The sequence below is a fragment of the Henckelia pumila genome, chromosome 3, assembly GCF_033568475.1.
Source record: "Henckelia pumila isolate YLH828 chromosome 3, ASM3356847v2, whole genome shotgun sequence".
NCBI lineage: Eukaryota > Viridiplantae > Streptophyta > Magnoliopsida > Lamiales > Gesneriaceae > Henckelia > Henckelia pumila.
In genome coordinates, this window is record NC_133122.1 from 20,026,375 (window position 1) to 20,098,463 (window position 72,089).

The 72,089-nt window shown below is 35.0% G+C and overlaps 7 protein-coding genes across 15 annotated transcripts; 4 read left to right on the top strand and 3 right to left on the bottom strand.

The window, feature by feature from the left end:
- Nucleotides 1-14,507: 14,507 nt before the first annotated feature.
- Nucleotides 14,508-18,480, top strand: LOC140887781 (glutathione S-transferase L3-like). The gene is made up of 10 exons (XM_073295253.1): nt 14,508-14,701; nt 14,927-15,001; nt 15,120-15,180; nt 15,494-15,580; nt 16,348-16,446; nt 16,543-16,645; nt 16,739-16,815; nt 17,234-17,341; nt 18,128-18,208; nt 18,298-18,480. The coding sequence occupies exons 1-10, from the start codon at nt 14,691-14,693 to the stop codon at nt 18,307-18,309; spliced, it is 714 nt and encodes a 237-aa protein (XP_073151354.1). The 5' UTR covers nt 14,508-14,690; the 3' UTR covers nt 18,310-18,480.
- Nucleotides 18,481-19,965: 1,485 nt separating this feature from the next.
- Nucleotides 19,966-20,400, top strand: LOC140888205 (uncharacterized). Its single transcript, XM_073295896.1, has one exon. It carries the CDS (start codon nt 19,966-19,968, stop codon nt 20,398-20,400), a length of 435 nt encoding a protein of 144 aa, XP_073151997.1.
- A 3,887-nt stretch (nt 20,401-24,287) lies between these two features.
- LOC140890974 (protein CANDIDATE G-PROTEIN COUPLED RECEPTOR 7-like) lies at nt 24,288-25,957 on the bottom strand. The gene has a single exon (XM_073299169.1). It carries the CDS (start codon nt 25,831-25,833, stop codon nt 24,520-24,522), a length of 1,314 nt encoding a protein of 437 aa, XP_073155270.1. The 5' UTR covers nt 25,834-25,957; the 3' UTR covers nt 24,288-24,519.
- A 2,598-nt stretch (nt 25,958-28,555) lies between these two features.
- On the top strand, nt 28,556-35,931 carry LOC140890406 (uncharacterized). 6 transcript variants are annotated; one of them, XR_012152186.1, is made up of 18 exons: nt 28,556-28,712; nt 29,252-29,455; nt 29,967-30,062; nt 30,395-30,447; nt 30,548-30,644; nt 30,754-30,827; nt 31,280-31,382; nt 31,798-31,917; nt 32,203-32,279; nt 32,504-32,570; nt 33,129-33,194; nt 33,864-33,971; nt 34,045-34,175; nt 34,332-34,398; nt 34,510-34,583; nt 34,655-34,825; nt 34,912-34,960; nt 35,195-35,244. XR_012152186.1 is itself a non-coding variant. In XM_073298170.1 (18 exons), the coding sequence occupies exons 1-18, from the start codon at nt 28,563-28,565 to the stop codon at nt 35,553-35,555; spliced, it is 2,010 nt and encodes a 669-aa protein (XP_073154271.1). In that variant the 5' UTR covers nt 28,556-28,562; the 3' UTR covers nt 35,556-35,931. The 6 variants fall into 6 exon arrangements, 2 of the variants coding, with proteins under 2 accessions (XP_073154271.1, XP_073154272.1); XR_012152185.1 differs by having other exon boundaries at nt 34,890-34,960; nt 35,195-35,209; XM_073298170.1 differs by having other exon boundaries at nt 34,655-34,745; nt 34,890-34,960; nt 35,195-35,931.
- Nucleotides 35,932-41,540: 5,609 nt separating this feature from the next.
- Nucleotides 41,541-42,642, top strand: LOC140893449 (probable membrane-associated kinase regulator 4). The gene has a single exon (XM_073302519.1). The coding sequence runs from the start codon at nt 41,647-41,649 to the stop codon at nt 42,559-42,561; it is 915 nt and encodes a 304-aa protein (XP_073158620.1). The 5' UTR covers nt 41,541-41,646; the 3' UTR covers nt 42,562-42,642.
- An 8,302-nt stretch (nt 42,643-50,944) lies between these two features.
- On the bottom strand, nt 50,945-56,042 carry LOC140890834 (ankyrin repeat-containing protein At5g02620-like). 4 transcript variants are annotated; one of them, XM_073298946.1, is made up of 5 exons: nt 55,827-56,042; nt 54,967-55,415; nt 53,892-54,301; nt 52,157-53,055; nt 50,945-51,630 (listed from the first exon to the last, which is right to left on the bottom strand). In XM_073298946.1, the coding sequence occupies exons 2-4, from the start codon at nt 55,298-55,300 to the stop codon at nt 52,171-52,173; spliced, it is 1,629 nt and encodes a 542-aa protein (XP_073155047.1). In that variant the 5' UTR covers nt 55,301-55,415; nt 55,827-56,042; the 3' UTR covers nt 50,945-51,630; nt 52,157-52,170. The 4 variants fall into 4 exon arrangements, with proteins under 4 accessions (XP_073155047.1, XP_073155046.1, XP_073155044.1 ...); XM_073298945.1 differs by having other exon boundaries at nt 50,945-51,627; nt 55,827-56,041; XM_073298943.1 differs by lacking the exon at nt 50,945-51,630 and having other exon boundaries at nt 51,922-53,055; nt 55,827-56,038.
- An 8,769-nt stretch (nt 56,043-64,811) lies between these two features.
- Nucleotides 64,812-67,472, bottom strand: LOC140890989 (exocyst complex component EXO70H1-like). Its single transcript, XM_073299186.1, has one exon. It carries the CDS (start codon nt 67,147-67,149, stop codon nt 65,209-65,211), a length of 1,941 nt encoding a protein of 646 aa, XP_073155287.1. The 5' UTR covers nt 67,150-67,472; the 3' UTR covers nt 64,812-65,208.
- Between the last annotated feature and the right edge of the window lie 4,617 nt (nt 67,473-72,089).

Genomic DNA, 72,089 nt, shown 5'->3' on the forward strand with positions numbered 1-72,089 from the left:
AATGGAGTGTCCCTGCAGCTCTAACTCCAGTCCTCGAATAACCTTCGAGGTAGACATAATCTGCCCTGACGGCATAGTAACATCATACCCGCTGTCACTACTCTCAGGTGTGATGCCTACCCGTCTGATAAACTCCAGGGAGATAAACGAATGCGTAGCCCCTGAATCTAGCAACGCAAACGTGGAGTTGCCCCCAACTAGAATTCTCCCTGCACGCAGAAAATTCCCAACAGTTTCATACCACTTCTAATTTTTTCCCAAACGAGTCACTACAAGTTCTTAATTCTAATCACAAGTAAAACATGCTTCCTATTCTAACATGCAGTTAAATGACCCAAATAACAAGAATTTCAAATTAAATACTAAATCTTTAACCAAAGGAGAATTTATGAAAAATACTAGGGATAGGATGTACCGGTGATCAAGGAGGTGTCAGGATCGACCTCCTCAGCCTGCATCACGAACACCCTACCAGCGGTGTTCTTCTTCCTGGGGCAGTTAGCAATCTGATGCCCCGGCTCTCTGCAGTGGAAGCAAACTCCTGCTCCCAATAGGCAAGGTCCCGAATGCATCTTCTGGCACTTCGGGCAAGTGGGATGAGCTATGGCATTAGGGGCCCCGCCCCTCTGCTGCTGCTGCGGCCTCTGCTGCTGTGGCCTCTGCTGCTGATTCGGGCCCTTAGCCGGCCCTGTATACTGCTTCTTCGCAGGTGGCTGCGAAGATGGTCGCTGATATCCTGTCTGTACAAACTGCCTCTTGCCCTGCTGCTCTCTCTGGATCGCTCTCCGACCCTCCTCAGAACGCAAGGCCCTGCTGACTGCAGACTCATATGTAAACACGTCTGCCATGCGCACGTCATGCCTGATCTCAGCCTTCAGGCCCTCAACAAACTGTCGCAGCTTCTCCTGCGGACTATCGGCAATCATGGGCACAAAACGACAGCCCCTCTCAAACTGGCTTATGTACTCCACCACAGATCTGTCCCCCTGACGGAGACTCATGAACTCCCGGATCATGCGACTGCGCACATCCTCAGTGAAATATTTGGCGTAGAAGATACGCCTAAACTCAGCCCATGTCAGAGTAGGTAGATGGACTCCTCGTACTGCACCCTCCCACCATGAGGCTGCATCGCCTCGCATCATGTATGTAGCACAACTCACCCTGTCGGCGTCTGTGATCCCCATATAGTCAAAGATGGACTCAAGTGAGCGAATCCATCCCTCAGCCACCAACGGATCGGTGGTCCCCAAGAACTCCTTAGGCCCCTTCTTCTGGAACCTCTCGGCGACGTCCTCCTCGTGGGACAGTCTGGGACGGGCTGCCTGCTGCTCCAGCAAGGCAGTAATACCCGCCATCATCGTGGCACTGGCCTGCTCCAGTGCCGTCATGGGGTGCTGCTGAGGTGGCGGTGGAGGTGGATGTGGAGGTCTCCCACGTCGATTCACCTGTCTGGGAGGCATTCTGCACCACCACATATTTATTTACGTAAATCGCCATGCATAACTAAGTGTTTTGAAATTAATACTAACTTAAATTCTAGAAATTAAATCATGCTATAAACATTTAAAACTTACAGACCGGTAGCGTGGATTTCTGAGCTCGCATAGCAGTGAGGACCCCTCCGAGGACCGTGCTTTGATACCAACTGAAACGACCCTAACTCTATAATAAATAAATATGCGGAATTTTTTTTTTTTTTTTATTTACTTACTAAATAAAATATGTACATATATGCCCATACATATATGCACAGAATAAAAATATTTAAAATGAATAAACAATTAAATACTTAAATAAAAATGCATTCTTAAAAATATAATAAATATCTGAGTCAAACATTAATTAAAAATATACTGCATAAGTAAATAAAAGTTTGCATGCACTGAAAAAATTAAATAAATATTCTAGACCCCCAATCACTGAAAATAATAAAAATGTATCATGCTGACAAGAACAATCACATGCATAGCGACTCAGAATATTTCACGGTCACGGGGCCACTGCATGCATGCTCATACGTCCTCGCCTCCGGTGGGTACAATGTCATCCTCAACGTACTCACCTGCACCATACCAGTGTAGTGAGCCTAGAGGCCCAACATGCTAACATAACAAGGGTTTAAAATAATTTAAACCAATTTAATACTAATACATACATATACATGAATGAGCATGCTTAAAAATTACATAACATAACTTAATTAAATAAACATAATACATAACATAATACATAACATTATTGAGCAATTTATTTTCTAACATAGCATGGTTGTATCCGTAGTGTAACCTTAAATCATACATTAAATACTGATCAGCGTGGAAACCTACGTACGTGGCCGGTGACGAATCACCTCTTAAATTGGCAGTAAACTGCCCTTCAATCATATGGGGACGAATCCCCCTTAAATTGTCACACTACTTCAACTTCCAACATAAAATATTTTTATTGCTCAACTTAAACATTAAATCATGCATAAAATATTATTTCATGAATGCATGTACTTGAATAAAATGTGTGTCCATCATATATATTTAATTTAATTTCTTACTAACATATAAATATTAAAATAACTTAAATGCATATAAATAATTAAATATATATTCAGGACACATGCAAATTTTCTCATGGATGGTCCTGGACTGCTGGCCCTAACACTCAAGCCCATTAACTTAAAACTGGCCCATTAACATACTTAAGCCCATTATTTCAAACTTTAAGCCCAAATAATTATTCTAAGCCCAATTAAATTAATAAAGCCCATTAAAATTACACTAAGCCCAATAACACTTAAACTGGCCCATTGGGCCCAAAAACCCAAAGACTGGCCCATTAACTTTTATGGGCCCAAAAGTCCATAAAATAAATGGACTAACTTAATTAAAATTTTAAAAGTCCAAATAAAATTATTTGGGAGTCCAAATAATTTTATTTCAATTTATTTGACCCAAAAACACATAAATTCGTAAAATACTTTAAAAATAAAAAAACTCGAGCCCGGCCCACCAAACTCGGACCCGAACTCACTAACCCGACCCACTACCTAACCGCCCCGACCCGGACCCAATACCCGACCCGGAACCACTCCCAAAGCCCCAACTCAATCACCCTCTTCCCTGCACTGCTGCGGCCACGAGCAGTTGCAAAGAACGCCGGCGGCCGCCATGCTCCGGCCACCCACCGGCCGGAGCACCACCCCTAGGACTTAGCTCACATCCAGACCTTTCCAACAAGCCAAGAACCAGCCCAAACCGTCGACTATGGAGTGAGAACGAAGCCCTGCAACCCGGCCCTTCTGCACTGTCGCGCAGACCCGAGCAGCTGCGGGAAAACCCTTCGTCCTCGAAGCTCCGACCACGAAAGCCCATGCAACCTTCTGCAAAAACTTAGAAAACTCAAATGGGGTTCTAACCCAACCGGCCTTACCCTAAACCGTGGTCTGAGGAAGGAGAACGAAGCTCCCTTCCTTGAAACCCTGTTCTGCGCACTTGGAGAGGCAGAAACGAACCAGCTCAATTTCTGGGCTCTTTTGGCTCGAACCGTCCGAGCCAATCGAGCCTAGACTCTCCCTAGACATCCTAGGGACCCTGTCCAGCAGCCTAGACACACCCATGGCTAAGAAACATGAGCATGACAATCAAACTCACACTACAAGCCATAAATTTCATGATGGCCGAAACCTTTCTGAAAATTTTTGAAAGTTTTTTGATGCATACACAATACCCACATATTATACTGATATGGCACGAAATTAAGAGAAGGAATCATGCCTTTCACCGAAGATGACGAGAAAACACGAGCGTGGGGCGGTTCCGGGACGACGGGACGATGACTCGGCTTGAAAACCACACGAATTGAGGCTATGGAGTCCTTGGAGAATGCTATCTGATGAAGAATATGGAGAATGGAGGGGAGGTAGGCGGCTGATGCTAGGAGAATGGCGTAGGGTTTGGGGATTATTTTAGGTAGATAATGGTTTAATAATTAAAATAGGAAGATAATAACATAATTAAAATAATCCCAACTTTAAAAATAATAATACTAACATAAATATTATAAAATCTCGAAATAATAATTTTAGGGAATTTTAAAGATAATAAAAAGTCAATATTTTGGCTTAATTTGAATAAAAATGGACTCCTAAAATTAAATAAAATTAAATACTTAAAATTTTGAGATAATAAAACTCAAAATAATATTTTAAGGCTCTAAAAAGGCTCATAAAATAATTTGGGTGGAAAGTTGTCATCTCGTCCGTCCACGGTCCCGTCTACGCGATCAAATAATTAAAATACTAAAAATCATAAAAATTACTAATTATGGGTTAAATGCTTAAAAAAATAAATTAAATCATGCACAAATAATTCACATAATTATTTAACCCATAAATCATAAATTTAAATAATTAAATATCTTAATTATGCAGGCGGATTTATGTAATTAAAAATACCGGGTGTTACAGAGTGCCTGTGAGCATTGTCAGCGATCGGGACCCCAGGTTCACTTCTAGATTCTGGGGGAGTGTTCAGCGTGCGATGAGTACTACTCTCAGTTTGAGTACTGCCTATCATCCGGAGACTGATGGTCAGTCAGAGCGCACTATCCGTACTTTGAAGGATATGCTTAGAGCGTGCGTCATGGATTTTGGTTCAGCCTGACAGGATCATTTGCCGTTGATCGAGTTCGCGTACAATAACAGCTATCATACTAGTATTGGGATGGCACCTTTTGAGGCGTTGTACGCGCGACGTTGTCGTACTCCACTCTTCTGGGAAGAAGTGGGGGAGAGATAGGCTGAGGGACCGGAGTTTATCCAGCAGGCGATAGACATTGTTGATCAGATCAAGAAACGGATTAAGACTGCATAGGATCGTCAGGCCAGCTATGCTAATATCAAGCGTAGGCCTTTGCAGTTCGATGTCGGGGAGAAAGTGTTTCTGAGAGTGTCACCTTTCCGCAAGATTCTCAGATTTGGCCTTAAGGGCAAGTTGTTTCCCAGGTTTATCGGTCTGTTTGAGATCTTGGAGAGCATTGGCGATTTGGCTTATCGACTAGCTTTGCCACCGCATCTATCCAGTATTCACGACGTGTTCCACGTATCTCTGTTGCGACGGTATGTGGCGGATGAATCTCATATTCTGCAGCGGTCTGAGGTTCAGGTGAACAAGGATTTGACTTATGTTGAGAAACCTATTCGTATCCTGGATTTTAAGGATAAGGTTTTGCGGAACAAAGTCATTCCTCTGGTTTTAGTTCAGTGGCAGCACCGAGACACTGAGGAAGCTACTTGGGAGCTTGAGGACAGGATGCGTGAAGACCATCCTGAGTTGTTTTGATTTCATTCTTAAATTGTATTCAGTTGCAAACTCTGTAAACGTTTGATTTGAATAAAGAATGTTTCTGATTTCTGTATTACATTCAGTACTTAAGATCTGATTTCGAGGACGAAATATCTTAAGTGGGGGAGAATGTAGTAGCCCGTAACCAAAATCAGTAATTAAGGAATTAATCATAATTACTTGAATAGGTTCGGAAGTTCCGAACAGGATCGGAAGCTCCGATGCAGGATCGGAAGCTCCGATCATATTACGTCAGGCATGACGATTGGCTAGATCGGAAGCTCCGATCAGGATCGGAAGCTCCGATCACCCCTATCCGAAGTCAACCAGTGATATTTTGACACGTGGCAGATCAGGATCTTCGGAAGCTCCGATGGCAGGATCGGACGTTCCGATCGAGGATCGGAAGTTCCGATCGTTGTCTATAAATAGAGGGCCGGGGCTTCATTTCCAATTGCCAATTCCGAGTATTTCCCTCTCCTTTCTAGTCTATTCGAGTTGTTCTAGCCTTCCTAGGCTTGACCCGGCGGTCGGCGAGGCGTTCGGAAGTCGTAGCAGAGTTGTGCCCAAGTTCTGGAGGCATCGATATCAAAGGGCTAACGACGGACGAAGGTATAGCTTTTGCTTCCTATAAATATTTAGGAGTATGCAAAAGCTTAGTTAAGGCTTTTAGAGCACTTTAATGATAGTAGTATCATTTGGCAGTGTAGAGCAGACTATAGGCGTGGACCTAGAGTTGGTAGAGCTTACACTGTTTTGAGGTACGGAAGTACTGTTCGAGATATCCTGACTGAGTATGCATGTATTATGTGACTGCATGGTTTATATGTCATTGATTTATGCTGCATTCATTTGCATACTGAGCTATCTCCTTCGAGATGTCTGCTAGTAGGGTTTTTCCCTATCCTGTTAGTGGTTGGACTTCCATCGATTTGGGTCCGACATATCCACTTGTATTATGGTATGGAAGCCACCTCCTGAAGCAACGGCACAGCGTGCTACATACCAGGGCCCGGTCTGTCTCTGTTATCTGATCCTTGACCTCGAGTTTATAGGGAGTTTCACTTTGCATGCATGTATACTCATACTCTCGTACTGAGCGTTTTATGCTCACGTCTCGTACTCTGTGTTTCTGGACACCCTATTCCATGGGGCAGGTTTGCGATTAGACGAGGCGGGTGGATCCAAGAGGGGCTAGTCAGTGGTTGACCAGCTGGAGCTTCGTCTAGGTTTTATTTCTGTTGTTTTGAGGTTGATACAGCTATTCGATTTGGTTGTATATTATTTGGATAAATTACAGATTCCTTTACTTGAGATTGTATAACGTTTATGGTTTTCGCAGTTTTATTCTGATATCTGTTTAATTAAGTTAATTGCATGCCTAAGTTCTGTTAGTAGGTGATCCGGGTAAGGGTCACTACATGTCTTCAGCTTCCTTGAACGCTTGCATTTATAGCTGAGGTTCCACTCGTTTCACCGAGAAACTTCAGGAAATCTTACAGTTGTCTTGTATTTTTTTATGCCATTATTGATGACATCTTTTACTAGTGGAGGAATCACATGTCTGCCACTTTTTTTTGACTTTATTCTCCTCACATGTTTGCTTTATTGTTGTCGGGGAATCTTTTGCTTTTGAAGTAGGCCCCTGTGAAAACGCATCTTCAATGGTCCTTGTCCACCTTTGCTTGTCTCGGAAAAATCCTTTCGATCCATTCGGGGTCTAAAGGTTTTTCCAAATTCTGGCTCCTTTTGATTTGGGCATTCTGAGCAGATATTCTCTGACCATTGTCCAATATGAGCCATGCTACAAAATTTTCGGCGAGTTTCTTTACTCTCCGGCAGCTTGTTGTTCCACAAAAGATTTCTCTTCTTTTCAAAGAGTTCTTCCGCAAAGGCTGTACTTTTCCCTGTCATTGTGTTTAACAGGAGCGATCCATTCACAGAATTATGATAAAACTTAAATGGAAACTTGACTTTGTCCATCTCAGTAAGACAGACCCAAATACCCCATGCCCTTCTGGTTTAGATCTCATTTTCCCCGAAAGTGGACACTAAGGGTATTTCTTCAGTTTTAGGATCCTTGATAAACTTGTGACTATTTATATCAAGTCTCCTTAGCTTGATGAAATAAAAGGGTTCGTGTGATCCTTTCACTGTTGGTTCCGGAGCTGCACTGAAAAAGTATAACTCAAGCACATCTCCTCTGGACAAATGATCGTTATTTGCCCATGTTTCTTGGACTGCTTCCTGAATCCATTTCGGTAACTGTGATATCTCCGGAAAGCTTGGTGACGTTGTATAAACTGAGGCCAAGGCTCCAAATTCATACCAGAGCTTTACATCCTTAGGATTGACATTGTTTTTTAGCCAAACCCTTGGATATATCCCTGCCACATCAACCCTACAAGTGTTAGGGATAATTTCACTTCTTGTACTTAATTTCTCCCACCTTTGTTGATAAACCGGATGACTATAACCACCCCTTGGTTATTCCAGAACCTCTATTATAACCGATAGGGCCCTCAAGTGTATAACTCACACTATATAACTGAAGAAGGAAACTCGGAAATTCGTAATTGAAAATGAACTCTGAACGGCCCTATTTATAGCCAAATTTCTCGGCCAGGATCGGAACTTCCGATTTTGGGATCGGAGCTTCCGATCCAGCTCATTGCGTGCATGTCTGCCACGCCAGGATCGGAACTTCCGATCTACGATCGGAGCTTCCGATCTGCTCTATGACCGACACTTGTCAAAACTCGCGACTGAGTCATCGATCATTTCTGACAGCTGGGGATCGGAACTTCCGTTCCAGGATCGGAGCTTCCGTTCCGATCGGAGCTTACTATCCGGGATCGGAGCTTACTATCCGGGATCGGAACTTACTATCCGGCCCAAAATGAAAAAGCCCAAATTTTACTTTTGAAGTCCAATAACACTCCGAAATTGGTTAAATACCAACCCTTAATCATGTTCAACATATTATTATCTTAAAATGGTTTCTGGGTTACTACAATATGCATGGTATTTCCCCATCTGGAGTGATCTTGGTAAGGACCGCTGCCCACCAATCGTCACTGGCATCCGTAAATAATACCAGATCATCTTCATCTAAGGGTATAGCCATTTTTGGGAGATTCTTACATATCTCTTTTAATTGGTTTACCCCTTTAGTATGGTCATCGGTCCATATAAATCTAGCATCCTTTTTTAACAAAGGACTGAACACTTTTCTGTACATTGCTAAGTTGTTAATGAACATCCCTGCAAAATTAACTACTCCAAGAAAACTCTGGAGTTGTTTTACGTCTTTGAGTTTATCTGGAAAATTCTTTACCTTTTCCACAATATGGGGTTGCAGAATTATTCCAGTTTCATCAATCTCAATACCAAGGAATTCAATTTTCCTTGTTGCTATAACTGCTTTCTTTTCAGATAAGACCAGTCCTTCTTGTTTACAAATTTTAGAGAAAATCTCTAAGTGTTTAACGTGTTCGTCTATGTTTTTTGATGCTATCAGAATATCATCAATATAAACAAACATAAAGTTGAAATAATCTTTAAAAATATTATCCATCTTTTTTTGAAATATCTGGGGTGCATTAGCCAATCCCATAGGCACAACTTCCCAAATATAGTGTCCTTGTGGAGTGGAGAAGGCTGTGAATTTCTTACTGCCTCCTTCCATTCGAATCTGGTAAAATTCAGACTTACAATCAAATTTTGAGAACACTCTAGCATTTCGTACACAACTAATTAGGTGTTATCTACTTGGTATGAAGTACCCATCAAACTCCAGGATTTTATTAATACCTTGGTAGTTAATAACTAGCCTGAGTTTCCCTCTTTTTATTTCACCATGATTTCTAACCAAAAAACCTGGGCTGTTATATGGTGAAACTCCTTCTTTGATTAAACTAAGGTCCAAATGTTCCTTGATAATCATTCTCATATCCTTTTGATCTGTTATGTTCATCGGGATAGGCATATATCTGACGAATTTATACTCTTTGCCTTCCTTTAGAGTAAGACTGGCTTTGATTTGATTTCTATCCCACCATGCCAAAGGATGCTCGTTGTAGCTTTCTTTGAGTCTCTTTTTGACATCTTCAAGGGATACCTTATTTTCTAACTATATATCTCTGTGATTTAGAGTTACCTTGAAAAGCTCCATATCCTCTATTTGGAGTTCTTGTTCTGTTGTTATTTTCAACATGGTTTCTCCAAACCTTCTTGGATCTTTCATCTTTGGGTGAAAAAGTTGTCCTTTATCACCACGCTGGCTGCGAAATATTATCGGCAATTGTCGATAAAAAGCAACCTTGAGTCTTTGAACTATAATTTTATGATCACAAATTGTAGTGAACATAAGTTTTCTTGACTCATTGTCTTGTGTGTACTTCTTAAACATTTGTAAAAAGTTATTTCCTAACAGGATATTAGCTCATGTATCATGGAAATAGATTGGTGGTGTTTTTACCTTGTACCAAGGTGTTTGACCTGCACCTCCCATAAGGATCTCTGCTTGTTTTATTCCTTTGCAAAGAATTAAAATTCTTCGAGATAAATCTCGTCCCGCAATTTTTGGCATTTCTTCTTCACATTCTTCAGGGAAGACTCCTCTTTTTGCTGTACAAATTCCTGCTCCCGAGTCAATATAAGCTGCAAAGTACTCAGCCTTATATTGTTCATACAACATCTCTATCGGAATGTATATGGAGAAAGGACTTGTTGTCATTTTTTAAAGAGATTACTAAATGGCCCCGCCATTTTTAACAGACTGTGTTGTAATTCAGTAATCCGATTAAGACTATTTACCTTTAGTTTTTCTAAGGCCTCAGAAGGTAGAGTATGGTTACACATTTCTACTTCTTCAATGCGTTCTAGTAAATCATGTTCATGACTTACTAATTTCAGCAGTGGCTTCTTCCTCTGTTTATGAACAGAGTTTTCGAATCTGATTAAGGGATTGTCCCTTATCCAATTCTCTTGGTTTTCCATTTCGTAGAATTCTTATTGAATCCTCCAAGTCTTTTCTTTTGCCATGAACTCTATTCCCTTTTCAAGGCGTTTCCATGGTTTATGGTCCTCCAGAAATTCTAGACCAAGAATGAGCTGATCTATTACTTTTCCTGAAATTCCCCAGATTTGAACTTCCAATTCTCCAATATTTATCACTCCTTGGTAAGTTTCTTTTTCCTGTTGTTCCAAATAGTAAATCGAGTTACAAGGGAACTGGTTCCGATGACTTGTAATTTCGAATACTATTTTCACTTCTTTCCATCCTTCTGGAGATCTAATTTTTCCTATTATAAAAAACTCTTTTTCTTCTAGTGGAATTTCTTGAATAGGAGATTTGTCCCATCTCTTGCTTGTCATTCTGTCTCCTTGGAAAGATAACCTTCGGGGTTCTATTTTAAGGTCTCTGTATAGAACCGGTCTGTCTTGAATTTGAATGTCTGTTTTCTGAATTAAAGGAAACTCGATTCTTTCCGGGTATATTGCTTGAGCAACTTTTCCAAAGAACTCTGGAATTTCAATGAACTCATTTCTAATAAATAATTCAGAATGGTGAGTATTAGAAAGAGCATATGAAATTTGATACGTAATAGAATATGACCTATTACCTTCCTTCATTAGTCTTTTTTTCTTGAAGTTTTGATGCAACGTCAAGGCTCGACTAAAATCTCTATCAGCTAAATTGTAGGATATTCTTGGATAAATAACTCCTACAATTTTTCCTGCACACAAATTTCCCGAGATAGTTCATAGAACCGCATCTTGTATATTCCCCATTCTTTTATCGCATACTACGATATCTATGGGTGAATCTATTCCCTCTTTAAAAGTAGCTTTGATCATAATCTGGATTGCTCCAATATGAATCCAAGACATTGTCTTTGCTACTTCTGCTTTTAATTTCTGTAATTCCTCTCGAATTTCTTCAAAGGGAATTAACTGCATCTCAATTTGATTGCTGGTTAATTCCATAGGGATCGCCATTTCCCTTTTGGATACCTTATAAATCAAATTATGTCTTCTTTGTCTTAGCCCTAGGTTTTTTCTAAGACTCTTTCAACTTGTCCTGCCGAAAATCCTTGGTACTTTTGTAATGTTGGATTTTCTCTCATAATCCTTTGGACCATATTATGAGATATCGTGGTTTGAATAAAGAACCCAGCCAAACTTTCATGTGTTTCATGCCGAAACACTTCCTCTTTACTCTGATTCTGATTCTGATTCATCCTCAGAAACTTTTCGACTAAACAATATCTCTTCTTCGTATATGCTTTCATCTGAGAGGATATCCTCAAATTGATATACTTGGACTAGATCTTGAAAGAAGACTGCATCATCCATATCTGGTGTTGCTTCAAAGAGTTTAACTCTTTTTTCTCGTTTTCTGGACAATTTGTAGATGTATGTCCTCTTGCTCCACATGTCCAGCAGTTGCAATCCTTGAAACTTTCACTTGCTCTTGTATGAGTTCTTCTGAAAGTTCTTCTTGATGGTGTTCTTTCCCTGCTTTGTGATGAGTCTGTTGTTGGGGATGTTTTTGTAGGTACACTTCTTCTACCCGATCTATAGGATCTGGCCTTTTGTTTGGACCAAAATGTTCTTGGTTTCCAAGAACTTTTCATTCTTTTATTATAGGGATTATTTCTGAATTTCTTTCTTTTAAATCCCTGTGATCTATTTCCAATGATCGTTGGAAGATCATTTTCTCTACAACACAAATGTGTACGCTTATCTATACCCCTTATTTTCTTGTAGTTCTTCTGTAATGCTGCCATATGGCACCATTCTGCTAATTTTCCTTTAAAAAAGGACGCATGTCTTGCCAATGTATCAAGATTACCTGGAACATATTTTTTGATCAACGTTTCTCTCCAGGGACTTGGCATTTTTGCAAAAAATAGCTGAATAGCTATATTTTCCTCGACTCATGAATTCCATCTGTATTTAGTGAATAACATAATGTATTCATAAACTAAATATATATCATGTAACTCGAGGCTATAAAGAGTTTGAGTATATCTTCTCTTTTTCTCTGTCCCTTGATTATTGAAATAATCTACCCCTATGAATTGTGCTTTAAATAGGGTGGTCATTCTTTCTCCAATCTCGCTGAGGGATTCTCCTGCTAAGATTGATTCCTTAGTTTCTGGCATAGTCATCTCCCATGCGATCTTAACAGATCCCATTAGACTCATTTCTAGAAGTTTAATGAATCTTTCTTTATTGAGATCTAATGTCCCTGCTGCTATTCTCATAGCTGACGTCCAATCATCTGTAAGATCTTCTCTGTTTTTGAAGTCCAAAACATCAAGGTTTAACATAACACCATAAGGATATATTGGATCTAAAACAGTTTTTCCTTAAGGAGTTTGATGGAGTGGGATTTTATTCCTTCTTGATCTGGTTCCTGCTGGATGTGATTTTTCTCCAACCTGGAACTCACTATGCGGTTCTTCTGTTTTAACCACATATCTTGGGGGATTCCCTATGAGTTGTTCACCCTCAGGGGAATTCATTTTTAGATCTACTACTTTGAGATTCGCAAATGAATCTGCAAGATCTTGTAGATCCTCGAGATTTAATCTTTTTAAAGTAGTCATTAGATAGTGTTTTTCTCTGATACTGCTTTTATAAGATTAATCATCATTTCATCATTGGTTAAAGGTTTTTGAACCATTTTGGTTTTACCTTTCTGATGTAGCAAAGGTTCGGTACCAAATGAGAGTGGTAACCTTCCTCCTGTATTTCCTTTTCTAAAACCCGAAGTGTTTTCTAGATTTATGATTTTATTTTGAAGATCCTTTAGAGTTCCAAGAATTTCTTCTTGTTTCTTAAGGATTTCCTCAATTTGCCGAGGTATTTCATACAGCTGATTGCTGTAATATTGTACCGTATTTTGAATTTCTCTAAGATCTCCGGAGAGTTTAGAGAAATCTGGGATAATCTCTAAAAATTGAGAGTTAGAAATCATTTTTCTTTATCTCTTCAAAATTAAGAGCATTAATCACAACCTGTTGTAAGTAATCTATTGTGAATAGATTAACTTGTTTATAGGATTTCATATGAATAAAATCCTCTTGATTCAAACCTTCGTTTGAAGTCATCTTTTGTAAAAATCTTCTCCTCAACAAAGAAAAGCATAAATTAACGAATAATATTACGTCTGAATAATTAACCTAAAGCTCTCATACCATTTTTTCGCATAATTCTTTATACTGCAAATGAGCACAAAATCTCCAGATTCAAGCATAAAACCTTTATAAGTTAAGCATAGAACCTATAGATTTCAAGCATATATTAGCATAAATCCAGCACAAAAATTAAATATTAAAATATTCAAGTTTGGTGGTCCTAGGGAGTTATAGTAAAAAATCTTTTGCCTAGGGAGTTATAATAAAGTTAGGAAGAGTATTAGGGATTTTAGGACAATTCACTCTATTTATTTTATATATATATATATATATATATATATATATATTTGACATTTCAAGCTAATCCGAGAGGTTCCATGTTTTCTGTTTCGTCCAAAACTTCGTTTTTTTAGGACCGTTCTTTGTTTTTGCTACATTGTTATATGTAATATATATGGATGATATCTCTCATGTTGGGAATATGTTTCACAAACTTTTTATTGGTACATATCAATATGACGTTTCTCATGTTTTTTTTCCACATAGTTATTTAAATGTAGAAATGCTACTTCTATATTTTTGTCCTTAGGTAGGAAAATGAGATTTTTTTTGAGCGGAGGAAAATGACATTTTTATATTTTTAAAATTTCAGCATTTATCCATATTTTTTTGAAAATCAAAACATGTACAATTACACAAGACGTGCATTCAAATAGTAGTATCATGCATAATTGACCCATAATTGTAACTTTTTGACAAATAATTTTTTACATGATTAAAATTATTGTGTCATGTTTTTTTTAAAAAAATTCAGTGTCATATGTTTTTTTAAAAAATATCATATCAATATATTTGTGTGGCATAATATATAGTTAATTAGCTTATGAACTTTTTAATTTTGTTTGAAAATAGGATTGAATGGTTTGTCAAAAAAACAAAAAGGATTGAATGGTGAACCAAAAGGAGTCTATGTGCATCAATACTTTGTTCTCGAATGATCTAATAAGACTAATGGAATTTCTACTCGATACTCGTAAGCAGTGACGACTGACGGAATCTAAACTATTGCATTCATACGATCAAACGAAGTTTGTTGTTCTATATGGACCCGATTACGTTCAATATAAAGGCTTCAATGCTCCAGTAGGCATCTTCAGATTTCAGAATCATTACTTAGCTTTTGAATTCGAAGAAAGCATTAATGGCTGCTACGTAAGCTCCTTTTTTTTCTTTTTTTTTTTCTTGGCTTTTTGTTTGAGATCATGTTGTTTTCCTCGGATTCTGAAAAATCAGCTTGTTCTTCTGGCTTCTAACTTTTTTGCGGATTTCTTTGGCAGCGTATGCTGGATTGTTCTGAGTTTTGTATTATTTTGATGTGGTTCTGGATTGTTTCACTCGTTTGAAGTGATGACGTAATTTTTGTTTGTGAAATTGCAGCGCCGTGTTTGAGGTTCTTCCTCCGATTTTGGATTCGACTTCCGATCCGCCGCCTCTCTTTGATGGAACAACTAGGTATTTTTATGCTTGAATTGGGTTTTACTGCATGATTACTAATGTGTGTGCCATTTTTTTTTAAGGAAAATGATTTTTCTGATGTCGAATGATTTGAATTTTGTTTTGTTTTCTGAAGGTTGTATATCAGTGACATTTGTCCATATGCTCAGCGTGTGTGGATTGTCAGGAACTATAAGGTGTGCCTTTTAGTTTTTGACAGTTTTTGTTGCCGCTTCTTGTTTCATATTTTGGAGAGTAGCAAAGTGTTTCCGTTTTATTGTATGTCCACGGTTAAATTTAAGCTGAAATCTATGCATTTGGGTGACTAGTTTTATGTGCGTTTTGTTGGTTTTGGCCTTTTGGGTTAACTGGAAAATAAATTGTTGTACAAGGGTATGGATGTGTCGTCATTTGATCCATTATGTTGGTAGATCTTGACAGCATTTTCGATTTGATCAATTGCTAGTTGAATTGGGCGTGTTCTTATGCCCCCAAAATGATATATTGCAGGGTTTACAAGATGAAGTGAAGTTGGTTCCGATTGACCTCCAGAACAGGCCTGCTTGGTACAAGGAGAAAGTCTACCCAGGAAACAAGGTATCCATTCTTGATGGTGCTGGTATTCATTTTTTTTACTCGTATCTGAATTTAGTTTTTTTTATCCCTTAGTTTTGATATTCAACGATGTGAAATGCACTCTTTCTATGTGTCTAATAGGAGTGCAAATGAGCCGAGCTACTCGTGAGCCGCTCGTGAGTAGCTCGGTCAAAGCTCGACTCAAGCTCGATTTGACCGAGCATACAATCGAACTCGGGCTTTAAATCTATGTGCTCGAGTTGCTTGCGACCTACTCGATAAGACACATATATGTAAAAAAAATATATCATATATATATATATATATATAATTTTCAAGCTCGAGCTCGAGTACTCGAACTATAGACGAGAACGAGCTCGAGCTTGAGTAGTAAAATATGAGTTGAGCTCGATTAGTATGCTACTCGAGCTCGGCTCGGCTCGAATGCACCCATAGTGTCTAAACTGATTCTTTTGAAATCAAGAACCTTCCTCCCCCAAAAAGAGAGAGAAGGAAAAGAATTTCAAGCCAGTGCCAATAACATGGTTTGCATGCCCACAGTATTAGTATGATCTAAATTCAAAAAGTTTCTCTTCAAAATCCAATATAAATAGCTGTGATTATTATATTTGTTGTTATTATTGTTGCTGCTGCTGAATTTTCTCATGATTTGCATGATAAATGTTGAACAAGTGGATATTAACTACTGTAGGATGGTAATGGACTTATTCGTTAGTCAAGGCACTGGATGCTCCATTGCTCATACTTTCCTCATTTCTCTGCTGTAGGTTCCATCATTAGAACATAATGGCAAAGTCATTGGAGAGAGCCTAGATTTGGTTAAGTACGTCGATAGAAATTTTGAAGGACCGGCTCTGCTGCCTGATGTAAGATATGATTTTTAGTTCTCCTTTTCTGAATGTGGTTTTTTGTTTCTTCCATTGTATTTTTATATAAATAAATCTTAATGTGAGGGCCCACAGGATCCAGCCAAACAGAAATTTGCTGAGGAGTTGATAGCCTATAGTGATACATTCATAAACAATGTGTATACATCATTCAGAGGAGACGCCGTCAAAGAATCTGGTATTGTTGTAGTCTCTCATTTTCTTACTCCATAAGTCTGTGCATCATGATATTGATCGGTTTAAAATTTTGTGAATTTTTTTTGTTACACAGCTGCTGGATTTGATTACCTGGAAACTGCCCTTCATAAGTTTGATGATGGATCATTCTTCCTTGGACAATTCAGTCAGGTAATTGATTTTTCATCCCATGATTCACCTCCTGACCATTGTTCCCCCGGCATATAATGTATTGAACCGTAACAAAAAAGAGAGAATCTTAGAAAATTCTATAGAACTTCTGGATATAATTTGGAGTTGGTTTTGGATAATGGTAAATAATGTGATTGGTTATATTAGATGCTGTGTGATGATTGCTAGAGAAAGTAGTGTGACAAAAGGGTGATCATAATTTCACAAAAAAGATATTTCAGATTCAAAATGACGCGTGTTTTCCCAAAATATGGAACTATTTTTCATGATAAAGGATAAGTTGGAATGTGTTATTTGAAATGCTAAAACTCCTTCGGATGACCTACTATTTTTTTAACATGCCACATGAGTAGATCTTTAGCTTGGATTTGTCTAATTAATGTCAATCAATGTGCAGGTAGATGCTGTTTATGCTCCATTTCTGGAAAGGTTTCACATCATTTTCCAAGAGATATTCAAACACGACATTACATCTGGCAGGCCAAAACTTGCAGCATGGATTGAGGTATTTGACCCATTCATTAGTGAAAGGTTTTGATGCTAAAACATGCACTGTTCTCTCGAATCGTCTTATACCTGGAGGTGTTTCAGTAGTTATCGAAATAGTTGCTTGCACTATGAACAGTTGACAGCCTCCTTAGATGTGGTGTTGGATTATTTTGCTGTTTCACTCGTTGGAGGTGTAGATGTCACTTGGCGTGTAAAGATTAGAATGCATATTGCTGTTGGAGTTCTATTTTTACAGCCAATGACATTGTTATTTCGTTATTAGGATCCCATGCTTTGGTTTTTGCTTTGTTGCAATTGTGAAAATGCTTGAACCTTTTCAAGAGGCTATATCTTGCCCACGGTTTTTTGTCCTAATTAAAGCAAGTCTTTAGAAATAATAGCCTCTCCAGTGATTTAAAATTTCCTTGCTCCTCCACATCCTGTATCTGCAAAATGAACTTGATGGGGTGTGCCAGCCATATCTGCTATGTCTCAGTGCTCTTATCATGAGGGTGTTTGATGTGGATCTTAGATTATGGCATATTTAAATAAAATCAAAATCAAAAGAGTATTGAAGCTAGTTTTCCATTCATATCCTTCTTGGTTTTCTTGTGGATGAATGCTCTTATACTTTATTTTTAGCTATGCAACCGATGAAATACCATGTAAGCTATTAGCCTTTGGATCATATAAACTATATATACGAAATCTCAGAAACTTCATCTGAGCCTTACAAATTGATTGCTCATGTGTTCATCTCTCTGCGCATCTGAAATTCTTGAGCATGCAAATTTTTGTCCAGGCGATAAATAAGATCGATGCCTACAAGCCAACAAAGGTCAACCCAGAAAAACTCCTGGCAGTTACCAAAAAACGTTATTTGGTAACTTCTTCTCGTGCCCAACAAATTTAATGCTTATGTTTATTTTTATGTGATATTCACACTGTTTAATTTACATCTTCTTCATGCAGGGTGAAAGCTAAATTGTGATGATAGACATCTGCTGGTGAAATAATACTGTTTTAGTACTTGTACCACTCAAATATGTACTGAATTGTCAAAACTTTGTTTATGTTCTTGTAATAATAAATACTGTTTGAAATAAAACATGTGGTGAGGTATGTTCTTATTCAAATATGCTGCTATTGCCTATATGTTTGAAGATCTTGTAGTTTATTTAGCTCATAAACTTTGATTTAAATCTTTATGATTTTCATTAAGAATAAACTATTAATAAAACTTTATAGGATGATTATATATAATAATTACGTTTTTGGAGGTTAAATCTCTCAACAATTATGTACGCTCGATTTTATTTTTTTATATTCATTATTGAAGAAATCGAATCCAACTAAAATAGGTTCATCGTATGGCTTTCCTGTGCCACCCTTACAAAAATTGACATGAATTAATTTATGATGTGACCTTCTCATATCGCTCTTATGAAAATATTTGCAATTACGAAAGATTTTTGTCAACTTGTTTACGTAATTTTTCTAAATCACATGACCTTATATTATGTATCACTATTATAAGGTAAAGCAAGAGGTGCACATGGAAATTGTTTTGATATTTTTCAGTGATCGACACTATGATGCATATTAGATTTTTTTTTTTTAATGAAGTTATTTGGACTTATTTCCGCAAAACTCATAAAATATTATAAAATCAAATTATTTTTTTCTTTTTTTAATGATGCATATTAGTTTTTCTTCACCTTTCCACTCATAAAACACTTGTATAAAATTTCTCGGCTCGTCCAAATGAGGCCAAAATTTGACATTTTTGTTATTTATAGGATGCACAAGGGTTTTATTGGAAATTAAAATTATTACCAATATAAATGACGATGAAATTATAATTTTTTGTTCAAATACTATCATGACGGCAAAATTATGTCATTTTACGTATTAGGTTCAGGCTGATTTTTTGCCATTGAAATTGAAATTGTATTAAGGTAGTGTTTGAGAGAGCTTCTATAAACCATTTCTCATATTTTTATTTATAAAATTTTGAATTTTGGTGAAATTTTGTTAAAGAAAAACTGAGAAGTTCTTCATAAAAGCTCTCTCAAATACTATTTGAGAATATACACAAAAACTCAACTGTATCACATGTTAATTTTGTGATACGAATATCCTATTTAGGTCATCTATTAAAAAATATTAATTTTTTTGTCAAAAATATTATTATTATTATTTATTGTAAATATATATGGACATGTTGACGAATAAAAATCACAAATGAGACCATGTTACCAGAGATGTACCGATCATATACACGATACATGAGCTCTTGAATTTTGTAAACATATCACATAAATGCATCAGTATATGGTTTTTCCTCAGATTTCATAAATGTAGTATCAATCTTTTTCATCACACAGCATATTTTCAAGTCTAATTAATTAATATACACTAATATGGTGACTCAACACTTAATCTTCCTCTTTATTTATTTTTTAAAACTTTCTATTTTTTATTATCCTAAAATACCATATATTTAATATTATATGCCACCACCACATACACCTCTTGATCCATTAGCCATTTTTTCCCAAATAAAAAGGCCTAATTTGACACAAAAATTCGTACTCCATATCAATATTCAAGAAACAAAAAGATCACATATCCGATCAAATGAGCAAAAACTGCATATCCAGCTGTGTGGAAGACGTGCAATCTCCGGTCAGGGCCACCTATGTCAACCTCTACAAGTGGCCGGAATCCGACGCCGAGTTCGTGAAGTCCGCCGCCGTGCACGGCAGCGCGCGGCTGCACGGTAGGGTGATGGACAGCATATCATGCAGGCAAATGTACCTCAGAAGCTACACGTTTTCAAGAAAACAGACTCTGCTTGAAAAAACCCTGAAATGTCTCGCTAAGGTTAGGGAGACGGTGGCAGCGGTGAGGGAAAGGAAGTGGGAGAGCCTCCGGAATATGGAATTCCGGCGGCGCGTGGTGACTACGGAGGTGAAGGACTTCTCCGCCGCCGCGTTTAGAGCCATGTTCCGGCGGCTTCTGTCCTGCACTACTACCTCTGTGGGTGTTCGCGTGGAGGAACTTGACTTTTGAAAAAAGGTTTATTTAATAATTTATTTCCTTATAATATAATTAATATATATATATACATACATACATACATACGCGTGTTAAATTTAATGTTGTGTCGTGTCAATTTTCATTAATTACTATGAATATGGGGATATTTGTGAATTTTATTTTATTTTATAACAGGGCATTTGTGAATTTTATGGTTTATTTTATTTTCATTTTACCGGTGCTCTGTTTAATTTGCGTCTAATTAGCTTGATAGGATTGATAATTCAATTTATATCAATAAGATAAGATACGATTCATACTTTCCATGAAAAATAATAATTTTAAAATGAATAATAATATTTTTTTTCATGAATATGAGTCAATAGGAGATTCATCGCACAAATAATAATTTTAAAATGAAAAATAATATTTTTTTTTCATCAATATGAGTTAATAAGAGATTCATCACACAAAATTTATTTGCAAAAGCCGTTTGATAGGAATTTTTCTGCTGAATTTAACATTTGTTGCAATTTTATATTTATTAAATTAAAATTACAAAATATATATATATATATATATATTGATGGTAAACTCTAGGTCATCGAATAAAACGGTGGCTCAGCTAAATTTTGTTGCAACAAGAAACGTAGCTACCCTTGATCAAGTAACCTAACATAACCAAGATATAGTAATTGTATAAATTATATATAATTCAATTTCTTGACTAAAAATATTCATTTATCATTTTATCAAAGGTCTTTTTCACCATTTCCAGGTGTTGTAATGACTAATTGAGTTTGTACATATTTAATTCTTGAAATATCGGGGTGGCAAGATTTTTTTGCAAAAGATTTGATAATATATGATATTTATTAGGAAGCGTGTAAAGTATGGGAGGAGACGTGCCCAGGAAACTAGTTTTAAAAAGATTATTTATGCACATAATACACTACTAATCCAAACTAATTATTTTCGAGCATGCCTATTAGGATTTCATAGATTTATATCTATGTGACGGGTGAACTCGACCAATATCTGTAATGAAAAATAATATTTTTAACATTAAAAGTAATATTTTTTTGATAAATTGAGTTAAATAAAGATATGTTTCAAAAAATTAACTTATGATATTGTTATATGTAAACGTGTGATTTTTTTTTTCACGTGAAAAAAACCAATATGAAACAATTGTTATCCGAGTTTATAATTACGCATGGTTTTGCTGGTGTGTGACACATAATTAATATACTATTTACCACTTAGATGAAATGACAAGTAATATAACGTAATAAAAAATAAATAATAAATTATAGTTAATATAATATTAAATTTGATTGATAGATTATAGTTTATTTGATTTGATTGATAAAATTTTATATAAAATGTTAAATGATCATTTTATTCTTTTACATTAAATAAAATATAAATAATATTATATATAAAATGTAATATATTAATTTAAATTTAATGATTTGATTAATGTAAGATAAATTATTAATGATTTGATTGATGTAAAATTAATAATTAAGAGATTGTTAAATAATATAACGAGAAGAACACAAGATTAAATAAAATAAATTATACGAGAATTAATAATATTCTGTGCCAAACGGAGCCGGAGTGTACGACTTATACGATGCATCCATAAATGAAGTATGAACGATTTGATATGGAAGGTGTATCATCTCGATTAGAGGAGAGTACAAAGGATATTAATAAATAAATAAACAAATAAAAAGTATTCGATGAATATTATTTAAAAAAATTTATTTTATATGCACATAGTTTTAATTTATATTACAAGTTATGATTACATATAGTGATATGTCTAAGATATAAACCCTACCATGGGAGCCACTCTTCAAACTTCGTATCACATATTTGGGGCTATTACATATAGTTTTAGATTTTTTTTGGAAGCAAATACACATAATTTTAGATATTTTATTCCAAATGTGGTAAGACTTGACGTACGGTATGGGCTTTCAAAGGTATGTGACGTTATGTTGAATTGGAATATATTATATACTCGGCCTGGGGGGTGGGAACTACTAAACATAGAGGCATATAAGATGGCGGATTGCAAAAGACTCATGGATGTTACGACCTAGCTCTACAAACCCATAACAAACCCCAACGCAAGTCCAGGTACTACATAGTGCAAGAATGAGGCTACAAGTCAAGGAATAATTTCTGGTTTTACAGAGGGCCTTCCGAAAGATGGGGAAATCGCGTGCACTTGCGCGAAGAAGTTTACCTTTTGGTAGAAATGTTGTATATGCAGACGCAATACCATTGTTTTTGACATCTTTTGTAAAAACATCCAGATTACTTCAAGCATTTTCTGTTCTTTATAGGAGTGAAGACGCCTAATAAATACTGTGGTGAGATAATTGGTGTGCATAGGCATATATATTAAAATTCTATGTGATACAGGGATAACATTGTACAATCTTTCTGAACCAGTATAACAAGATGAAAATTTGATCAGACGTGGGTACGAAACTTAGCAAAACCATAATCTTCACCCGTAATTCACATTCAGCAAAGAAATTGTAAAGAACGAAAAAAGTGTCCCCGAATAAGTGCAGAAAACACATGCTCCTCGGATCGTTCAAACTACTTTCAAAAACATGGCCTATAAGTAGAATATCTACCCCTTCTTTACCCGCATCTAAATTTTCTTGGAACCTTAATCAAGCAATAGTATACTATGCAAGATAGGCAACCTAGATCAATTTATATAAATAAAGAAGTCTACCGGCGACATCTTAAATGTAAAGGGCGACATCTTGACGAAGTAAGGCAAAATGGTAAACTTAATAGCATAACTATGCATCAGTCCTACACTAGCAAGATTGCTTCTCTTCTTTGTAATTTTAATTAGGAGCATGGTGTAGTTACATGTACATCTATCTGTTCAATCATAACGTAATCATCAAGATTCGATGGCAAATGCATTCGAAAAACACAATTATATTCTGAGGTCGACGGCTGAGTTCATATGCCAAAACCCATTGGCAACAGTTTTCTAGCAAGATGAAAAAACATGACAAACCTAACATCTACCACATAAAAGTATAATTTCAGGTTTTAAAAAATACCAAAGCGACAAAAGTGAGCTTAGGAAAGGAAGGCATGGTATATCACAAACAAAGGCAGTAGCCAAGAGGAGCTTTATACTTAGACTTGGCTCGAGACAGACATTAACCAAAATTTGTTGCTGACAATTTAGAGACAATATGCTAAATGCGAATTTTTCTGCACCCACTCAGAATAAATGCAGCAAAACATATTTTACATTGTCATGGAAGAATAACTTCACCGTTCAAGCTACGAGCAGGATAGCGCATAAAGTAATAACTCAAAAAAGGTAAAAAAAATTATTCTGAATCAAACTAGCAGTCATCAACACAATCATAATAGAAATTTAGAGGACAAAGCTGCTTTACATGAAAACGGTATGAATTGCTAACCACATAATTGACTGATATTCTGGGATAAAACAAGGAGGATCAGCTGAAAAACACAACCACCTTTAACAAGAGGACTTTACTTGGTGACGAAGAAACAACACAACAGATGAAGACTCATATATAAAGCAAAGATGTGTAAACAACAACCAATCACGGACCCATAAAACATTTCCATAACCCAAAGGAAATCTCACAACCCGAACCAATAAACGACGCGAACTCATCCGGATTAGGGTTCTCCCCACGGGGCAAATGTCATCTCTAGTTAGAATTACACTCAGGTAAAAGACCATTTTGCAGTAAAAGAGACAGTGTCCCAAGCCATTTTTGGAAATGTCGCACAATCTTGATAGTTACCAACTATATCCTAGTTCATTTAACAAAGAAATTATATCAAAAAGTAATCACCTGCAAAACCATTCAGATAAAGACTCGTAAATAAGATGTGAAGGACAACAACCAATTACAGAGCCATAAAACATTTCCAAAATCCAAAGGCGAACTATAAGATCAAAGTAAAAGTTTCTCTTTGGAGAATTTAAGTGAAAGAGAGAAACAGGTACACAGCTTAACTTTAAGAGAAATACATCTATAGATTGGCTAAACAAACTCAAAATCTTCAAATGTGAGGTTGGTTTAAACACAAAAAAGAGTACCATTTTGAATCTCCAACTCAAAGCTCGAATTCTTCATCCCGGAGGGCCAACTCCGCTGCTTCTTCATCCTCTTCATCAAGTACAAAGTACTCATTCCTTTCCACTGGCCTAAACATGTAAAAGATCACAGCATAAAATGCAAGACTAGCAATTTCCTCAGCTGCATTGGCCACCCATTGGTACTTATAAGCAGCAATCGTCCGAAGTGCAAACACCACAATCCTCGTGAAGTAAAGGTACCCGATAACTACAATATAAAACTGCCTAAAAAGAGTCAATTTGGCTAGATTCCTTGCAGCCTTCCCATCGGTCTTAGATGTCTCCCTCAATGACCTGATCGACCATACTATCGGAAAAATAATTGCACAACAACAGATGATATCCACCAACAAGAAAACCTGATTCCAAGTAACCCAATCCTTAATAAAAGGGCCTGTCTCCCCAATGACAACGGAAGCCACATTTGCCAAAACTTGCAATGGGATCACAATCATCAACACCTTCTTCTCCCTCTCCTGCAAGAAAGGCTTCAAGAACGACCACCCAGTACCAATCAAAATTATCACTGTAAACAGCAAGACAACCCTAATAAACTGGAAAATGTAAAACAACACATCCCATCCATGCGGCGTTCCAGTAACCTTCACATAATGCTTATCCTCAGCCGCAGCCAACAAATTCAACGCCTTCATAATCACCAATAACCCCATCAAGGCGTGAATCCGATGAACAACCTTCCTATTTTTCAAACATATAAAAATCCAGAAGCCCATAAACGCAAAATAAACAACCGAGAAACAAAAATATAACGAAGGCAACTGAGTCAGCCCGGCCGATAAAAAGTCCTTCACGTGACCATCGAGATTATAAAGCTCCGTGCGCACCTCCATCGACACTGTAGAATCAGGAGCACAATTTGCGAAGAAGAGCGAATACTCATTCGGGGAAGTGATCGGATAAGAGTGCTCGAACGAGGAACGCGGCGGCGGGGACAGATCTCGGAAAGTGAAGAGGTGTGTAATGTATCTCGAATCGAGAACGCAGAAAGAAGGGGTTTGTTGTAGTTCAATGAGGACTTGAATTAGAGATTCTTCGGATAGGAGGAAGAATCCGAGGTGGGAGGGATCGGCGGACGCGCCGGGTGAATCGACGGAGACCGAGGACACGGAGATGTTGGCTTGTCCGGTGTGGGTGAATCCGAATCGCTCGAAGAGAATCATGGCACGAGAATCCGAGGAAAATTTCAGGGTTTTGATCTCTGCGGCCGAGGGCGGAAGGATGGCAATGAGGGAGAAGACAAGGACGAGGAGGAGGAAGGGTAATTTCGTCATTTGGGTACGGCGGAGACGGCGGAAGGCGGCTGTTGTCAGGTGGAAGGAGTTGAATATCGCGTAAAAAATGATTTTTGTTCCGATAATGCCCCTAAGATCTGGATCGCCAGAAGGAAGCAATTGTAAAACTGCGACTTCTCTCAACAGAAACACGAACTGCTAATTAAATTCCCACATTTTAGGCTTATTGCATGTTTACCCTCACACTTTTCATAACATTCCATTTCAGCCCTATCTAAGTTTAAATCATATTATTATTTATTATTTATTTTCTTAAAACGTCAAATTTGGCTTTGCTACTTTATGCTTAAGAACAAAGTTATCTATTGAATATAGGTCATATATGTTGTATTTTTTTTATATTTTGCGAACAAAAAAATTTAATTTCTCTTGTTTAATTTCCAACCTATCAATATTATTCTCTTGACTGATCATTCATGTATATTTATCATATTCATGTTTAGATGAACAAGTAAATAATGGTAGACTTAGCTAGTTCACATAAAAATGCCAAATTCGACCTAAGTGGATAAATAACCTAATATAATTCATTTAGGATCCATGATTTCGTATAAGATGCTATTATTTTTAAATTATTTTTTCTTTTAAAAAATTTCCAAAATGAATTATTATGTGATCAAACATAGATAATTAGATATTATCATAACATCGAGACTTCGATTAAAATGTTACCCTTTAAATTCTTTAACAAATTGCACAAATAAATTTGATGCAATCTATCGCAGATTTGTATTTAAATATTAAAATCTTACAAAAGTTTACAATCATGTTAATGAATATTATGATTTTTCAAAAGTTGGCAGATTCCAAGTTTATGCTATGATATATTTTTAGCTAATTATACAATGTATACTCCTCTTTTATTTTATTTTATTTTACAAGTTAATTACACTTCTTTGACCTTCATCCATGCAGATTAACTCAGGTGATATTTATACAAACCTTTTATTTTCCTTTTGATAGTGAGTTGTGTTAATCCAATGTGCGGTACTCATCGAAAGTGAGTTCTACAGAAGTAAGTGTTATCCAAAATGCTAAACTCAAAAAACATGAATATATAATAGAAATAGTACAACAAGAAATATTAAGAAAACTGTAAAGCAAACCGAGATCTGTAGCTAAGTGTAATTTCCTTAAAACAGATTTGTGGCCTTCATAAGATGCTTGAGGATCAACACATACAAACTTCTATTTCTCAGGATCCAACGGTTGAACCTGTAGCAAACTAAGCACAAATTCACTACTCCGACGAACTCGAATCGTACCTTCATTTTATCACCAAAACTTAACGGATGTCAAATGAGAAGTTAACAGTATAATTCGAGAGAATACTTGAATGAGATCTTGAATATCTTTTTGTGTGCATGGATTGAAGAAATGAACACAGAATTTATAGGCTCCAAAACACACACCAAGATTCATGCATGGTTAATTAACTCAATTAATCTTGGAATTAACTCGAGAATGTGAATAGTCAAAAGTCTCAAATTAACTCAAGAATATGGAGAGCCAAAAGATACTTTCACATTCATGAACCATAATTTCCATTCAAATATTAATTTAAAACAAATTTCCAACCGTAAGATAGTAAATGGTTGAAATTTATCAATTTATGTGGATTCTACTATTTTTTCAGAAGATACCACAAATATTGATAAATTTTAACCCTTAAGTACATAATTAGAGTCGTGCTTGTCAAGATAAGATGAAATTATCCATTGAATCCAATTGTCCAGTAAATCCGATCCTCGAGTAATGAAAACACCACAATACTCACATTTCATATCTATATATATTTTTTTAAAAAAAATTTGTTTCCTTAAGGAAAAATACATCAAATTTGATTTGATGTTTTTTTAATGTTGAAATGGTATCGAATTATTACTTTAGTTCACAAAAATAGTTTCTATAACGATTTTTCATATGTAAAAATGTATAAAAATTCTCGTGAGACGGTTTCACGGGTCAAAAATAGAGTCCACTAGGTCAGCATAAATTCAGGTTAGATGTGGATGCAGGGTTTGAAGTGCTTAGCAACAGGTGGAGTGTTGGAGCAGTGGTAATGAATTCTAGCGGAATAGTCCAGGTTGCATCAGCTAGTGTTTTGAAGAATTCCGGTTAGGTGAAAGGCGCGGAGCTTCTTGCAATCAGATATGGTATGCATTTGTGTCTAAGACTTGGCCTTAATGAGCTATGTATCTTCTCTGATTCATTACAAGCCGTTGAAGCCATCAATAGTACAACATGAGATTTGGGACCGAATGGGGTTTTAGTGATGGAGATTCAATCGTTATTGGAGTTGGATAATTTTGAGGAGAATGCCGAATCGAATAGCGCATCTTCTTGCCCAGGAAGCCTTTGTGTTATCTTCTAGTTTAGAACGGTGTAACGAAGCAACTCCATCTTCCATCGATTTTATTATAATGCATGACATTTTGAATTGATGAACTTTGTTTTCTTAAAATTAAAAAAAAAAACATTTAAGGCAAATAATGTTTATGAAAACGGATCTTTGAATCACCAAGGGCATTTTCGGCAAAGCACATGGCGACGCGCGAAACGAATGGCTCGAGACTCGAACTTCTCATAACGCTCGCTCTCTGATCAAATTTATCATTCATCGATTCCATTTTCCTCTTCTTCTTTTTTTTTTTCCCTTACCATTTTGCGAAATTTATTGTGGTGAATCGGAGCAGAAATTCGCAATTATGTCGTGGATTCGATCTGCGATGAGCAGAGCTGTGGAAGCCGGCGGCAGCGGCCAACTCAGCTCCGCCGTCCGCAGCTACAAAGACACCGTCGTGCATAAAGCGGGGCAAGCCGTTGCGGGTGGCGCCAAGCTTTTTCAGGATCGCGTTGTAATGTTTATTTGTTAATCTCTCTTTGTTCGTGTGCATGTGCATGCGTCGAGTGTAACTGAAGGGAGCTTTTGCGTGGATTTGGCCCATTGATTGAAATGCTTTTGTGGTGTGACAAAGAGTTTCGTAAAACTCATTAGGATCCAGAAAGATCATTTTCACCTCTGCTTTTAATTCACTGAAATCGATAAAATTGAGATCATTATTTTGGAAAATTGTGTAGTTCGACGCATTATCATGATGTATATAAAAAGATTGTTTTAAGATCGAGACCGGGAGTTTAATGACCATTTTCCTGTAGTTCTGTGTTTAAGTTTATGGGCATCCTTACGAAACACTCTTACTGTAATAATGGATTTATAGACCACTGACATTGAATTATTATATGCAACGCCTTAATTACTTAAAACATTATGATATGCAAACATTTATTTATTTACATTCTTTTTGCATTAGATGCTATTTTGAATCTGAGCATACTTTACACAATTTATTTATGTAGGCTCTGTTTCCATTTTTGTCAATTTCTGGAATTATAGGGAGCTCGGAATTTCCAAAGTTATAAGCTTGCAGTAAAGAGATTGGAAGAAGTTTCTGTTACATGTAGGGGGATAGAGAGAGTTCAGTTACTGAGAAGATGGTTAGTTGCCTTGAAAGAGATAGAGAGACTCAATGAAGCTCTCAAAACTGAACATCTTGACTTATCTATTGAATCTAACGATTCTCCTCCAAAGCCAACAGTGGTTTGTGTTTTCAGTCAGCTTTTATATTCTGTTTCTAACTGGAGATTTATATTTCACTTGCAGAAGTTATTTTATGTGCATGATTTTTGTGTTTGGAAGCTATCGGTTGTGTTAGTTTTTGCTGGAGTTCAAATATTATTTTTGGGTCACTTCCCATGAGCTCAAACTTTGGAAAAAGTGATTTCCGACAACTTTCAGGGGAAGAAGGGGCGGACTTCTCGATTACACGGGCCCAACAAATACAAACAAATCTAGGCTAATATACTTAGGCTGCAACACGTGGAATTCCTTTTGTTATTGCTTCTTGGTGTTGACCCCACCATGATCTGCATTCAGTATTCAAGTTCTCTAGCTTGCAATTATATGTTTATGCTCTCTATCACAAAATCTTGTATTTTCTGGACCTGAATTTTGTAAAGTATTTTCAAGTTTCTACATCAAGAGAATATCCAAATTATTTTCTTAACTTTTAGCATTAGTTATCGATCATATTTCTTTATTACAATGACAGATGTTGTACTACGATCATGATCTTGGTGGAGAACCCATGAACTTTCGAGACGTGTTCCTTCATAGTCAAGCTCTTGAGGGCATAACACTGTCTTTGGTAAGATTTAAGAGTGACAGTTTTCAGTTGTTCTCTTTGCTTTTCAAACATCTACAAAACTACCCCGCACTCCTGAAGATTCCTCTTACTTTTGGATATCTTGAACTTCCTCTTATAAATAATTTCAACTACATTTTATATTGTTCCTACCGTTGTCTTCTTCTTTGCCAATGCACTTTGTTGTACTCTGTTGAAGAACACGTCTCCACTTGCTCCTACAATAATGTCAGAACAAGTCGATAATGTCTCGTCTTCTAGTTGAATTGTATTGGGACGCTTTTTGTTCTTTATGATAGATGGTGGCTGACAATAGACACTTTTTTTTGGGCCAGATATTGGAAGAGCCTAATGATGAGGAGATTTCCTTGCTTCTGGAGGTTTTTGGGTGATTCTTACTTGCCTCTTCTTATAAGATTTTATGAATCTCGTGTAATTTAGTATTTTATGTTCTCCCTGGGGGAACGATAACATTATCATGCATTCAGGCTATGTCTCATGGGTGGAAAAGAAGCTCATAATGCAACAGTTAACAACATTCGAGATTTGGCAAAAGCCTTTTCAAACTACAATGATGAAGTACTGGTATGGTAATTATCCACAAGATTTTGACAGTTTACAATGCCATTAACAATGATATTTCTGCAGATTTGAAGCATTTGTGAATGGTATTTTTTCTCATTTCTAACTCCAGGCAAAGAGGGAAGAACTACTGCAACATGCACAAGAAGCTATCGCAGGACTGAAAAAAAATGCTGTGTTAGTAAGGTGGTTAAGGGTATACCTCCCATAATTTCATAATATGTGCTTATTTAATGTTGACAAGTACTATGTGACTGGGACCATTCTTGTTTGTGAAATTCCAAACTGGTTCAGTGTACATATTAAATTTACCTTGAAGCAAGCCATTAAGGGACACGAAACTGCACAAAAAGACACAAAAACTATATGGTCTAGCATAAAACTTTTATAGTTGGCTCCATTCATATGCTTTCAGAGGCCTGCCTATAAAAAACTTCAACTAGTCATTTCTGGACAAATTCCTGTTCTTTGGGTCTCTATGAATTGGTAATGAACGGTCTGCCTTGTAAATGATATATGATGCAGTGAATTAAGTGACATCATTTATATACTTGTAGAATACTTAGTTCACGTCTTTGCACTTTCGATAGATTACCATTTTAATCATTTCTAGGTTTGTGTTTTTTATATGTTCTCAGAATAGACTCTGAAGTTTCCACTATTCATCACAAACTTCATGGGAACCAATTACCTCTAAGCAGTAATAAATCATCAGAAGCAGCAAATGAGATGTCAACAGAGGTAGGATTCTTCTCTCGTTTTGTTTTGTTTTGTTTTGTTTTTGTTTTTGTTTTTGTTTTTGGTTTTTTTTTGAATGGTCTCTCGTCTATTTTTAAGAACAATGTGTGGTCACTGAAATGGTTTCAGAGAGTCTCCACTGCTATTATTTTATGAATCTCGACTCAATCCCATTTGTAGCATAGCTTCCAAATCACTGGCCACAATCTGACAATTCCATTGGTGGAATAAATGGCAACTAATGACCATGAGCCATTTATAACTATAAAGTAGTGATCCTTGTCTCAACATTGGCCTGATGCCTCTTTCAGTAACTATATATACTCTAGTTCTCATTTGATCATGTTGGTTCTTGAGACTGCTAATTGGTAAACATAAAATCTAAGTTCTAACTACTATTGCATTAATCTGATTACAGTCGCTGCTGTCTCGAGATGACGAGGTTGAACAAATTAAACTTTGTTCACGGTTAGAGGAATTTCTTTTGTGGAAGAAAGTCTTGAAAATTAGGGATTCTCCTATTGCTCATAATCAGAAGGTAACTCTCTCCACGCTGTTTCTGTAGACAAATTAAATTGATTACTCTGACAGAGTTTGGATCTCAAACCTAGGAAATTCGGTTGCAAGTGCATTTCTGGTATATCTGAACTATAGAATGGAACCTTTTTTTAGAAGGAAATAACACAATAATTCTTTGATAGCTTGAAAAAGTTTTGTCCTCGGATCTTGTTGATGGTTTCAAATAATAACTCAAACAACACATGGTCGGATCTTGAAAAAGTTTTGTCCTCGGATCCCTGATGTTCTCATCTTCACTGTGCAGGTTGATAAGCTAAAGGTACTATCAGAATCTCTTGTTAGCTCAGCCTCAAAAGCTGAAAAGCGTATTTCAGACAACAGGTTTGTAACTGGCCCCAGCTAGGGGTCCGAATGACTTGGCAATTTTTTTCTTCAAATTTCTGATATGTTTTTCCCTCTCATTTAACAGCGAGTTGTTTATATATTTTTTATAGAGATAACTTCATAGCTATGCTGATAAAAACTTTTTACCTTTTATCTCAGATTGAACTGTTACTTTCTCAAGGAGTTAAGCGTGTATTATATCCTATTTATTGTGTATGCAGAACACAGAAAGAAGAAGCTCTTAAATTTCGTGTAACCAAAACCAGTGAAGTTAGTCTACTTGAGAAGGTCCTTTTTTACTACTATTACTACTAATGATGGGGAATCAGTGCACTTTTCACTCTGGAATATTCATCTGGCTTACAGGGATTCTAGTCCTTTTCCCTTTATTAACGATTTTAGAATATTTTTGCTTACTGCTGATGCCTTGTTGCTCTTGCTCTCTTTAAACATACTCTATCCACCTTCCTTGTTGCTGCTCTTCTCAACAGTAATGAAGCCAGGAAAGCAAATTTCTAGGGAAGCTGAGCGATTATGGTTTATGTTGTTATATGGCTAAGCTCTGAAATGTGTACTTTGAAGATGTTATGAATCATTACCTGCTTCTAATTAAAAGCTTTCCAAAGGGTTTTAGTTGGGGCGGATCCAGAATTCATGTGGGGAGAAGAGTTGGGGATACAATTCAATAGATTTAAAGGGTAGCGAAATTTGTGTTTTAGAAATTTTTTACATTGTGGGGGTTGTTGGGGGACAAACATCCGCCCCTAGATAGTAGATTTGCTTGTCACACATCTTTCTTTTCGTGAGTTATTTATTCTACTTAACTCACTGTTGGGACTTTCCCAGGAGTTGGTTTCTGAAATTGAAGCTCTTGAAAGGCAAAAGGACAAACTTGAAGGGGAGCTGAAAAAGGTATTTAAATTCACCTCTCTTCTCCTGTCTATAGTCCTATTACCGGAATGTGATGCCTGAAGTGTATTTACATTGTTGCATTGCGTAGAAAATGGAGGTATTTGTTGGTACTGAGTAGCTTGTGATTAAATTGATTTGAAATGGTGAGTATTATGATGGTTCTTCCACGATTAAAACTGAATACCAAAATTCATATGTGCCGTATGTGTGCATCAACATCGATAAATAGTTATACACTTTGCTTGCAACTTCCAGATGTTGGCTTTTCAACGAAGCTGAAGAGTCGAAAAACCCATTTGTTTGTGCAATGATGCTTTAGATTTTTCATCTTTCAGATTTTAACTTGCATTTATTCCTTCACAATTTCTTGTCTTAAAATGAGCTTCATTCTCCAGTATGCCCCAAGAGATCATTGTTATTTTTTTATGGAAAAAAAAGAAAGAAAAAAAAGACAACCCTATACATCAGGTTATGGAATTTATCTGAGTTATATTGTGCAAGAGTTCATTCGTGCATGAAACCATGACTATCAGATTTTTTATGCTGATGGTCAAAAATCCATGTCATACATATTAAAACCATACTTATAATTACGAGTGATTATGTGATGTCTGATTACCATATCATTCATACTTCAACAACAATGGCATTTCTAATAATTGTTTTTAGGTTATTACTGCCTTGACTTCAGCTCATGGCCGGCTTCAGAATACCAGGGAAGAACGATATCAGTTTGATGAAGCTAGCAATCAGATTCTTCAACACTTCAAGCTGAAGGTAAGTTGTTTTACAAAAACTTGCTTGCTGAATTATGTAATCAATTATTATCTTAAGAAATAATGCTTTTTAGGAGGATGAGCTTTCGAGAGCTATTGCTTCATACAGAGCAGAAGCAGAGGTTTGCGACACATTTATCCAGTTTCTTGAAACTAGCTGGGCTTTCCAGTCCTCATATTCTGAACAGAAGGATAAACTGGTCAAGTATGTTTCTTGTCTGTCCTATTCCCTCAAATTTAGAGTTCCCATTAATTTCCATTTGAATCTGGACTCACTTTGACTATTCTTTTAAATGTGTAATCTTAAATCTTCTTTCCTTTTGATAGTTTGCAAACTTTTTCTTGTACCCTGTTATGGTAGTGAGGAACTGGAGAGACACGAAGAGTACTTCACAAACTTGGCAATAAGCCTTCTATCTGCATACAAGGTACTAAAGACCGGGGCCATAACATGACTATTCTACTTATGGCTGATTGGTTAAACCATAGGCATGACACCAATGCTTTTTCACTTGTACGGTACCTCCTTGACTATTCAGGAGGAGTTGGGACCTTCTATTGTGTCTATTCGGGAACTTGTGGAGAACTTTAAGCTCGTGGAGAAGTTAAACTGGTATTTCATCTCTTTGGAAGTGTAGGTGTCAGTTCAAAAACATCAACACTTTTGATATATAGTGGTGCCAGGTTAGATGCACCAGCTTCTCAACAGGAAAACACAGATGTAGCCAATCCAAGAAGACGACTCGAAGAACAGTACCAGACCATAGAAACTAAGGTGTGACATGTCCAAGTCATACATATATATAAGAGTTCAATCCATCAGAAAATGTCTCATTCATTTCGTTAGTGTTTCCGGTATGGGTGTTACCAAATTTTCATCCATATATTTTTTTTCTCGTCTCAATAATCTTTCTTGCAGTTTCTAACTATCTTCAGTGTAGTGGAAAACATTAAGCAACAACTTCCTACTCGAGATAATGAGATTTCAAGGTGAGTTATGTCTACGTCTCATGAATAAGAAAAATGTACTACTGTTTATAGCCATAGCAGTATAACTTTAGAGAGGGAAGATCCCTTTCAGGGAACAATCTAGTTGCAATAGAAAAAACTCATTACAAAATTAGTTACAAAATTTTAAAGCTTTTTGCTCCCCCTAGCATCATGGCAGGATCTGATCGTGATTTTTAACTTCAGAAAATAAACAACTCGACTCATTCTTTCTAGGAAAAGAGATGCAAGAATCAAGGAACTATTAGATGCACTTGAGCGGATCAAACAAGATTTTGAATCCATTGAGAGACCAACATTTGAAACAAATACTCCATCGATCAGTGTCGAGACACCTTCAAAGGTGAAAGCCTCAAGAATTCCCTTTCTATCACCGAGGCAGCATCCACAAGACAAACCTGAGCCTCTCGGAAGGAAGTTGTCAGATGCGGAAGCACAACTATCAAAGTTGAAATTGGAATTGGAACTTGAGGATCATGGATTAGACAATTCCATGGACGGAATTTGTGAATGGGAATTTGATGACAAGATTGAGGAGGATTCAAGAAAGAGTTTACAAGAATCAAACAAAATCTAGTCACCTTCGGCCTAAGCATTCATGCAAGCTTTGTCTCGCAGATAGTGGATACTGGAGGACCAAAGATGGTGAATTGTTAGATGACCATGATGATCTACATCTAATGGTTCAAGGTCCCCACTCCGGTGACAAAAAGCATCGCGAGACAACATCGAGATAAGATGGAAACACGACATAGGTAAATGCATAGTATTTATGTGTTACACAAAACTGATATCAACTTATTAATGAGCTCAAACTAGAATATTACTAATGGATTTTACATTTTGAAGTGGATTGTGCATATTTCCACGACCACGATGCTGTCTCAAAGTGCAATTATTCACAAGTAGAATCAAAGTGATGTTAGTATCTTTTTTCTTGAAACGCGATTTTGAATCTTACATACATATATATATGGTCCGAAGCATGCATGAACAAAGATGATATTCAATAAAAGTACCATTAATTAATATCATAATCTTCTTTCTATTACTATTATACTGATGTACTATATAATGATCGTAATTTTCAAATCTGAATATATAAATATACATCTGTAACTAACTGTCGTATCTTATATTTCGTATCCAATGAACATAGCTATCGCATGTGCTCGAGTGCATTGCGAGAAATGGATCTTTTGGAGGTGCTCTGGAATACCTCTATTGTCCCCTCCTAGTTTTGGTTAGAAAACAGGAATCATATGTCAGCAATTGATTGAAAATAACAAGAAGCCAATGTGCATGAGGCCACACCAGAAAAAAAAGGAACTTTGGGCATTCACTTTTTTTAAGCTTTGTCAGCTCTCATGTGATCAATGTTGGTCCCAAGTGCGGCATTACGAGATAGAAACTATAGAAATTGAAGAATAAATAGACACCAAAATTTACGTGGAAAACCCCCAAAAGTATTAGGGTAAAAAACCACGGGCAAGACCAAAAGATTCCACTATAATATTTGGAGAATTACAACCTCTCTCTGTGTTTCCAAAAAGACACTCACTTTTTTATACAGGAGAAAAACCTATCTCACAAATATATATAGAAATAAACAAGGGAGATGAAGAACACTCAAGAATCAGATAAGAGAACTTGAGAATGAGATGATTTTGAATGCTGGGAATGCATCTATTTATAGATGCCAAAATCTGAACCTCAGGTGTGAATACGCGTGAAGGAAAATCAGAATGAAATTGCCTTCAGCTACACGAATTTTCTTCAGCTGCACATGGAATTTGACTAAATGCATATGAATGCATTAATTATGCCACTTGCCAACATTTCTCCCACTTGGAGATTTGATTGAAAATCAAACACATCTCCACACATCCTTTCAAACTTGTCATTCCTGCTGCTTACATTTCTGCTAGGCCACTTGAGGATCTACACCACTCAAACTTATCTGTGTTCACTGGCTTGGTCAAAAAATCAGATATATTATCCTTCGTATGGATCTTTAGCATGTCCACACTTCCTTCCTCTACTACTTCTCGTACAAAGTGAAATTGAACTCCAATGTGTTTAGTCCTGGAATGAAAGGCTGGATTCCTTACAATGTGCAAGGCACTCTGACTGTCACAAAACAGGGGAATCTTATCTTGTTTGTGCCCAAGCTCCTCCAATAATCTTTTAATCCATATTGCCTCCTTGCAAGCTTGAGTAGCTGCCATGTATTCTGCTTCCGTTGTAGATAACGCCACAACTGTTTGCAGTTTTGAAACCCAGCTGACTGCACCTCCTGCAACTGTAAACACATAACCAGTAGTTGATTTTCTTTTATCTGGATCACCTGCGTAATCTGAGTCCACATAGCCCCTGAGTGTAAAATCTGATCCTCCAAAACATAATGCAGCATCCGAGGTACCCTTAATGTATCTAAGGATCCTCTTAACCGTGCTCCAATGCTCTTGTCCAGGATTCGCCATATATCGACTGACTGCTCCCACTGCTTGTGCAATATCTGGTCTTGTACAAATCATGACGAACATTAAACTTCCCACTGCTGATGCATACGGTACTCGAGACATCTCCATCTTCTCTGCTTCACTGCTAGGACACATCTCAGAAGATAACTTGAAGTTAATAGGAAGAGGGGTTGAAACTGGCTTACTATCTTGCATGTTGAAGCGTTGCAAGACTTTCTTCAAATAATTTTTCTGGGAAAGCCAAATCTTCCTGTTGCTTCTGTCTCGGTGAACTTGCATCCCTAGAATCTTGTTTGCTGGTCCCAAGTCCTTCATATCAAATTCCCTAGCCAACTGTGCCTTCAATTCTTGGACCCGATCTTTGTTGGGGCCTGCTACCAACATGTCGTCCACGTACAACAACAAAATGATATAATCATCATCACCAGACCTCTTGAAATACGTACAAGGGTCTGCACTGAGTCTGTTGTACCCAAGGCTCATGATATAGGAATCAAATCTCTTGTACCAACATCTCGGCGCCTGTTTGAGACCGTACAGAGATTTGTTCAACCTGCAAACCAAGTTCTCTTTGCCTTTTTCTGCAAAACCTTCTGGCTGGAGCATATAAATTTCTTCTTCAAGATCGCCATGAAGAAATGCCGTTTTCACATCTAGTTGTTCTAGATGTAGGTCAAACACCGCACACATTGCCAATACTATCCTGACTGTTGAAAGTCGAACCACAGGAGAAAATATCTCATTGAAGTCAATACCTTCTTTCTGAGCGTACCCTTTGACAACCAATCTTGCACGATACCGCTCCACCTGGTTATTTCCATCACGCTTGATCTTATAGACCCATCTGTTACCGATAGCTTTTCTCCCTCGTGGTAGTGTAACAAGATCCCAAGTTTTGTTTCTGTCCAATGCTTCCAATTCTTCCTGCATCGCTGTCATCCATAGGGATACATCCGAGCTTTGAGTAGCCTCATGGAAACTCGATGGCTCACCATCCTCTGTTAATAGACAATATGCAATGTTGCTTTCAGTGACATAATCTGAAAGCCAACCTGGTGGTCTTCTCTCTCGAGTTGACTGCCTCACTTTGGAAACCTCTGACTCAACTAGTTCTTGTACCTCGTGCTCTGGTACTGCTTCACAAGAAACTTGATTTTCGTCTGTATTATTTTCCACCTAAATGATAGTAGTTTCTGAATTCTGTGTGCCTTTGTCTCCCTTCACTTTATCTTCCTCGAAGATAACATCTCTGCTGATGATAAGCTTGTGGACAGTAGGATCCCACAAGCGAAACCCCTTTACTCCATCAGCATAGCCCAAGAAGATACACTTTCTGGATTTAGAATCCAATTTTGATCTTTCTTGCTCATTGTACATAACGTACACCGGACTTCCACATCAGAAAAGATTTTTTGAAGATTTTATAAGGCAGGATTCTTGTAGTCAAGATGTCGGCAAAATACGAGATAGAAAAGTTCAATGGGAGCAATTTTTTGCTGTGGAAATTGAAGGTGCAAGCAATTCTAACAAAGGAGCGTTGCTTGGCAGCTATTGGAGATAGACCGGCGGACGTCACGGACGATCAAAAGTGGAATGAGATGAATCACAATGCTGTTGCCAATTTGCACTTGGCGATAGCGGATGAAGTTTTGTCAAGTATCTCGGAAATAAAAAGCGCAAGAGTTATTTGGGATACTCTGACAAAATTGTACGAGGTCAAGTCACTACACAACAAGATTTTTCTAAAGAGAAAGCTTTATACTCTTCGGATGGCAGAATCATCATCAATGACCGACCATATCAATACACTGAATACTCTATTTTCACGGCTCACCTCTATGGGGCATAAAATAGAGGAAAAAGAACGTGCGGAGCTTCTACTTCAAAGTCTACCAGATTCATACGATCAGCTCATCATCAATGTTACCAACAATGTTCTTTCGGATAATTTAAATTTTGACGATGTCTTAACTGCGGTTCTTGGAGAAGAGAGTCGTCGAAGGAACAAGGAAGATAGGTTGGCAACGTCAAAGCAAGCAGAGGCTTTACCGATGACGAGAGGAAGATTGACGGAGCGTGATTCTAGTGGGAGCCACAGATATGGTAGATCCAAGTCGAGAAGTAAGAAGAAAAATATTTACTGCTTTAAATGTGGCGGTAAAGGGCACTTCAAGAAAGAGTGTACGAAGAGCATCGAAAAGGGATCTCAAGGAAATGTGGCCAGTACTTCAGGCGGTGGTGAAATATTATTTAGTGAAGCAGCAACTGTTGCGGAAGGCAAACACAAATTTTGTGATGCATGGATTATGGATTCAGGAGCGACGTGGCATATGACGTCAAGGAGAGAATGGTTCGACCAGTATGAACCAGTCTCAGGAGGATCTGTATTCATGGGAAACGATCATGCCTTGGAAATCGCTGGGGTCGGTACCATTAAAATCAAAATGTTTGATGGTACTATTCACACCATACAGGAGGTACGACATGTGAAGGGCCTAACAAAGAATCTTTTGTCTTTGGGGCAATTGGATGATATTGGGTGCAAAACCCGTATCGAGAAAGGGATCATGAAGATTGTGAAAGGCGCACTTGTGGTTATGAAGGCGAAAAAGGTTGATGCAAATCTGTATGTATTATTGGGGGAAACACACAAAGAGGCGGAACTAGCTGTTGCATCAATTGGTTCGGGGGAAGAATCAACAGTGTTGTGGCATAGAAAGCTTGGACATATGTCAGAACGAGGAATGAAGATTCTCTCAGAACGGAAGCTGTTGCCGGGACTTACAAAAGTGACTCTACCCTTTTGTGAGCATTGTGTTACCAGTAAACAACACAGATTGAAGTTTGGCACGTCTACTGCCAAAAGCAAAGGTATATTGGAGCTGATTCATTCTGATGTTTGGCAAGCACCGGTGGTGTCCCTAGGAGGAGCGAGATACTTTGTCTCGTTTATTGATGATTTCTCTAGGAGATGTTGGGTGTATCCAATCAAGAAGAAGTCAGATGTTTTCGAAGTCTTCAAAGTTTTCAAAGCGCGGGTGGAACTTGATTCTGATAAGAAAATCAAGTGTTTAAGGACTGACAATGGAGGAGAATATACCAGTGATGAATTTTATGCATTCTGTTAGCATGAGGGAATCAAACGACAGTTCACGACGGCTTACACGCCTCAGCAGAATGGAGTGGCGGAGCGGATGAACAGAACTCTGTTGGACAGAACAAGGGCTATGTTGAGTACTGCGGGTCTACCAAAGTCATTTTGGGCAGAAGCAGTCAAAACCGCTTCTTACATCATCAATCGTTCTCCTTCAGTGGCGATTGATTTGAAAACTCTGATGGAGGTGTGGACTGGCAAGCCAGCTGATTATTCTCGATTACATACATTTGGAATCAATCGATGCGGAATAAACCAAATAGGTCATACCAACATACGTGTGTATATACATGTATGTATATATATGATCCACAGTCGCTATATCCACTAATTTTGATCAATCATGGGATTACACGTCATCCGCAAGGTAGTGCCCTGCGGGCGGCATGTGCTAAACCCAGATACATATATATATATATTTATGCATAGAATGAAATCCATCAAGAAGTGAAAAATATAATATTAGAAATATATAATATAATGAAATCCATATAATTTTAGAAATATAATATTTTTAGACCAAAAAATAAGTTAATAGTTTATAATTAATATACCGATATAATCCAACCAGAATAAGATGAAGTCGTGAAACAAGTTCTCCTAATCCAATTTATTTTTTTTTAAATGTTAAGACTATCGTCCGATTGAAATGTTTATGGCATAATAATTAATTAGATATACACTCAACAAGCATAGCATCAGTAATAAGTAGTTTTTTGTAGATACCTTCTTAAGTTTTACTCCTAAACTTTTACAATACATGTTGAAAATCCTCTGATCCCACCAAATTATTAGCGAGTCCCCTCAAAAGAACGTTGGTTCTTCAATGAATGAAATAGGCCATCAAATACAATAAGAGTTCTAAATTTGTCATTAGTTAATAAATAATAACTCTTTTTCTTGATACAAATTAAAGAAAATTACCAAATATTTTCCCTATTTTAAGGACTCTCTTCTCCCCCCAATCCGCCATTCTCAATAGTTCATTTTCTCACACACACTCACGATTCTCCCATATTTCTCATCCATTGATGGCTATAAATCTTGCACTATATGAATGTGAAGACGAAGATTACATAGAGATGGAAATGACATCATCACCCTCGAACCCGCTCCATGTCTCCGCAAATTCTTGCCAAGAATTCGAGTTCCAAATGCCCTCCACTTCCAATAACACACACTCCACCATATCCACAGCCGATGAGCTCTTCTACAACGGCAAAATCCTCCCCCTCCACCTCACTCTCCGCCGCAAAATGGTCCAAAACCTCCTCCACCACCACCAAACCGCCGCCGCCGCCGCAGTCGAAACCGCCAAACAACCCGCAGAAAAAGACAGTAACCACTTCACAATATTGCCATTGGATTCTTGCAGGGAGAGCTGCGAACTGGATCATGATGACTGTTTATTCGAATGGCCCGTTGAGTTCACCGGTTTCATGAACAATCACCCCACGAAAAGGTCTTGGTCCAAGAAACTCAAGCTGATCAAAAGTTCCATTCTTGTGCAGAAGCTCAAGTTTTTCTTCAACAAATCTGCTTGCACAGATGAGTCGTCGCCATGTGCCAAAGCAAATCCCAATCCAGAACCCCAAAACTGGCCGAAAACAGAGGATTGTTCGAGTAAGCACACCACATTTTCCAAGAAAAAACCATTTGGATTCATTGGAAAGGATACGAATCAAACTGCAGATGCTGTAACAAAGATTAATATCGATAAAGGGATCGAGGAAAATATGTGCAGGAAGTCAGTTTCTGATCAAAATTCTCCGGCCAAACTCTTATCCTCGAGTTCTTGTTCTTCTTCTTCCTCATCTTCTTCGGTGCTTAAAAGAAGCAGCAGTGCCACTGAGATTGAGGGTTCTATAGAGGCAGCCATTGATCATTGCAAGAATTCTCAGCAGATTTTAGACAAGTTTCTTGATTGTTACTGTATAGATTTGTAGTACGTACAACTTGTTAATGTATGATTTTTTGTTTTTATTTTTGAAAAAAAAAAAAAGAAAAATAATAATATGTGTGGCAGTTTCTTGCTTATGAAATAATTGTATGCCCACAAAATTAAATTTCAGAGATTGTTGTCTCCTTCAAAATTATGGAACTATACATGGAATAGCAACTTGCTTGATACATAGGGAGCCCCTTAGCTCTGCTACATCAACCCGATATTAAAAGAGTAGATATTTGCGAGACGTCGGATTTATATTCGTGATATGAATCGAATTTATTCATATTTATAGTAAAAATAATATTTTGTTATAAAAAGTAATATTTTTTACGGGTTATGTGAAATAGGATACTCGTTTAACTAAATTGACTCGTAAGACCATCTCATACGAGTTTATATGTTATCATAAAGAAAAAATTTGAAAAAACTCTATACTATATATAAAAAAAACTGTCCATCGGAGAGAAAAGGACATCGTTTTTGTTTTGCCAAAATTACCCTTACACATTTTTTTTACGGGTTATGTGAAATAAGACACTTGTTTCACTAAATTGACCCGTAAGACCATTTCATACAAGTTTATATGTTATTATAAATAAAAATTTGAAAAAAAAAATCTATACTATATATAAAAGAATCTGTCCATCAAAGAAAAAAAGACATCGTCTTTGTTTTGCCAAAATTACCCTTACACACTTTTGTTCTTTCCTTGTTTTTAGTTTTTTTTTTTTAATTTCGACATCATTTAAAATTGTAGTTTAGTCATCGATAATTTGCAACTATGATATTACAAATATTTGAATATAAATCAAATTAATTTTTAAAAATTATACAAATATGCAACGCGTGCATCAATACACTGGTATTAATAATTTTCCAGTCCTCTTTTAGCGTAATACAAACATGACTATTAGATGTACTAAATGTAATTAATTCATAATTTTAATCAAGCTGTCAGACAAAAACACAATTTTAATCAAATTAAAGCTCATGCAATATTATTGATTTATTCATATCCGACTACCCATTAATAAAACTAATTATAGTAAATAAAATACTTTTACTTGATTTCTAAATATTTAAATTATACGCAATCGGGAAGTCAATACTGGACGACGTTGTTATTATTATTATTATTATTATTATTATTAAAACTTCTTTTAATCAAGTTATTTTTACGTTTTCACGTAAACGATTAGAAATGTTTGATTACAGCCATCAATGATCGAGCGTCCAACATACACCTAACGTATGAATATAACAAACCTGGCTCAAATATCATTATTGTGGTTTTTTTATAATTAAAAGCGCTGTTTAAAGGCGCGGCGCTGTTTAGGACTGCCTAGAGGCTAGGCGATTGCCCACCGTCCCAATTTTTAGATAGTTGAAGTTTTTGGATGTTATTACATTAATTAACCGTCGAGGCCGTTCAAAATCCGCCTAGGCAGTCGCTTAAATTAATATATAATAATTTTTTAAAAAATAACTTTTTTATAAATATTATTTGACATATTTGTCCATTAATTTAAATCGGATAAAGACGAAGAATATACCATGTACTTTGAGTTTGAATTCGATAAAGAAGAATTATTAGAGAAATATTAATTAACAAGAATAATTAGATATTTAGGCTAACTAGCAAAATGTACGTGTGTTGCACGTAATAACAATTTTATTTGATTGTGATCGGAGTTATCAAATTTTGAATGTTTAGTTTTATTAAAATTAAGTGTTATATTTTTTACGGGTGTCAGTTCAAACTTCAGTAACTATGATTCAATATCTAATTAGCTACTGAAGTGATCATATGACCTATTTAACTTTATTTTTTGTTATATTTTTCGATTTTTTATAGACGTTTTTTTAGTGATATTATATGTTTATTCATTAAGTTTTATTTTTTAAAGCTAACAACTTTAAAACAATAACATATGTTATATATTTATTGAAAATTATAAAATATTTATATTGTTACAAACGGTAGGATCAAGAGATTTGTGTTTTACTAAAAATTATAGTTGGTGGTAATTGTGTAACGCAAATCTTTTAGATCGTATCACAGTTCAAACAAATACATATTTCAATTGTTCAACCCAAGAGGACAATTATTGCACTCAAACAATCACCTTATCAACAATTGTGCTTTCAATCAATGTGAATCGAAACTATGGTCTTGACTCTGATATTAATTGTATGACCGAATACGTATCGCTTTACCAAAATTTATAGTTGATGGTAACAATACGATTCAAATATCTTAAATATTACAAAATCTCAAGCATCGTGTTTCGATTGCTCTTAGATACTATTATTGCATCCCAACTTAAACAATTTATGTTAAATGATAATTTTACTTATATTGATTTTTAAGAAAAAAAACAGTAATTTCTTTCAGGAAAATGATTTTTTGATTCATTAACTTGTTCAAATTTGAGTTTTAGTCCATTGAGTTGTCAAATTTGGTTATGATGCACTCACATTTAATTTTCAATCATTGTTTGTCCAATTGATGACTTGATATTTGACAATTCAACAATGTTCGATCTCACTTCAGCATTTTTACGTCATGTAAATATATTTTTTTTATTATAAGTCAGTATTTTCCAATGGGCCTCTAATCCAATTAGACCTAAAATAATCGAATTAAAATTTAGCGTATCAAAAATAAACTTTGTAAACTTAGTGGACCAAATCATAATATTAAATAAGTTAGTGAACAAAAAAAAATATTTTTCCTTTATTTAAAAGCTTTTATTTAGTTATGAAAGTTGATCTTCCATTGATAAAGTAAATAAAAATCACGTATTATTTTTTTCTCTGATAAACCATGTTTATCATAAGACAATTGTTGTAGATTAACTTTCTACAGTAATCTTTTTCAGATAAGTGATTTTTTGATTCATTAACATATCTAAATTTGAGTTTTAGTCCATTGATTTGTCAAATTTGGTTTTGGTGCACTAACATTTAATTTTCGACTATTGTTAGTTCAATTGCTGACGTGATAATATTTGACAATTTAACAATATTCGATCTCAATTTTTGACTCGAATATATGCTTTTATTCTTAATTTTTTTCAATAATAATTCAATTGAGTTGTTTTAAATTTTATATACATTTAAAGTAGATGTTGTTGTACATGCCATAAAAAATATTTATATATGAGTGTGATAATTAATTTATAATTTTTAAGAATAGTATGTTAAATATATTATTTGCAATAAAAATTTGAGTAGACTAAAAAATGTGAAGAGAAATATTTTTTTAGAGGATGAACAATCATATTTTAAACAAGTTAAAAACTTTTATAATAAATCATTCAAGTAACTTAGATATGAAAATAACTTGTCTAACTTAAAATCGATTTGAATTTAGTGTGATTTTTTAAGTTTTGTCACGCAATATTTTACGATTTCATAAGTATTAACATTAATTAATTCTATTAGCCAAATATTATATTGTAATACAAATATCCGCATGAAATTTAGTCATAATCATACTCGATCTCTTTGTCTCACTTATTTAAAATACATTTATTTTTTATATGTCTCAATTATATATATAAAAAAAGGTTGACCACGAAGGGGACCCCATTCCACATGAGTCAGAGGCCCATTGGCTAATGCGGAGGTTAAATCGAGGGATATGCACGAGCGACAGAGACCTGAAGGAGGGAGCAACATGACCAACCCCCAGAGCATATCCCCACAATATTTCAGCAGGGAATATGCTCCACACGAGGATCGAACCCGCAACGCTGGAGAATCTCTTCTCACGTCACCTCAGACCTTACCAACTCACCTATGCCCCTGTGGAATTGTTTCAATTATATAGTCTAGTTATCATATTGAATATCATATGTTCTGCTCTTTTAACAATTTATCCATATTAACTTAATATTATTAACTACTTGTATAATTATTTTATTTTATTAGTATTAATTGATTCTATTAGCCAATTATTATATTGTATACAAATATAAACTTAAAACTTAATTATAATCATACTCTCTATGTTTTATTTATTTAAACTACATCTATTTTTTTTTAATTAATAGTATGTAAAATAAGAAGGGCGAATTAGAAAATTGACAATTGGAACTAATCTAGAAATTAGTATATTTTTTAACTTGTACAAAAAAATATTGATGTTGTTGATTATATTTGTAATCTCTAAAATTTTAAAAAAATATTACACATAAGTATTGATTATGAAATGAAAAGTGATAATAACTAAAGTGTCACTTTTATAGATATATATTATAACAAATAAATTAAGACATATTTCAATTAATATAATAATTTTTTTAGTTTAGGAAATGAATTAAATTTAACAATTAATTTACTTTGAATAATTAAATAGACACAACATTTAAGATAAATTTTAATTAATAATTTTTTTTAATTGAAGACATGAATTAAATGTTAACAATTAATAAAAAAAATTAATTATTCTAGACTAATCTAGAAAATGAAAGGGAAAACCAAAAAATACATTGAAAATGACAAAAATATTTAAGTAATATTATGTAATATAAAAAAGGGCAAATTAGAAAATTCACAATTGGAACTCATATATTTATAATTTTAATAATTAATAATTAATAATAATTAATTATTAATTAATTAATTAATAAATTTTTTAATTTAAAACATGAATTAAATGTTAACAATTAATAAAAAAACATTAATTACTCTGACTAATCTAGAAAATGAAAGGAAAAATCAAAAAAAAAACTCATATAATTTTAATAGTAATAGATAATTGATAATAGATAATAGATAGATAATAGAAAAAACACTGTCTATATTGGTGAATTCGATAAATATGAATTATTGGACAAATATTAAAATAGATAAAAATAAGTAGATATTTTAACTAAAATAAAAAAAAATTGTTCAGACCCCACCTAGGCGTCACCCACATTTAGAACATTGATTTCAATATATCAACCTAGGGTGATCAACTATATCTAAATTTGTACAATTAGAATATAAACTGCATATTTATCTTTGGATGGAAAACTTATCTTGCTTCATGTGGTATCTTATCCAATATGAGTTTAAAATGGATATTTCAAATTATATGTAAGAGGTGATAATGGATTGATAGGAAAAAATTCACAACCAATAGATTTTTTTTCTTTTTTAACGAGATATCTATAACCACAACTTTTCGATGCATTAGATAAATCATCAAAACTAACACAATGAATTCGAGTGTTATTTTTGCATTTAAAGAGTCACAACCAATAGTCCAATAGTTGTTTGATCGGATAGTTTTTTTTTTTCTTCTCTTTTTCTTTTTAAAATTTGACACACATTGGATAAATTCTCATACTAACAGAATAAATTTGGACGTTATTTTTGTCTTTACACCTTCACAACCAATGATTGTTATTCTTTTTTTAAAAAAAAAAAAATAGGTACGTACTTAATCGTATAAATTATAATAACTACATTCCTTTTTTCGAAAAAATAAATAATTAAGCACTCAATTAATTATGAAGTAGAAGCGCTATGAAAAGGGAAGAAAAGTACGCTGATTTTGCACCTAACTAAATGAGCTCAAACTTTTTGCTTCAATGATTAATTGATTGACTTTGTAAATCAAGCTAAAAAATAACAAGCAAATGTTCCACGAATTTCCGTAAAAAAATTATCATCAAACCATTGTTAATATTGTGAAACATAAGCCTAACATTCAACTTATTTTTCTCACGCATTTATGTAAACATGTTCACGTGTTTGGCCTCAATTTTTTTTAAAAAATCTCACCTTCTTTCAATGTGACATGTTGAAGGAATTGACAATTTAACTTCTACACCAAAACCAACCTTTTACGTCTCAAAACTCTTTGATTCGTGAAAAAGAATTACTCTTACCGATACATATGATCTTTTTTTTTTCTTTTTTCTTCATTCATTCGGGCACGTACCGACCACGCACGCAAGCGCGCGGTGTTTCTTTCTCTGCGCCCTTGATCGCCTCGACGACAGATCGTCCCCAGGGCGTAAAAAGGTAAGAAAAAGACCAGAGAAGCATGCATGTGAAACCTTAGTGAGTCGGACCCCCTTGACAAGAAAAGAGACATGAACACACAAGTACTCGCAATGTAGAGACAAGTCAAATCTAATTTTGATTGATGAAAATGGACCAACCATCGTTTCATGTTATCCTGATTTATGGCATTGTACATTAGACCAACAAAATATCAACCAAGAATCATAATTGAGTACTTTTGAATACGGATGCCCAATTATTTCTTTTTTCCCTCTTGCCCATTATGATTTCAAGAAATTAAAGGCCACCTACTTTAATATTTTAAACACAATATAGGAGTTAAAAAAAAACGAATTAACTTTCGATTTTGTTTGCGAAATTTCTACCTAAATTGCGAGGGTATCGAAAAAAAAAATCTCAAATTTTAAAATTTCTCAAACAAATTTATGCCAGATTCCAAATAGTCAAGGCCCGCACTTTTCTCTCCACTTAAAAAGAGTTCTCAACAAATAAATGTCACCTCGTGTAAGTTTATGATGTTATTTTGTTCAAGCGTGAGCCCCACACTTGATAAAGTTGTAAGAAACATGTGGAGGCCCAGGGGCATAGTTGGACTGGCAAAGGCCTTGATAAAAAAGAAGATGACGAGTGTTCGAATACCGTAAAAGGTGTATTTGGCCTTGTTTATCGCGCTTGCGAGCCTTCCTCTCCCTGGGTACTTACCTGACCAGACATAACCCTGATTTACCAACCTTCACGCCGGGGCTTGGAGCGGCTCTGTGTGGGGCCCTTGGGAATAGGGCTCACCCTTTTTTGTAAGAAACATGTGGAGCCCATCAATATATATACATATTTATTTTAAAGTGACATGTTCACTCGAATATCTCGTATAAATAAGTTGGAAGAGTTCTCCATGCAACTTGCAACTGTGTTACAGAGAATCGGCCATTTTATTCTCAGATTTGCCCGAAAACAAGGTGATCCTAGAGCTGGCAAAATTTTGAAAATTTCCGACCCTTCCCGATTCTCAACATGTTTCCGTCCTGAACTTTTCCTAACCCGGGTGATCGGAATTTTTCCCGACCCGATCAATTTCGGGATCGGGATAGGCAACTCTACTCGACGGGATTCCCGACCCGATTCGAATATAATAATAATTTTTTTAATTAAATATAGAATTTTTTAAATAATTTTTTGTTTTAATATTAATGTTTTATATTTATCTACCATATAATTATTTTCTAATATTTATATTTATCTTTTTTAATATTAACATTGAGTTATAAATTTTTATTTTATTTTTTATTATTATAAATGATTATATGTTTTTATTGTATTAATCAAGTAGTTGTTTTAGTTTATTTGTAATATACTAAGACTGCGTTTACTTGGCTTGATAAACGAGGGATAACATTATTAATACAGACTAATCCTATGTTTAGTTGCAAAATTGAAAATCATTATAAATTCTTGAGCCCGTTAATAATAGGATTTAGAAATGATTCTTAATCCTAAATTTTAGAAGGGATTATAAATTTGTACATGGTGAAAAGAGAAAAAAAAAAAATCAATCCCAAATTAATCCATCAAACTAAACATATTATTATTTTCCATAACCATTTCATATCCTATCAAATTATAATAATAATCAAATTTTAATCTATCCTTTTACAATCTCATCTCTTAAAGTAAACGCGCAGCCTAAGAAGATGTTTTAGTTTTTAATGGTTATATACAAAGAAATTTTAATTTATTTGTAATGTACTAAGAAATTCTTTGAGTTTCTTCATATTTTTTTAAAAAAAAAAAATTCATAGAATTTTTTTTTAAAAAAATATTGTTCGGGATTACCCTCTCCTGACCGATGAGATCTCGAATATTCGGGTCCCGACACTTCTCGGGTGCGGGATTAAGAGAAAAAAATATCCTAATTCTTATCGGAACGAAAATCGGGTAAGGGGGTTACGGGACGGGTCCCGACCCGATCCCACCCCTAGGTGATCCTACAATTGTGGATGAAAATGTTCCACATCCAAGAAATTCAGAACAATCCCTTTGGACATGTTGGTTCATTGATTAGATAAGTTTTCCTTGCACCCAATCTTCGCAAGTTCCTATTGGAATTAATGTGTGAGTGTATCGAACACTTGTAAGAACCCATCACATGTATTTCCATGGCCACCTTTAGTAATGTAGGACCAGTTCACTAATGGAGCTTCTTCTGAGAATTTAAATTTTGGGAGAAAATACAAGAAACCAGCTAGTATTTTTGTTCTTGACCATAAAGTTTCGTCAAGTCTTTTCTACAACACCATTCAAATTATTTGCACTGGTTTTTATATTGAAATTCAGTTTACTAATGGAAGGGAACCCGATGTTTTGAATTGTATAATAATCCAAACGTCACATGGATAGCAACACAGGGATAACAGTAGGAAATCTACAAAACGCTACTCTTGAATTTTTTAAACCGTACAACAGCCACCAAGTCTAGGATCGATATTAAGCCACATAGAGCCCCAGGGGCACAGCTGGACTGACAAAGGCCTTGGTGAAAAAGAAGGTGACGAGTGTTCGAATCCCGTAAAAGGTGTATTTGACCTTGTTTATCGCGCTTGCGAGCCTTCCTCTCCCTGGGTACTTACCTGGCCAAACATAACCCTGATTTACCTCCCTTCACGCCGGGGCTTGGGCGGCTCTGTGTGGGGCCCTTGGGGGTGGGGCTCACCCTTTTTTTTTTTATATTAAGCCACATAGAACAGTAGGGCTCCCCTATGTATGATAATCTTGGAAAGTAGAAATATGAAGAGCCAAATGGAAGAAAGGGCCAAAGTTGCTCGGTCCCGAACAACTTAGTGGTACAGTAATTCTCATTACTGGACAGTAGTGTGTGCCTATGACTTAACAGAGACGTTTCGGCATTTTCGAGTCGACCCTCGTTTTGTTGATCCACTCATGTCCAGATTTGTTCAAGGGACACTAGCATAGTAGCATCAATCCATTCAATGAATCTGAAAATTCTTGAAAGCGAACACTCAAAGTGTTGATCTCACTTTATTCCCTGCTAAAACAACTTTACCAGTTCACTTTATGGTTCTAAACCACATGAAGAAGCATTAAAATACACAAAAAGTTTAAAAAATAATCAAAAAATAAAAATAAACAGATTTTGTTTATTTTGGGACAAAATTCAGAGTCAACAATAACAGATCCCATTCAAAGGTAAGATTAAGGACTTCTCGTGTCTCTAATTTACATTGTGCTGCACCTATGAGAGCCACCAAGTTCATGAGTTAACTCGATATATTCGCATGACATACTCGAGCAAATATATTGATGCAGATGCAGAATCAAATAATCAAAAAACAAGATATATGATAATCATACAACTTTTTTTTAAAAATAATTTCTAGGCAATGGAGTGTCACCAAGTGATTCTGATTCTATACTAATCCTTATTCTATTTACAATCCGAGAAGGAAAATTTACCATCCAGTTCCTTCTACTGCAAGACAACATATCATACAATATTACATATATGATCACTTACAGAGACTATTTTTATCAACCAACAAAGCGTGGAAGTATACCTTACATATGAAAATCAGAGTGCATAAAGTTTCTTGTAGTCATCCTCCGGGATTTCCTCATCTGACACAATCATCGATACAGACCACGATTGTGATCTACTATTTCTTGCCGACAAGCGGCGGTTTCTCAAGTTAGAAGCTTCAATCCGGTGCATTATCACCCAGTAACAGAGTGTGCCGAGCGTCGTAGCCATGATTAGTGTCCCTATAACTGTTATTCCAATAGCCAACCACCTTTCGTCATCCCCCACGATGATGTAACATATAGCAAGAAAGGCGACAGAAATAAAAGCACAAGCCAACCACATAAGCTTGTTGATAACCGTCATCATTAGTTTCTTCGCCTCCTTCTCAACAACTACCACAGATGTCTGAACGACAACAACAGCTAATGATATGAATAGTGCCAGAGAGTCGGATATCAAGAAAATCGAGAATTCGAGTCTTGGCGCGACGTTCGCTTCTCCGAGAGAAGATCCCGGAGGAACTTCATTCGGTTCATCAGCATATTGACCAGGGAGAGTAAAAATGGCAGCAAAAGCAACCGTGGCAATCAAAACAGCAACCACAGTTGTTGAGGTTATTGCATTGTTGAGCCCTTCTGTTTGCATTTTATCAAGCCTTTTGGCTATACCACGAACCTTTCTCCGAGTTTGGCGTGTGTGCTCGATCTGGTCGTGAACTTCATGTTTTATGTCGCTTACAGTTTGTTTCAGCTCTCTTGCTGGATTTTTTGCTGGTTGAGCCGTTAAGGACTTTGCACTCTTAACACCGTACTCCCGCAGGATACTTGCAATCTCTGAACGCCCGGTTTTTTCAGCTGTATCAAAAGCAGTCTCCCCAGATTTGTTGATGGCATCTTTATTAACTTCTTTGTGCTTCAATAGAGTTTGAACAATCTACATGATTTGGGTTAAGAATTAGCTTTACTGTGAACATAGGTATGGCTTTCAATTGCACATATAAAGCATGGAAAGATAAAGCCTCACTAAGTCCAAATACTTGCAAGTTTACATGACGACGTATTACAATTATTATTGTAATCATCGTCATCATCATTGTTGATGCACCTAATGCGACTTAAACCCAAGAACAATAAAATGAACAGCTTTTCAGTGGAGCAATTTGGTTGGAAACTACACTATTCATATGATTCTATGATTCATATCTTCTGCTATAAGCTTGATTCCTTCTTCCTTAAAACTATACGAACAATGACATGCACACTTCGTGTGCGTAAGAATATCAAATCAAAGAAATTTAATTTTACTGTTCTATGTATGTATCAAATTAAAAGTTTGTTCAAATAAGTGTTTTAAGAATTTCATTTGAGTTATTTTTGGAAAGATAAAATTTAGATATAAATTAATAGAGAAAAAAAATACTTCCCATTAAAATTGAAAATTATATAATCGAATATAATTTTTTATTCGTAATTTTTTTGTTAATATTAAGATTTTGAAAGCTTTGATAGGGGCTGGGGTTATTTTTGAAACTTTATACATGGTGTCCCCTTCGTATCCTTTCGTTTTCACTCGAGTCGAGAGTTATATTTTGAAGTCTCTGATTAGACTCTTGGATTGGTTTTCATGAAGTGATTTCCCTTAATAAAATACAAAAATATAGTGAACCATGGTTTCTTTTATGACAAGTTTTTAAAACACACATTCGTAGAACCCAATGTGTTTTTAAAAGGTGCTCTTACATAGAGATAACATATGAAAAATAATCATACCTGCAGTCGACCCTTTCTCGTGGCAATGTGCAACGCAGAATTTCCCTTTCCATCAACAATGGTAAGCGAAGTATCATCTGATGCAATAAGCTCGTCAACCACATTAGCATTACTTCCCTTGACAGCCATATGAAGAGCTGTCTGTCCCTTCTTATCGACCCATGTCGCGATTCCTTTCTCTTTGCTTAAAATGGCCTTGACCACCTCGAGATGGCCGTTTCTTGCAGAAGAATGCAAGGCTGTTTTACCATTATTTCTCGCTATGGTGGCAAGACTACTATTTCTATCCAACAGAAACTTGACCACCTCAACATGACCTTGTGCTGCAGCCGTATGAAGGGGTGTAGCATTTGATTGATCTACTGTTGCTAAAAGTTGGGGAATGGCATCGATTAGGACCTTTAGAACTTCTGCAATAAAAAAGAAGATTCAAGATCATGCAACATGCCAGGCCCAAGTAATACCAAAATTTTCGATCTAATGTAGTGGGATCTGCAGCATTCCTTAAAAAACAGACCAAGTCACCGAACAACGTACAAAGTGGAAAAGGTGATGATAACCACCATGTGTCTAGGTTGATGTGTTGAATTTTGAGTACTAGATATAAAGCAAACACAATCGAACACGAGAGACAGCACGACACAAGTTGGGGAATGGCGTCGATTAGGACCTTTAGAACAAAAGAACATTCAAGATCATACAACATACTAGGCCTAGCTAATACCAAATTTTTCGATCCAACTCAGTGGTATCTTCACGCAATCCTTAAAACAAACAAAACAAACGTTTGAAGCGGAAAAGATGATGATAACCGCCATGCATCAAGGTTGATGTGTTGAACTTTGAGTACTAGATATCAAGCAAACAAAAGCGAACGCAAGAGACAGCACAACACAAGATAGATTTGTGTGATTCAGCCATGAAGACCCTGCATCCATGGCACAATGCTTAAACTTAAATTCCATCCATCTCTCTTATTAGTTAATTTACATTACCACATAGGTGATATACAAAATTACTTGATAAAATCAGATGTGATTCTTCGATTTCTAAGGAGGACGAAAGAAACACTCACCCAATCCACCAATCTTGGCAGCGATATGAAAAGCATCGTAACCATTCTTAGCCTTGACTGCAGCAGAACCATCATCATAGTACTTTATCAGCTCCTTAACCAGATCAACATGACTAAATTCAGAAGCTACATAAAGCACCGTTTCGCCCGATTGGTTCTGTTTAGACAGCAATTCTTTCAATTCATCTCCCTCACTATTACCAAGCATCTCCAAAACCACTTCCAAATCCCCCGCTCTTGTCGCCGAATGCAACGCAGTATCATCTCGTTTTCGAGTAACCTGTTTCTTCATCTGCTTCTTGTGGAAGCTTTGTTGCCTAGCTAAACCCTCCATTATAAAACTAATCAACCAAAGTTCAAGATTCAATTGTCCCTATTGATGCTGTCAAAATCCCATTACTTTTCCCTTTAACCACTTTGAGGAATCAAGCCCGGATCAAATTTCACATCTGGAAACCAAAAATCAACATAAAAAGTAAAAACTCAGGCTTATAGATAAAAAGAAAGGAAAAAAAAAAAAAAAACCCACTAAGAAAACATGAGCAAAATCTGATTCCTGTTATGTGGCAGAATCAGCATGTCGATTGCTGTTCACACTTCTATATGGATTCACACCATATTTCCACTAAAACCCTTTACGCGCTAAAGGATTTAAGTCAACATTGAGCAATCATTTCTTCAACAGAAGCAAGAATTGCGAGCTTTTCAACAACAAAAAGTTGAAAAAAAAAAGTCCAATTTTTCAACCTTTTCAGCATATTATCTATCAATCTATGGAAGAAACCAATCAATTATCCAACAACTGAAAACAAGGCTCAAAGCACCGAAAATACAACAACAGATGACACGAGATATCTCACCTGAAATTCAGAAGAAATACTTTCTAATAGAAAATCTTTGAGCCCACTTGGAATTGAATGTTACTTCTGCTTGGAGCTGGCAAACTTTTTGGGGAGAGGAAATTAAACTAATAATCAAGTGGAATCTTGCAACAATTAAAGCTTCTTAATGTGATTATTAAATAAAAAGGAATTGATTTAATTTAATTCAAAAAATACATGTCATTACAAAAATGATCAAGTTGGAGTAGTATAGCCAATAGCATCCTCACAAATTTCAATGCAATCTTTCAAACTGGAAAAGACTAATTACCGACCCATAATTCGACCTTTAATCGAGATTATTATCTTTTATATTTTTATTTAAGAGCTTGATTGTGACATGATTAGTCTATTATTTTAGAAATCAATATTTCAAATCTTTTGTTTGTATATTAATTATTTAATCATTTATATTTTTTTATAAAATTAAATTTCACGATGAGATAGTGAATATTTTGAAATTATTTCTCATTTACAATATCTTTTGTTTTTTTTTTAAAAGTTTTTTAATCAATTAATAGATTATATATAATATTAATGGCCAACTCTCTATATATATGTGGACTGTGGTGCTTGTTGATTTTAAAATCATGTTAAAATTATTAATTTTATTTGTAAATTCTAATGAGTGGCACTTGGGCGTTGACTACGGCAGTAATAAAAGTCAAGGTCAAGTATGCCTGCTAATTGTGGTGTGTGGGCTCCCCACGTGTGGAAAACGGATCCCCCCATGTGTTGTAGGTTGTCCGAAAAAAATATATATCTTCACATTTATTGTAGAGATAAATAAATAAATAAATAAATAAAGAGACAAGGTGATTGAATGAAAATTATGAAATAAAATAACATTTATTTGTATTTAGAAATATATGTATAAGTATATAGCTAGGTGGAGATAAGATATTAATCTACATTGTCAAATTAAAGTAGAGAAGCTTACAATAACTAATTTCCAATTATATTAGTGGAGTATGAATGAAAGTTATATTTGTATCATTATTTGTAAAATATTGATAAGGTTAAAGAGTATAGATTAAATATATTATTTGCAATTCATCTATAATTGTCTGTTTTTATAATTTTTTAAATTATTAAAAAATATTTTATCTTAATTAAATTTTTTAATATTTTATTCATAATGTCAATCTTGAAAATAACATAAAAATTAATTAGTATAAAATTTTAGAATTTCTATATTGTCTGTATTTAATTTTGGCAATATATATATATATATATATATATATATATATATATGATATCATGGAACAGAAAATCATTTTTAAATACACACTGGACTAAAAAAGGCTGAAGCTTATATAGTGGGCTTCGGTCATCTTATGCAGACGACAATTCATTTGGCCCATTGGCCTTAATATTTTGATTTTGCTATAAAAAAACAAAGGATGAATTGGAGGTATTGACTCAAGAAGTTTTCGCTAAGCTGCTAGCTTTGACAATACATCCTACATTGAGAGAGAGGATACAGGAAGGTCAGTTGTCTGATGCACAATTAATTAAGTGGAGACAAAGGGATGAGAAAAAGAACAAAAATTTGTATACTTTGGAGGACGGATTGGTCCGTTACCGAGGTAAACTTTGGGTTCCAGCAGATGGCTCTATTAAACATTATGTGTTGGTTGAAGCACATAGGTCTCCGTATTTCTTCCATCCAGAGAGTACGAAGATGTACATGGACGTGCAGAAATTGTATTGGTGGCCAGGTATGAAACGTGATATTTTCAAATTTGTTAGTGAGTGTCTCACATGTCAGCAGGTAAAAGCAGAGCATCATAGACCAACTAGCATGTTAAAGTCACTCCCCATGCCAGAGTGGAAATGAGAGAAAGTTAGCATGGATTTTGTGGTTGGTTTACCAATGACGTTGAAGGGGTTCAACTCCATATGGTTTTCAAGGGAGTTGGGATTCAAAATTGCCACTGATCGAATTCACCTACAATAATAGCTATTAGGCTTCCATTAAGATGGCTCCTTACGAGACTTTATATGTAAGAAAGTGTAGGACTCCCATTCATTGGAATGATGTTTAAGAACGAGCGGATTTAGGTCCGAAAATTATGAGTCACACAACAGAAATGGTGGTTCAGAATCGACAAAAGAGTTATGCAGATAAGAGGCGTCGTGATTTGGAATTTGTAGTAGGGGATCACGTTTTCCTAAAGGTAGCACCAATGAAAGGTGTGATGAGATTTGGAAAAAAAGGGAAACTGAGCCAAGATACATTGGATCGTTCGAAATTTTGGAGCGAGTGGGGACCCTAGCCTACAGGTTGGCTCTACCACCCCACCTTTCTACAGTTCACAATGTGTTTCATGTATTGATGCTACTTAAGTATTTATCTGATTCAGCTCATGTATTAGAATTCGAACCACTACAGTTACCGCAGAACTTGTCTTATGAGAAGAGGCCTGTACGTATCCTCGAGAGACAAGAATTGATATGAATTCTTAATGTATGGAAGGTAAACACGACTATATTAAAATCGTACCCTCAATCCAATAAAAAAAGAAATCAAGAAATTGTCCAATCTTGAAAACAAGTAAAGGTTTTGGATTATTCACTTCTAGTTTACTTGAAACTAACAACAAACAATCACGAAGAGAAAAACAATTGATCACAACGGGACCTTCAGAAAACCTGTTTCTGACAACCCACGAGGATAATCAATCGACAAATGCCACAAAGTTGAAAACTTTGATAAGTTTGATTTTTTTGAGCAAGCAGAAGCTTAATAAAAATTCTAGAGAGAATTTTAATTGATCAATATCAAAAAATCTGAATTCTATATTAATTATGAATATTTTTGTTGTATTTATAATACAACTACAAATAATAAAAGATATCGCGAAATAATTCAAATATATATCTAAAGATATGATAATATCTTCCTAAAAGTTTCTTAGTAGGAATAAAAGACTCAAAATAAAAAAAATAATGCCAAAAATATCAAAAAGTCTCGCACACACACAAAACGCCAAACTATGTGAGAGAGAGTACAGGCGCGGGCGCGCATAAGACTCTGTCCAGAAATCTTGAAAACACTTGGGTCAGGCGCGGGCGCACGAAGTTGACGCGCGGGCGCGCATAGCTCTCTGGACTGACGCGCGGGTGCGTGTGGAAGTGGCGCAGAACTCTATATATATATATATTATATAGCATGGAACAAAAAATCATTTCTAAATACACAGTGAACTAAAAAAGGCTGAAGCTTAGTGGGCTTCGGTCATCTTATGCAGACGACAATTCATTTGGCCCATTGGCCTTAATATTTTGATTTTGCTATAAAAAAAAAAAACAAAGGATGAATGTTAATAGTATATTTTCGCTTTTCGAATAATTTTTTTAAAACTTTAATCCCTTGAAAATATTAAGAAATAATTAAAAACCCATACAACTAAAAAAAAACCATAAAAAAGTATGAATAATTGGATTTTACTCCCATTTCTTCAAGTTAGCAAATTTGAATTTATAGCATGCATATTGTTGCATTTGAATTTTTTCTTAGTATAATTTCGAAATATACTGCTCCGATATTATCTCAAATTTTGTATTTGGAAGAATATTTAAATATTTCTTGGTGTTCAGAAAATAATAATCCTAACCTAACTCCAAAGCCCACAGAAGTAATGATAGGGAAATAAGGCCAATTTATGGGCTTAAGTTACCTAAGCCCAAACAAGAAGAAGAGTCAAAGGATCCAACAGCAGATCAAGTGTGAGGAAAATGGAAACAAGCCGAAGTCAAAGGAAATGGGAAGCGAACGATGCGACATGGCCCACGATCACATTTTCGATCATAATGACACAATATATCTATTTCACTGTCATTTGTTGAATGTTGTTTTCAGATAGCTTATATTTATTGTTATAATTATTATTGTTTTGGTGCTTAATCGAGGAGATTATAACAGACGTAGACTCACAATGTCCAAGCCAAAGAATAATTTAATTTACAAAAACTTCTATAAGATAATTTGACTGATAATTTTGTGAGACAAAATTTCTATTTAACCTGACCCATTAAAAATATAGAAAAAACCTCTTATGAGACGGTATCACAGATCAATTTTGTTATACGAGTATCCTATTTGAGTCACCAATTAAAAATTATTATTTTTTATGCCAAAATTATTACTTCTTAATGTAAATATGGGTAGGATTGACCCGTCTCACGGATAAAGAGACCTACTAAAAAATAAATAATGTTATGTGTACATAGAGGGTTACACACGCACTATTAAATTAAAGAAGGAACCCAAACATGTTTTAAAAATTCTTTTTTTTCAACCTACAATTGCTTGTGTGGCTCAAAAACTTTTAATGAAAATATTATTTTTTATTTTATTATTTATTGTACAGTTCTAGGGGTGTCAAAATTTAACACTACCCGAGTTGATCAGATAAATATGGGATTAAGTTGAGGTTTTTGGGTTCGGGTCAGATCGGGTTGGGCATGAAATTTGACCCGAAAAAATTAATCATGTAATAATTATTTTTAATAAAAAAATGATTTTTTATTTTTTAACAAAATAATTAAATACACATAATAATAATCAAGATATTTTGATTTAAATAAATGATAACAAAATCTCGCTTATATATAATTTAAATGTGAAACTTTAATTGTACAAAATTTAAAATATACTTAATACATAAAATAAAAAATTATTTTTAAAATTCAAGTTTTACAAAATAATTATTACATGATGAAAATCTATGATACAATATACAAAAAATTTCTTTCAAACATACAACATATAAAAATATAGTCAATATTTATTTATTCTATAAATAAGTAAAAAAAATCGGGTCATCTCGGGTTGACCCAAATCTGACCCAACCCGTTTTTCGGGTCAAATTTCGGATCCAAACTGATCTGGCCCGAATACAAAAACTTCAACTCTAATCCGATATTTTTTGGTCAAATCGGGTCGGGTTCAATTTTGACGACCTAAAACTGCACAATAACTAATAAAATAAAAAATAATATTTTTCATTAAAAAAATTTTAAGATAGAAAAAAAATTCTAATTTTAGATTGAAAAGAAAGAATTTTTAAAAGAGTTATGAGATACTTTCTTAATTTAATAAAACATGTAACTTTATTTGTAAGACTCTATGTAGACATAACATTATCCCTAAAAAATATGAAAATATTACTTTCTTTGTCTCACCTATTTAGACAACATTTCCATTTTCATCCGCCGGAGTTATATTCTCATATTTAGTATTATTTTTTTAGGTTGTGTTTACTTAGTGAGATTAATTATATATAAATAAATAATACTAAAACTATTAAACTAATTTTATGGGATGTTGAATAATGATGCATAAACAATCATATGTTTACTTTAATGGATCAATTTTGTGATTGATACTATGAATAAATGACGAGTTACAATTTTGCCATTTATGTATATTATATAATCTTATTTTTAGTTTTTATTTGTAAAATTGGGATTGTGATTTTTATTGAAGAATATAAATTATTATTAATTCACATGTAAATTATTTTAATTGACCAAAATTATTGAATATAAATATTATTTATTTTTTAAAACAACAATTAATAAATTGAGTTAAAAAAAATTTTCCCATGAATAAGGATAAAATATAATGAAATTTATTAATCATATATTAAATTATTAGATTTTTTTTTCATTTTTATAACTTTTTAATGGATCTTTCGTATATTTAAATCAAATGAAATGTATTAATATATCTTAAAATATTTGAAATTTATATCCATGTTATATAATTTTTTTTTTAAAACACGACACACCAAATTTTATAAAACATCAGAAAAGGAATTACAACATATGTTATATAATTTTTCAAATGAGATTTTCATAGATTATTTTTTTGAAAAGTAAATTAAGGATATTAGTGTAATTTTTTTTTATTTAGAAACATAATGATTATTTATCACACCATTTATTTGTGATAAATAATCAAAATTTAAAGTTTAAATTGGGTAACTATGGATGAACTTTATGAGTTAATACAGGCCCTAAAAAAGCAAGTAAACATGTGATTGCATAGGATTATTAATATAATTATATGCTTATCATAACAAGTAAACACAACCTAATCTACCCTATTAAATTAATATCATCAATTACTTGTATAAATATTTTTCTGTTTAAATTTTTAAAGGATAAACTGTTTTATAAAATTTATATCTCCAAATGATTTCTTAATTTGTGTAAAAACAGGCATAACCCAAAAATAAGTGAGATGGGTGAACCACATTTCATTTTAGAATAAATATCACATAAGATCTGCTCTAATTAATGAACATTAAATTACATTTTGAAACACTATATCCTCGTTGTTTTCAAATTCTAAACTGCCATAACTAAATCAAAGAATGGTGGGTCCAAATATGACGTTTTCAAAGACTAATTGTTCTTCATTGCTTTAATCAGCATTCAAATTTAGTTGAATTATTGTCCATTTTTCAAAAGGGAACATTAGTGCCACTTAATTGCAGCAATGCCTGTGTGTTTATTTATATATTAACATATTCTGACCCACACTATGTGTGTTCGTAAAAAATAAATGATGCATTTTTTAATAAAATAAAAGTATTTTGAAATTGAAATTGTTAAGACAGAAAATTAAAATATAAAAAAATTATAATATAATAAAATCATTTGATTCGTTTAATAAAATAGATAGTGTACGTGTTTTAGATACATTCAAAATCAAATTTATTTATCGTACAAGTTTCTCACTGGTTTTAATTTAGACCATTTGTTTTTCTATTACACATTTTTAATCCGAGATACTAACCAGCATCGTTTGGTGTGAAGGATAACACATTGATTTATTAATCATCCTTGTTTTGTTCAATGCTTGGCTCAAGTTCTTTCAAGGATTAGAGTCATGCACCATTATCTAATTCAATTTATATTGATTTAAAATCCTTATATTATTAATCCATCATTGTCCAATCCATGAACCAAACATTGCATAATTTATCAATGTGATTGCACAAATAGTAATTAATTGGTTGAATTAGCAATGAAACTCTTTATTATTCATTAATTAACTTCTTCGAATGAATGGCTGGTCTTAGACTCGTCTTTAAGAACCTTAATGCTAACTCTTTATTATTCATTAATTAAATTTTCCGAGTAATGCCTGGTCTTAGACCCGTCTTTAATAACCTTAATTCACACCAACAACCAATAGACACATGCATGCGATAATTTGCGTGCACGGATTTTTAATGTAATTAGTTGGTTTTTTTTTTCAAGCTAATTAAATGTTTCTTTTAAATCTTTAAGTTTTTCCTTTTAAAATAAAATCTTTAAGTTATAGATTATTATTAACAAATAATTTGGGTTTGTTGTAATAATGTTTATTAATGGATGAAGGGAGTGGTATTTTTATTCACCTATTAAATTATCAAGGCGATTAGTTTAAGGAGTTGTTGCATTATTAATTTATTATATAGTATAGAGAATAATAGAGATAACTTTGTTTAGCTTAACAATTTCGAAAGCTATATTGTTTTGTTTTTAAATAGCTTCTCTACTAAATATTATGTAATATAGCTTTGTATTGTTGAAAAATCTAAAATACACTTTATTTACCATTTTCACATCTCAGTTAATTATTACAACTCGTGAGATTAATTTTTTAAAAAATAATTGAAATAAACTTTATTTTATTATGAAAAAAATATTTGAAATATTATCAAGTCGAGTTTGAGTTCAAGACTATTCAGCCCGCGAACATGTTCGTTAATTAGTACGCGAGCTTACGAGCCACCTAGCTCAGCTCGTAAGCATGCTCGTAGTTATGTTGTGAGATATTTAGTAATGGATTTTATGAGTTGATATTATTTTAATTTGGTATTTGGATGTTGGATGAGGTATTTTTGGGATGTTCAATCATATGTTGGGTTATGTTATTTTAATTGTTAGGATGATCGCTTTGGTTATTTATGAATGAATTTATTCCTTTCAATTTGAGTTTAAATTTATGTATTTATGTATATATATGCTTATATAAATTAATTATATGTTTATTCGTTCATGTAGTTATGCATGTAAGGAAATGAAAATAAAGGACTTTTTTTTTTAAAATTAAGACTATTTTTAAAAGTAATTTATTTGTGGGCCAAAATTCATTGGTAATTTGTGGAAGGAATCCTCTTTATAACGAGATAATGTTTTTTGTGAGACCGTCATACAGATATTTATCCGTGAGAGTAAATTATGTTCATACAATAAAAATTAATCTTTTGACATAAAAAACAATATTTTTTTTGTTGACCCAAATAGAATATATGTCTCACAAAATTAATTCGTGAGACCGTTTCATAGAAATTTTTGTGCTCAACAATGTTATACATGGTTTAGTTCAACATAACTTCAGAGTTCAGGTATTAACCCTCGTAGTAAATCTAATGACTGTCATTTGATTAAAATTTCGTTTAATTATGTGGGGTAAAATATCAACCCACGGGTTTAGACCAATGATAAGTATTTATGTAGTGAGCAATACTTGTACTAAGATCTCATTAACCGTTGTACATTTCTTGAAATGTAAACTATTCTAGTGAACACATTAAATATGATGAGTAGGGAGGATTACGCATTGAATAATTCTCGAGGGTAAATTTTATTTTCATTCCCAAAAGCTTTGTATAAAATATTGATCATTATAAGATAGATGATTACCTTAATTCCACTCTCCGACTCACCCCTACTTTTTCTTTTATTTTCTTTTTTCATCAATTAATTGCATGTAACCTTCAATCTCATCTTTCTATATCCCAAATGAACACGTACGACACAAATGATATGTTAGCATATATATTTTTCAAAATCTATATCGTCACTCTAACTCGAGTGTCAGAAGATTAACTTGAATAATAATTGAAATATAAACATAAAACATATTTTAAAATCACTTAAAAACCCATAATTTATAATCCAAATGAGCATGACATATAAAATCAAGCTGCAATTCCAGAACTAGCAGTAACCTATAAATATTCAACAACAATACATTTACTTTAGAATATCTTTCTCAATAGTTTAATTTATCACCCCTTGCTTGAGCATCTTGCTGAAACAAATGTTGAAGACCTCTCTTGCTTGTTTGTGTCTTCCAGTTTTTCCTTAACCAAAAAATGGTCGAAGACAAGTCCATCATAATCACATAGATCCGAAGTTCGAACAATCTTTAAATGTATGAAAAAAGGCAGTTCAATTGAGCTACATATCAATTTTATTTGAACCACCATATTCATTAGATCGATAAATCTCAGGAATTATAATTCCGATTCAAAATAATAAATAAATAAATAATATGTTTTTTTTTACAAACCTATAGATATATATATTTCAGAATCTTGAACCAAGTCGTATTGGCGTTGAAGGTCATTCTCGACTCCGACGTCACAATTGACGAAAAACTCCCTGTCCCAACACTACCAAAGAACAAATCCGACAAGTGATGCCCAACATCCTCGGGGGTAAATCTGACCACCGAGACCATACTTTCATTTCTCCGTATTTCCGAGGAATGAGTATTGTAAAACTCGCGATATCGTCGAAATATCTTTCTCGCGATAGATACCTTGATATCATCTCGGAGCTGGCTATCGTGTACTACGCACTCAGATTGCTTTTTATACGCTCGGTCAAAGGACATATTAAATGTCTTGAATATTTCTTTGACTTTTTCTGGCGTTCCGCCAACTGTAGGTTCGGACGGGAGTGAGTCGATTACGTGGCTCCATCCTGTCCGTTCATAGTCCTCTGCGAATTGTTTGATCTTAGCTTCGTGCTGCGTTATCCATACCTCGCCGAGGAGATATTTCAGGTTCGAGGTTCGGATTTTAACAACCACGTGTTGAAGATTGTTGGCCAGGAATAGATGAGAGAGAGAAATGTCTTTGTAGTTCTTTGCTTCGGTGTCAAGTTTGCGGAGGAGAACTGAAATAAGCCCCGCCAATTGCCGAGAAACCGCCGGCGCCGGAGTTTCATCGGAGTCGGAGAATCCGAGATTTGATTCCTGCGAGGAGAAGTTTGCAGGAGGCGGCGCGTCGGAGAAGACGTCTGTTAAAATGCTGCTGTAATCGGAGAGGATGGTTAGATAATTCATCACTCCGGTCGTCAGATTGTGAATCCCGGCGCCGGTTGTCGGCGATTTCGATGAGAATTTTGATACAGCTGACTCCATGTCACTGAACGAGGTTCGCACGAATTGGGCGATCCTGATGAGAGACGTGAGCGCCTGTTGTTTGATGCTCGCCGTTGATTCGGATGAGAAAATGGAGTCGATCTCCGGCCACTGGTGGGAGATTCCGGTGTACATGTCGAGGAGGCGGAACAGCTTCTCCGGCGCTAATTTGGAGTTTTTTGCCACATCTTCCGGGAAACCGAACAGAGTCATAGCTCCTTCTCTCGTGATCTCCGCGAAGCAGGACTCTCGGATCGAATCTGAAGTGGCGAACACTTGATCGCAGAGGATTTTCTCTCCATTGAAGAGAATCTTCACTGCAGTTCCCACGCCGTTGAGCCAATACTTAATCCTCAACTCCAGAGCTTCCCAATCCATTTTCTGAATTTGAGAAGAAGTAAATTTTTCCACACCGAGCTTGTAAATTCCTTCATCAACAATAGATTTGCGAAGGATTTTGTAAATCTTCAAGCATTCTTTGGTATAACCAGACGAGATCATGCACTCAGCAATCAATCTCAAATCCGCCATCACGGCAGTGGAGACATCTTCAACTTCAGATATCGACTCATTCACAACCCCTACGTCTTCATCATCATCGTAATCGTAATCGTCCTCATAATCAGACACACTGGATTCGATCGAGGTGCGAGAGGACCGAATCGAGACGGTTTCCGGATCCAAATGAGCCCGATTCATGGACAAAATCTGGTAAAACTCCTTCTGCAGCCTCTTCATAGCAATCAGCATCAAATTCTGAGCGCGAATCAATTTCTCAGAATTGGAATCCTCGGTGATGAGATACTGCATTCCCCTGTGCAAATTTTTGACGCACTTGATGAAATCAAGTGCCTCTTTTCTGTTATCGTGGAACAGAGAAGTGACTCGCCCGAAGGCAGTGGCTTCAATGTCCCATTTGGCGATCATCGGAGACACCATATCCAGCGTCCGAGCCATCACCGACTCGTAGAAAGTCGGGCGAGCCGGCGAAAATCCAAACCGCGAAGGAGAAGAGAATTGATCGGAAGACGGAGGAGAAGATTTGGGCGAAAACAGCAAGCTTCTCATACCTTTTCTCGGCATTTTGTCGATTTGGGGAAATGATTGGAATTTGGGAAGTAGAATCTGAGAGTTAACTTTCTTTGGTGTGTTAGAGTTTTAAGGAAAATGAGAGTGAAGGGGTTGGGGTATATATAGAAGTTTGATATCTCAGAAAACACACGTAAGTGTTGACGTGGGGGAATTACTTTATTATTTCTATGCTTTGTCAACATATAACAACGTCATGGATGAGTTGTTTTGTTATATTTTGCACGAGTTAGGTGTAATTTTTCTATTTTCAAATCCCTATATAATCCTTTTTTCCAAGAAAGGATGAATCCATCATATGGATTTCCAAAAATATGATGGGTTAATTGCTTTCTATCGAGGGAGTCATAATTATTAATTGGTGTTTTATTTTGTGTCTCATATCAGTTGGTTAAATAACTTGAGAGCTCTTTATAGACAAAAATAAACTTCACCTTTTGAGCTAGTTTTTGAGTAAATTTGGTCTGATTCTCATTTTTTAACGATAACATCTTGATGTCGAAGATAAAGAACACGCGGGACTATTGAGTCTGGGTTAACGATGATTCTTCATATTTGTCTAGTTAGTTTAGATTAAAAGTGTCTTATTAAAAGTTTCAAGACGAAGGAAGTCCATCCCACTATGCTTTGACTTAATTAGCTTACACTGATTCTCTTTCCAAGAGATTCAACGTTCTTGCTTCAATACCATAGAGTTTAAATGTATAATAATTCATAAAGATGCAAATAATAATAATTTAATTTAATTTACTGGTTTTCTGTTTTTACTTCTTGTCCTGCGTTCTCCTTGAGCCGTTATTGCGTTTCTTGATGTGTACGCTTTTAGCGTTGACGACTCCTTGCAAGAATTTTCGATGCAATTGGTTAAAAAGTCGTGACAAAGTTCCGTGAAGGAACTCATCAATCAATCAATATAAATATATATGTTAATTGCCAATCACTTCCTAAATCAATTTATAACTTATTTATAAATCCCTACATAAATAAAACTTATTTTCAACTCCTTAGAGAGAGAAACTTTTGTTTATAAATACCAATTATACCGTTATCTCTTAAAATTTATAAAAAAAAAAGAGAAAATGGATAATAATAAAAACAAAACCAATCCAAATAGTATATATATAAAAATTCAAATTAAAATCAAAGAACATAAACCATATCATATACATGCTTATGTTAATACAAGAGCAAGTATGTGTTTATGAAGCAAACATATACTTTCAAATCATTATTGGAAGAAATATGATAAATGATTAAAAGTTTGAATAGGAGATGAATCAATAATCATGCTTGATACAGTAGCAGAAAAATTAAAAATAGAAATTGAGGAAACAAAATTTGTAATACCCATTATATATCAAATAGAATCAGGAATGGACATTATAATAGAAAATAACTTTTTAAGAGAATATTTTCCTTTTACACAATTTGAAAATCACATAACTTTAAACAAAGGATCATCAATGATTTATGTTCCTAAAATACGAACAGCATTTCGTGTAGGAAATGAATGATTTACAAAGAATTTCCATAAACGAAATACAAATCCAATAGAACTAAAAATAGAAAATATTTTAACAATTAATCATGAAAAAGAAATCATGAAGAAATTTCATGATATTTGTTCTGAAAATCCTCAGGACAAAATTAAGAAAAGAAAATAATTCATTGCTTCAATAAAACTTAAAGACCCTAATATCACAATCCGTGAAGCACCAAGAAGATGCAACATGGATGATGTAAAAATATTCGAAAAAGAGGTTCAAGAATTACTAAAACTTAAGATAATCGTCCCAAGCAAGAGTCCACACTCTTCACCAGCCTTTTATGTCAGTAAGAAAGACACTGATAAGAAAAGAATGGTAATTGATTATCGAAAAATGAATAATGCAACAATTATGGATGGATATTACATCCCAAACAAGAATGATTTACTATCTTATATAGGAGGAATGAAATATTTCTCCAGTTTAGATTGTAAATCAGGATTCTGGCAAATTCAGCTAGAACCACAAACACAATTACTTACATCATTTAGTTGTCCAAAAGGACAGTATCAATGGACTGTATTACCTTTCGGACTTAAACAAGCACCAGGTATCTTTCAAAGATATATGGATGAATCTTTTAAATCATATGTAGATTTTTGTTGTGTTTATATAGATGACATATTAATTTATTCAAAAACACTAGATCAACATTATAAAGTGTGACGCCCGGGGCTGAAGAGGCGGGGAGTGATCGCCGGTGCCAAGAGGTTGTACGGACAATGAGCGGCTCCTGAAAGGCTTATAGGCGGAGGGAGACATGAATGAACCAATTCTGCCGGAATGAGAGGGATTCTGAGACTGTGTAGGTAAGGGACTGCATAGTTGAGGAGAGCTTAAAAGATTTCATATGTGCTACTCATATCAAGAAGGTGCATCTTCTTTTCGGGAGCTCATCACATAAGAACTCCAAAGTTAAGCGTGCTTGACTTGGGGCAATTATAGGATGGGTGACCCCCTGGGAAGTTTCTCAGGGTGCGTGTGAGTGAGGACATAAGCACGCTGAAAAGACCCGTCTTGATACAGTGGGTCGTTACAAATGGTATCAGAGCCGACCTCTCTTAGTACGGTATGGTTCGGGGACGAACCAAGCGGAAGCTGGTGGGCATGTGACGCCCGGGGCTGAAGAGGCGGGGAGTGATCGCCGGTGCCAAGAGGTTGCACGGACAATGAGCGGCTCCTGAAAGGGATATAGGCGGAGGGAGACATGAATGAACCGATTCTGCCGGAATGAGAGGGATTCTGAGACTGTGTAGGTAAGGGAACTGCATAGTTGAGGAGAGCTTAAAAGATTTCATATGTGCTACTCATATCAAGAAGGTGCATCTTCTTTTCGGGAGTTCATCACATAAGAACTCCAAAGTTAAGCGTGCTTGACTTGGGGCAATTATAGGATGGGTGACCCCCTGGGAAGTTTCTCAGGGTGCGTGTGAGTGAGGACATAAGCACGCTGAAAAGACCCGTCTTGATACAGTGGGTCGTTACATAAAGACCTCATGACAGTATTAGATATTTGTCATAAAGATGGAATTATACTTTCTGAAAAGAAAGCACAATTGTTTAAAACAAAAATAAATTGTTTAAAACAAAAATAAATTATTTAGGATTACAAATAGAAGATGAAAAACATTGTTTACAACAACATATACTTAAGAAAATTCACTATTTTCTTAGTGAAATCAAGGATAAAGATCAATTAAGAAGATTTTTAGGATTATTAACTTATTCTGAAAATTACATTAAGAAACTTGCAGAAATCAGAAAACTTCTTCAGGTAAAACTTAAACAAGACTACAAGTGAAAATGGTCTAAAGAAGATACTAATTATATAGATACTATTAAAAAGAAAATAATTAGTAATCTTCTTGAGTTATATTTTCCTTCCAATAAAGATATAATAATAATTGAAACAGACGCTTCAGATGAATACTGGGGAGCATGTTTAAAAGCTTATACAGGAGAAAGAAATTTAGAAGAACTTACTAAAACAGCTACTAGAAAAAATGAAGAATTATGCAATTATACATCAGAAACTTTTCAAGGTGCACAATTAAATTATCATTCAAATGAAAAAGAATTATTAGCTTTAATATTCACAATTAGGACTTATGAAATTTATCTTATTCCTAAATCATTTTTAGTAAGAACAGATAATATGAATTTAACATATTTCAAGACAAGGAAAATATCAAGAAATACAGGGAAAAATGCAGCAAGGCTAATTAGATGGCAATTGGAATTGAACCATTATCAGTTCGAGATCCAACATGTCAAAGGAACAGATAATTCATTACCCGACGCATTAACCAGAGAACTTCATCCAAATTATACTATCCGTAGTAACGGAATAACAAAAGAGATCCTAAGTGATCCAGAAAATGACCACGAGTCGTCCGAACATGCCTTAGAAAGCATGAGGAATATAAATTGATGAAATGAGATTTACATTCAGAGACATGAATTATTTTATGACTTTCAGTCATCCGAACATGCCTTAGAAAGCATGGGAAATATAAATTGATGAAATGAGATTTATATTCAGAAACATGAATTACTCTATGAGTAAAGACAATCAATCTCATTTATGAAGATTGATTCAATTTTTGCAAAAGAATTTCATAAATGCAATGATACGCATAATAAAACTATCCGAGTTACTCACGAAAAAGAGTTAAATTTCTAACCAGTTATATATATATATGTTTTATTGTGCAAGATGAAACAATTAAATCAATTAGAAGAACAATTGATTGACATAAATGAAGAAATTCAGATTCTTCAACAAAGAAAAAAGAATATAAAAGGAAAAATTCAGAGGATTAAAGAAAAGATGACAACATCATCATCATCATCCTCACCAAAAACTCCAATCAAATTAGCAACTCCATTTAACAAAATAATGGAGATGAATGAAAAACAGTCAGTGGTCACAGCCAACACTGATAACCAAGAAAAAGAAAAGAAGAAAGAACCGGTGGTCACAGCCAACACCGAGAAAAATGAAAAAAAAAAGAAAGGACGTTTAAAAGTGCCCTTGAAGCAAGAGAAAGAAAGATGGTCAATCTGCGACCACAAAAACCAATTTTTGAAAAAACAAATTTTCCAGAAAAACTCGAGACTGAATTATTTGAAATACTAAACTATTTAAGAATAGTCAAACCATCTGCAGAAGCTTGGCTACAAACTTGTGACACACAGAGCATATCAAGAGCAAGAACACTGCAAGGTGCTCCAGCGCATGAAGTCACAAGATTCTTTTCAAATGGATTATTAAGTGGATTGGAAGTCAGTCCCAACAATCAAGAAATAGAACTATTTCCATATCAGTTGAGAAATAGTATCATCCAGTTCAAGAAAGCAGTCTTTAAGGACGATCCAGTATTAACA

Excerpts from the sequence above, each read along its gene's own strand:
- LOC140888205 (XM_073295896.1), top strand. The coding sequence starts at position 19,966 with ATGAGCAAAAACTGCATATCCAGCTGTGTGGAAGACGTGCAATCTCCG.
- LOC140890834 (XM_073298946.1), bottom strand. The coding sequence starts at position 55,300 with ATGGAGGGTTTAGCTAGGCAACAAAGCTTCCACAAGAAGCAGATGAAG. Across the intron at positions 54,302-54,966 it reads TGCCAAGATTGGTGGATTGG|AAGTTCTAAAGGTCCTAATC; the intron begins GTGAGTGTTTCT and ends TTTTTATTGCAG. Across the intron at positions 53,056-53,891 it reads CGAGAAAGGGTCGACTGCAG|ATTGTTCAAACTCTATTGAA; the intron begins GTATGATTATTT and ends CAAATCATGTAG.
- LOC140890406 (XM_073298170.1), top strand. The coding sequence starts at position 28,563 with ATGTCGTGGATTCGATCTGCGATGAGCAGAGCTGTGGAAGCCGGCGGC. Across the intron at positions 30,645-30,753 it reads ACTACAATGATGAAGTACTG|GCAAAGAGGGAAGAACTACT; the intron begins GTATGGTAATTA and ends TTCTAACTCCAG. Across the intron at positions 34,746-34,889 it reads ACCAGACCATAGAAACTAAG|TTTCTAACTATCTTCAGTGT; the intron begins GTGTGACATGTC and ends TCTTTCTTGCAG.
- LOC140893449 (XM_073302519.1), top strand. The coding sequence starts at position 41,647 with ATGGCTATAAATCTTGCACTATATGAATGTGAAGACGAAGATTACATA.
- LOC140890974 (XM_073299169.1), bottom strand. The coding sequence starts at position 25,833 with ATGACGAAATTACCCTTCCTCCTCCTCGTCCTTGTCTTCTCCCTCATT.
- LOC140890989 (XM_073299186.1), bottom strand. The coding sequence starts at position 67,149 with ATGCCGAGAAAAGGTATGAGAAGCTTGCTGTTTTCGCCCAAATCTTCT.
- LOC140887781 (XM_073295253.1), top strand. Across the intron at positions 15,581-16,347 it reads AAGTCTACCCAGGAAACAAG|GTTCCATCATTAGAACATAA; the intron begins GTATCCATTCTT and ends TCTCTGCTGTAG. Across the intron at positions 17,342-18,127 it reads AACTTGCAGCATGGATTGAG|GCGATAAATAAGATCGATGC; the intron begins GTATTTGACCCA and ends ATTTTTGTCCAG.